The 72,089-nt window shown below is 38.4% G+C and overlaps 2 pseudogenes; one reads left to right on the top strand and one right to left on the bottom strand.

Moving 5' to 3' along the window:
• The first annotated feature begins 29,903 nt into the window (after window positions 1-29,903).
• LOC113307226 lies at window positions 29,904-30,003 on the top strand (annotated as a pseudogene).
• Window positions 30,004-46,983: 16,980 nt separating this feature from the next.
• Window positions 46,984-49,556, bottom strand: LOC113301657 (annotated as a pseudogene).
• Between the last annotated feature and the right edge of the window lie 22,533 nt (window positions 49,557-72,089).

Raw genomic sequence — 72,089 nt, 5'->3', positions numbered from 1 at the left:
TGAGATCAGCTAAGGGAATCAAGTGCGTAGTATCCTGCTGGGATAATAGGCGTAGGGAGTACAAATGTACCTTGGATCAGTGGGAGACTGATTGGTGTTCAACTACAGTCTAGTCCGAAGTTATCTTGGATTAGTCTAGTGTATGTAGCGGCTTAATACAATGTGTGTTCAATCTGGACTAGGTCCCGGGGTTTTTCTGCATTTGCGGCTTACTCGTTAATAAAATTTCTGGTGTCTGTGTTATTTCAATTTCCGTATTATATTATTTTATCTTTATAATTGAAATAATACAGGTTGTGCGTTAGATCATCAATTAGAGTAATTCAACCTTTGATTGTTGATTGTCATCGATTGATCCTGAGATATTGGTCTTTGGTACCATCCAAGTTATTCCTTGTATTTGATTAGTAATCACAGTTTCTGTTTGAGGAAATCAAATCAAGAGAGAGAGAGATATAAACTGGTTGATGTACTTTTAATTGATTGAGTCTTGTTTATTCTCTTAAAAGTATATTCGAGTTTGTCCACACAGATTTCTAAGCGAAATATTGGGTGGTGTTGTTAGACCCCCGCTTTTTCAGTTTATGTTTCCATAATGAGGGAAACGTTTCACCATTACTTCTTGTATTTACTAACCGCCTCACTCTTATGACACTTTCTTATAACGGGCGTAGTGTACGCCGCACGCTGTAAACCGCCAGACCAATACCCTGATGAGCATCCCCCAGTTTGTGACATGTTTTGATGTCTCGAGTGTTTTGTGTAGCATGTTTCTATTGTTTGAAAAGTTTATCTTGGGAGGCTTGCCGGCTCGGTGGTGACCTTCGACGGTCGAGATTTTGCATATTGAGAGGAAGGTTAGCCGTTAATTGTGGTTACCTTCCGTTGGTAGCCAGTGGCGTGGCCACGGTGCTGGCATGGCTTGCGCATGCTCTTGGCGTGGCTAATTAGGGTTTGGTGCCGAGACCAAAGAATTGGCATAGCTAAGAATATATCATGGCCAAAGAGTTGGCAGCGTATCCAAAGGTTGCCACAAGTCGTTTGGTGTCAAGTTTGTACGGCTAAGAACTGCATCTCAGGAGGAAGGGTAACCGTTGATTGTTGCAACCTTCCGTTTGGCAGCCAGCGGCATGGAGGTATGGCCAGCATGGTTTTGGCGTGGCCAAATTAGGGCTTTGGCACCGTGGCCAAGAGTTGGATCCGTATCCAAGATATTTCCATAAGTCGTTTGGTGTCAAGTTTGTACGGCTAAGATATGCATCTCCGGAGGAAGGATAGCCGTTGATTGTTGCAACCTTCCGTTTGGAAACCAGCGGCATGGAGGCATGGCAGGCATGTCTTTGGCGTGGACAAATTAGGGTATTGGAACCATGGCCAAGAGTTGGCACCGTAGCCAAGAGATTTCCACGAGTCGTTCGGCGGAAAGTTTGTACGGCTTAGATCTGCATCTCAGGAGGAAGGATAGCCTTGGATTGTTGCAACCTTCCATTTGGAAGCCAGCGGCATGGAGGCATGGCCGGCATGGCTTTGGCATGGCCAAATTAGGGTTTTAGCATCGTGGCCAAGACTTGGCACCCTAGCCAAGAGATTGCCACAAATCGTTTGGTGGCAAGTTTGTACGACTGAGATATGCGTCCCAGGAGGAAGGATAGCCGTGGATTGTTGACACCTTCTGTTTGAAAGCCAGTGGCATGGAGGCATGGCCGGCATGGATTTGGCGTGGTCAAATTAGGGTTTTGGCACCGTGGCCAAAAGTTGGCACCGTAGCCAAGAGATTGCCACAAGTCGTTTGGTGGGAAGTTTGTACGGATGAGATCTGCATCTCAGGAGGAAGGATAGCCGTTGGTTGTTTCAACCTTCTGTTTGGAAGCCAGCGGCATGGAGGCACGACCGACGTGGATTTGGTATGGTTTAGGCGCGGCTAAGCTAGGATTTTGGCATAGCTTTAGGTGCGGCAAAAATTAGGATTTTGGCATAGTTTAGGCGCGGCCAAAATTAGAGCTTGGCATTGGGCCAAAAGTTGCCACGCGTTTGGTGGCGAACTTGGAACGGCTGAGATTTGCATCTCAGAAGGAAGGGTTGCCGTTGATTGTTGCAACCCTTCGCTTGGCAGCCAGCGACATGGACGTATGACCGGCATGGCTTCGGTGCGGAGGTGCGACTGGCATGGTTGGCATGCCTTTATCGCGGATATGTGGTTGGCACGGCATGCCATTGGCACGGTGGTGCGGCTGGCATGGTTGGCGTGCTTTTAGGGCGGAGATGTGGCTGGCATGGCCTGCCATTGGCAAGGTGGTGCGGCTGGCATGGTTGGCATGCTTTTGGCGCGGAGATGTGGCTGACATGGCATGCCATTGGCACGATGGTGCGTCTGGCATGTTGGCATGCCTTTTGCGCGGAGATGTGTATGGCATGTCATGCCATTTGCATGATGGTACGGTTGGCATGTTGGCATGCCTTTGGCGCGGAGATGTGGCTGGCATGGCATGCCATTGGAATGATGGTGCGGATGGAATGGTCGGCATGCCTTTTGCGCGGAGATGTGGCTAGCATGGCATGCCATTGTCATGGTGGTGCGGCTGGCATGGTCGACATGCCTTTGGCGCGGAGATGTGGCTGGAATGACATGCCATTGGCACGGTGGTGCGGATGGCATGGTTGGCATGCCTTTGGCGCGGAGATGTGGCTGGCATGGCATTCCATTGGCACGGTGGTGCGGCTGGCATGGTCAGCATGCCTTTGGCGCAGAGATGTGGATGGCATGGTCAGCATGCCTTTGGCGCGGAAATGTGACTGGCATGGCATGCCATTGGCGCGGTGGTGCGGCTGGCATGGTTGGGATGCCTTTGGTGCGGATATGTGTATGGCATGGCATGCCATTGGAATGGTGGTGCAGCTGGCATGGTTGGCATGCCTTTGGCTCGGAGATGTGGCTGGCATGGCATGCCATTGGCACGGTGGTGCGGCTCGCATGGTTGGCATGCCTTTGGCGCGGAGATGTGGCTGGAATGGCATGCCATTGGTACGTCTGGTTATCATGCGAGGATGGCATGTGTAGAGATGATGCCAGTCAGTACCGAGGGCCCTGCCGTGGAGCATGGCATATACATAAAAAAGGTACCCCGGTAATTTTACGCAGACATGTTGAATGGTTCAATAAATGTGCTAGTGGCGACATTATTACTCACGTGTGAGGTCACTGCTTGATTAAGGTTTTACGATTTTAACCCTAAGCTAAAAACCACCATCAACATTAAGTCCCCTTCTTAGCTCGGAACAGGGGCTTTGTTGTGAGGTAAGCATAATATGGTGACAGAAAAGGAAAAAATCGAAACGGCAAGTCATGAAGAGATGGTCAGGAAGATCCGTCTAACCTTTTTCGGGAGATAAGAATAATTTGTGATTCTTGTGTTGGTGGCTTTGCGTAGATTTTACTCGTGGTGCTTCTAGCTAAGCCGCGGAGTGGTTGTCATTGCTGGATTAGATTGACAAGCTGTTGGCATGGCGTGGATTAAAAACGGAGCCCCTGGCGTTGGTCGGCTTCGAATGGGAGCCGCAGGTATTGTGCGGCTTGGAATGGAGACGCAGGCATTATATTGGCTCGGAATGGAGCCGCCAGCGTAGTATTGTCTTGGAACAAGGCCGTTATTGTAAACTCGGCGTGGGCGCTGGCTTGGGCTTGGCATGACGTCAGCGTTGGCATGAGCTTGGCATGGCGTGAGCATTGGCGCGGGCTTGGCATGGCGTGAGTGTTGTCATGGGCTTGGTATGGCACGGGTGCTAGCACAATATGGTGTGGGTGCTGGCATGGCGTGGCGTTGGCTTGGCACGTTGCTGGCTTGGCGTTGCGGGGATTTTTGGCATCGTGGAGCTTGTTCTTGCGGGCCCAATTGACTTTTTCAATACATAGCTCAAATAGGAAATCCTTTCCTTATTCAAATTCCAAAAGTGTCACGCCTATAAAAGGGGTTTGCTCTCCTTTTATCTTGTATCTTTGTTCTCACGTCCTTGTGCTAGCTGTAGAGTGGTAGCAATAATGCGGGCAAACATATTCCAGGTATGTATTCCAGCGTTTCTCTTTCAATCTTTTTTTTTTGTATTGGTGCAAACCCTAGCCGTAGGTGTATCCTCCATGAACTTGTAGAAATATTTCAAGCGTGATCATCGCAATAATGTTAGCCATCTCAATTATTATGCAAAATAGGCATGCACGGGCAGGTGACTGCCACCAATTCCTTTCCCACGAAAACCTAGATTTTAGGGTTTCCTCCTTTTACTTGGGGTGACCGTGTGTATATCTTCCGTGGTGGGGGCACACTTTCTTGCCCGGGTGCGTACTTTCCACTGCAAGGTACGGCTTCAACAAGGGGCGTGCTTTCCGCGACAACGTAGGGTTTGCCAGTCCCCTGTTGCTTCGGTTATGAGCGTGATGATTTGCAATTTAAAAAAGATTGGTCAGCGTCCAAAATGGATTCTCCGTTGTTGATAAAGTAGTTTTCATGCACTTTGTAGTAACTTCTCTTCGTACCCCTTTCTTTGTTGTAGTTGGAAGCGTAAGTAGCTCAAGAAGGTTTCGTTAGGATGTCGCCTGAGAAAATCCCTGCCTCGGATTTGAAAAATATTGGCAGCTCTAGGCCAAACATGGATGATGAATTTTTCACAACGTCCGCCACAGCTAGGAGAAATCATCCTAAGTTTGTTCCCGTCCTTCTGACCGGTTCAGAGGGTGAAGGAGACACCCAGTCGGTTCAACCAGGTTGTGTAATACGATTTTGCCTTCAGAGGCAAGAGTGTCCTGCTTCTTTCATTGACTTCAGAATCCGTCAGAGTCTGCTGCGTTCTTTCGACAAGTGGATGCAATTCATGATAAGTCAGGACTGCGTAAAAGCAAATTTGATCAAAGAGAAAATCATTGTCGTTTTCACAGCTTCTGCGGTGCTTCAAATCAAGAAAGATATCCCGAGCTTAGTTTCTTTCGTCTCTCGATGGTGTCCAGACACTCACACATCCATATGCAGGTGGGGTAAAATGACTGTCTCTTTAAAAAGTGTGGCTGTCTTGATGAACCTTCCCATAACAGGGAATATTGATATCACCTTGTCTGAAGATGAAGAACAAATGCACGCTGCTCTCATTGCGAAGTCAAAAGGTTTTGTTCGGAAGGAAAACGTGACGAGGTACTTCTACAGTTGGTGGGTGTCTCAATGGTTCCCAGATGAGTCAGAGACGGATCAAAAGAATAATACACTTCATGTCGCTGCATTCTTAGTTCTTTGGTTACCCAGGGACATTTTTGACGACGGCTCTGGTAGGAAGGAAATAAGGCAAGGTCTCATTAAATTTGCCATCAGATTAGCGAAAAGTGTTGTTGTTCTTCCCATTGGAGGCTTGTTTCTCGATTCTCTATACACACATTTGGATAATCTGGTTGCCGACATGCGTGCTTCAAACGACCACATGAAAGTGGACTCGTACGTCCATGTTGCTTTTCTTCAAGCGTGGTTGTGGGATCATTTCGAGAAGTGCGCTCCCAAACCGCTGGCTTGGGGTGGTTCTAGGATACTTCGCTGGGTGAACAGGCGCCCACGATCTGGCTCGAACCTGGTTGACTTCCTTGAAAACTCCTACAAAATCAACTTTCGTCCATGGGCTCCAGTGCACGACTCCATAGTTCAAATAGACACTTTTTCCTCTGTTCCGAATGCATTTTTGCTTTCCGAAAAGAATACGAGCATTGGCGAGGTCGTTTTCATGCGAAGTTGCACGCCTGGTTATGTACCGTATTTCTTTCGAGGATCTTTTCAGGCAGTCTCTTACAACATTGACAGGGCGACTCGATATATGGGATTTTACCAAGGGGTCCTTCTCCCTCGTCAGTCGGCCGTTCCAGAAAACTTATTTCCAGCTGCTCTTGATGCTAGTGCTCTTGCGCCGGGTATAAGTTTTCCCTTCTTGCTCTCGGCACGAAATCCGGCAACAACTTCCAAATATAACATACTCTGGCAGGATGAGTTCCTTGCCATTCATGGATTCGTGAATGACGTAGTGAAGAATACCTGTGGTAAGCCTTCTGCTGCAACTTTAGTAAGACATCCATTGTTAAGGGATCCTTCCTAGCCCAAACGGAAGTCTCCTAACACGGACACAGACAGTCCCCAAAAGAAGGAGCAAAGGTCGAAAGATCGCGCGGGTGGTTTTCGATCAGATTCAACGACCGTTGTGACTTTCAGTTCTTCCAACGTTCGGGTATGTATTCTTTTTCTTTTTCACTCAGTCGGATTGCACAGTTCTTTCGTTAATGAAAATCTTTCCTTATTCCTTAACTAGGGCGTGAACGCCTTTTCCCATCTTGCACGTAGTCAGAAAATGGTGGCTCTCGCAGCAGAGGGTGGCACTGCTCAGCCTCAGAGAACGATGGCTCTCGCGGCAGAGGGTGACAATGCCGAGCCTTCTTGTGGTGAAGAAGAGCTCGAAAAAGAGGGAAGCTCGGAATCTAGTGATGATGAAATTATCTCTTCCAATAGCAGCGCTGAGTCTTCTTCTAGTCATGCTGAAAGTGAATCAGTGAGTCTTCCACGCGTTCTTCTTCTTCCTTTCTCTTTTTTTTTTTTGGTTTGAAAAATGTCTAAACCGCGATATCGCAGGGAGAACCCGCTCCTGAATATGACCCCGAGTTGGAAAACCGTGGAGATACAACTTTGTATCCAACCATGGCAGTTGCGCCTGGCGGCCCGGAAATGGAGGTCGATCAAGATGAAGATTTTGTTGCGGCTCAAGTAGCGGAGAGTGCTCCAGCGACCTCTGACACAATTGTAGTTAGGAATCCCTTTCCAGTTGCCGGTTCGGTTGCGGGTGCCGTTTCGCTCCTCCATACTTAGTTCCTTATCCAGATCATGTGTTGATCGGCGGCTTCAGCGTGCCATTCAAATACGAGACGTTATATACCAAGATATAGGAAAGGTATGGACGCATCTCCACAACCAAAAAGGTTACTAGTCGTTTTGCGCTGGTCAAGCGTGTGGAGGAAGCTTTATCTTCGATTGACGATATGTGCAAAGTGATTGGCCATACCGTTTCTGAGGTTGTGGTCTCAAGCTGGAAGTTCCATCGTGATGTGTGTGTAGACCACGGGTTCAACGTTCCATGGTTTGTTGAAGGTTTCTCTAAGATCGGAAAGTTCCAGACTACGGAGGTTGAAGGCCCTTACGCGGATGAGGTGGCACAGCAGGAGGCGGAAATCAAAAGGTTGTCCACGGAGCTGAAGCTGAAACGGGCGGCTCTCGAAAGCACGAAGGAGGCTTTCACCAAGAAGAGCAAGCCATTACTAGATGGTTTTCCTTGAATGTCCTCCTGTCTTTTGAATTTCTTTATTTAGGATTTTGTTTTTAAAGGAGAACAGAGAACCTAGCTTATGGTTTGGTTTCTGGATTCTTGGGTTGATAGATAATTGTTACCTATGAGGGTTTTGGATTATTCTTTTGGAATGAATTGTTTTTTTTTTTTTAGAATAATGTTGTTTTGGTTATGACTATATGTGGCATAAATACCCTAGGAGAGTCACGGATTTGTGAATGTGGTGTTTTCAGTAGAAAGTATGGGATGAAACATTGGGATAACATGGTTGTCGGTTTCTACTATCTATGTGAAAATCCTAGGTAGTAAAACATGCAACTCCTCTGACGAGACTTACTTGGTTTTTAGAGTCTCCCGATAAAATGGATCTCCAGAGTTTTGTGGGCGGCGGCGCCGTGACTTTGAAAAGTCCCCAATCATTCCTAAGTCCCCAGTCATTCCAGAGTCGCCTGATAACGAGGCGACGGCTAGTCTGCTTCCATCATCTCGATATGTGGGTTGAAAAGATGGAATCAGAAATCGAGAATTGATATTATGACCGATAGATTAATCTCCCACTGTGGTCGCCAATTTTTTGATGGTGAAAACAGTTATTGTTGATTTCGGTAATTTCGAGTGTGTGGGTGAGAAACGAGTCTAAACCCTAAACAATGTACTGCAAGGGAGTACTTTGATTCGAGAGATCAATATGTACAAATCCGGCCTAAACCAAGAAATGTCCATTCCAGACTTGCTTGTTTCACAAAGTGGAGGAGAATGGTTTGTCTAGAGAGGGAAGAGAAGAGAGTGTTGAGACCAGAATAATTGATTCGGGAAGAGTAGTTGTTTGACGACTTATATCAGAAAGTGGAAAGCTAGCAGATGGTAAAGCTAACAAGTGATTTCTGAGTGTTGTATTCTCCTGACCAAAACTTTTCCTTTGGTGGAAATAAGTGAGACCTATTTATACAAGTCGCAACTAAACGTACCCTGGTCTCGTAAGAAGTGGAAACGGTTGAGTAAATGGAAGAAAGCGGTAACGGGTAACGCCTGGAATTTATGTTTCCATAATGAGGGAAACGTTTCACCATTACTTCTTGAATTTAATAACTGCCTCACTCTTATGACACTTTATTGTAACGGGCGTAGTGTACGCTGCACCTTGTAAACCGCCAGACCAATACCCTGATGAGCATCCCCCAGTTTGTGACATGTTTGATGTCTCGAGTGTTTTGTGTAGCATGTTGCTATTGTTTGGAAAGTTGAGCTTGGGAGGCTTTCCGGCTCGGTGGTAACCTTTGACGGTCGAGATTTTTCATCTTGAGATGAAGGTTTGTTGTTGATTGTGGTTACATTCCGTTGGTAGCCAGTGGCGTGGCCACGGTGCTGGAATGGCTTGCGCATGCTCTTGGCGTGGCTAATTAGGGTCTGGTGCCGTGACCAAAGAATTGACATAGCTAAGTATGTGACGTGGCCAAATAGTTGGCAGCGTAGCCAAAGGTTGTCACAACTCGTTTGGTGGCAAGTTTGTACGTCTAAGATCTGCATTTCAGGAGGAAGGATAGCCGTTGATTGTTGCAACCTTCCATTTGGCAGCCAGCATCATAGAGACATGGCCGGCATGGCTTTGGCGTGGCCAAATTAGGGCTTTAGAACCATGGCCAATAGTTGTCACCTTAGCCAAGAGATTGCCACAAATCCTTTGGTGGCAAGTTCGTACGGCTAAGATCTGCATCTCCAGAGGAAGGATAGCCGTTGATTATTGCAACCTTCCGTTTGGCAGCTAGCGGCATGAAGGCATGGCCGGCATGGCTTTGGCATGGCCAAATTAGTGTTTTGGCACCGTGGACAAGAGTTGGCACCGTATCCAAGAGATCGCCACGAGTCGTTTGTTGGCAAGTTTGTACGGCTGAGATCTGCATCTTAGGAGGAAGGATAGCCGTGGATTGTTTCAACCTTCTGTTTGGCAGCCAGTGGCATGGAGGCATGGCTGGCATGGCTTTGGCGTGGCCAAATTAGGGTTTTGGCACCGTGGCCAAGATTTGGCACCGTAGCCAAGAGATTGCCACAAGTCGTTTAGTGGCAAATTTGTACGGCTGAGATCTGCATCTCAGGAGGAAGGATAGCCGTGGATTGTTGCAACCATCCGTTTGGAAGCCAGCAGCATGGAGGCATGGACGGCATGGCTTTGGCATGGCCAAATTAGGGTTTTGGCACCTTGGACAAGAGTTGGCACCGTAGCCAGGAGATTGCCACAAGTCATTTGGTGGCAAGTTTTTACGGCTGAGATCTGCATCTCAGGAGGAAGGATAGCCGTTGATTGTTGCAACCTTCCAATTCGCAGCAAGCTGCATGGAGGTATGGCCGGCGTGGCTTTGGTATGGTTTAGGCGCGACCAAGCTAGGATTTTGGCATAGCTTTAGGTGCGTCCAAACTTAGGGTTTTGGCATAGTTTAGGCGCGGCCAAAATTAGGGCTTGGCATTGGGACAAAATTTTCCACGCGTTTGGTAGCGAACTTGAACGGCTGAGATTTGCATCTCAGAAGGAAGGGTGGACGTTGATTGTTGCAACCCTTCGCTTGGCATACAACGACATGGAGGTATGGTCGGCATGGCTTCGGTGCAGAGGTGCGGTTGGAATGGTTGCCATGCCTTTGGCGTGGAGATGTGGCTGGCATGGCATGCAATGCCATTGGCACGGTGGTGCGGCTGGCATGGTTGGCGTGATTTTGGCGCGGAGATGTGGCTGGCATGGCATGCCATTGGCACGGTGGTGCGTCTGGCATGGTTGGCATGCCTTTGGCGCGGAGATGTGGCTGGCATGTCATTGGCAAGGTGGTGCGGCTGGCAGGTTGGCATGCCTTTGGCGCAGAGATGCAGCTGGCATGGCATTCCATTGGCACGGTGGTACGGATGGCATGTTGGCATGACTTTGGCGCGGATATGTGGATGGCATGGCATGCCATTGTCATGATGGTGCGGCTGGCATGTTGGCATTCCTTTGGCACGGAGATGTGGCTGGCATGGCATGCCATTGGCACGGTGGTGCGGCTGGCATGGTCGGCATGCCATTGGCACGGTGGTGCGGCTGGCATGGTCGGCATGCCTTTGGCACGGAGATGTGGATGACATGGCATGCCATTGGCACGGTGGTGCGGCTGGCATGGTCGGCATGCCTTTGGCGCAGAGATGTGGCTGGCATGGCATGCCATTGGCACGGTGGTGCAGCTGGCATGGTTGGCATGCCTTTGGCGCTGAGATGTGGCTGGCTTGGCATGCCATTGGTACGGTGGTGCCGCTGGGATGGTCGACATGCATTTGGCGCGGAGATGTGGCTTGCATGGCATGCCATTGGCACGGTGGTGCGGCTAGCATGGTCGGTCTGCCTTTGGCGCGGAGATGTGGCTGGCATGGCATGCCATTGGCACAGTGGTGCGTCTGGCATGGTCGGCATGCCTTTGGCACAAAGATGTTGCTGGCATGGCATGCCATTGGCACGGTGGTGCGGCTGGCATGGTCGGCATGCCTTTGGCGCGGAGATGTGGCTGGCATGGCATGCCATTGGCACGTTGGTGCGGCTGGCATGGTTGGCATGCCTTTGGCGCGGATATGTGGCTGGAATGGCATGCCATTGGCACGTTTGGTTAGCATGCGTGGCTGGGATGTGTAGATATGATGCCAGTTAGTACCGAGGGCCCTGCCGTGGAGCATGGCATATACATAAAAAAGGGTACCCCGGTAATTTTAGGCAGATATGTTTAATGGTTCAATAAATGTGCTAGTGGCGACATTATTACTCACGTGTGACTTCACTGCTTGACTAAGGTTTTACGATTTCAACCCTAAGTTAAAAACCACCATCAACACTTGGTAACAAAGCAATCAATATCCACCGTTAGATGAAAACCTGATTTAGATTCAAGCTAATATTTCTCAACCGTTAGATCGAACTTAGCTTGTTAAACACACTTGACAATGCACGTTTCTAGGATTGTTAACCGTACCCAAACGTATGCACTAGTTGGTTCAAAAATAGTTAGCCAAATGGTTAGCCATATTAGCATTTCATATCAACCATATTCTTCTTCACCATAACTAGTTCAAATGACTTCAAATGAACTAGTTAGAGAGTTGTTCAATTGCAAGGAAATCTCATGTACTACACAATACACAATTGAAGCAAAGATGATTTGATTCACTTGAATCGGTTCATGAACTTTTATAGCCACGGTTTGCAAACTGCATTCCTTAGTCTTTTTAAGTTTAAGTTCAGAAATCATCTTCAGATAAATAACCTTCTCAAGTTCGCAAACTAGGTTCGCGGACTTAAGTTACTGGGCATAGTTTACAAACTCCAGCAGAAATTCTCGGGTATGAGAACTTCGCTAGTTCGCGGACTGGGTTTGCAGACTGAGTTGGCGGACTTATCTTCATGCAAGTAGTTTGTCAACTCCAGCAGAAATTCTCGGGTTTGAGAACTTCATCAGTTCGCTGACTGAGTTCGCGGACTTAGCTCACGCCATTCTTCTGGTTCTCTTGATCAACAAAGTTCGCAAACTTTGGTTCAAGGAATATGACTTATACATAAATGTGTTTCCACAACAATGCTTATGTCCACCATTGGTTATGTAATATAAACTCTCATTTCAATCATTGAAACATTCTTAGAGGACGTTATACAGTTGTCACACCATTTCTCGTCAAAGAAATTTTCAATATGATTGAAACATATCATGACTTTCGTCACATGGTAAAGATAAACTCGATCGAAGCGAAAAGCCTACCAACACATATTTCGAGATATAGATAGACGAGGTATACCCGGCTCGAAATACCAAATGTGTATAATCCAAGTCTATATATATAACATATGACTTCTTGTCTTACACAATGATCCGAAAACCATATGTATTTGTAGTGTGAACTACATATTAATTCTCCCCCTTTTTTTCAATAAAATTGGCAAAGGTACAAGAACGGGATCATAATGAAATTTCTGAAAGAGACATTTCATGACAAAAGGAAAAATACCTACCAACTAATTTAGATGCAATCATAAAGCCTAAGCTAAATGCATTCATCAAGGAGTTTAAAGATACAAGATAACCCCTCTAAAATTCCACAGCCGCACACCCCTCAAGATATGACCATTAAGCACAAGTTCAAAAGAACTCTCCCCCATTTGATGTCATTCCCGAAAGAACAACAAGAGCGACTTTAATTTCAAAAGAAAAGAAGGATTTTTATTGGACACCAAAAACCATGAGAATGATTTTCTATATCCAAAAAACTCAATAAAATTAATCACAAGTAAACCCGTGATTAATTTAATAGGAATACAAAATCAAATTAAACACAAAAAGTGATCAATTCAATTGATTATGCTCAACATAAGAGAACTTATAGAGACACGAAAATACTCAACCAGATTAATTACAAGAGATCCCATAATTAATATAATCGGAATACACAACCAAACTAATCATAATAGTAATTAATTTAATTTTCATTTGTTTTGCTCGACATAAGAAAACTTACGGAGCAATAACTAAATAACCAAACAAGATGATTAATTTAATTCAATATGCTCGACATAACATATCTCACGGAACACCAACTAAGATAATAAATCAACTTGGTTGTATAGTGCTCAACATAAGATACATTACGGAGCCTCACCGTAATACATAAAAATATGGATCAGGGATGATCAATACTGCGGAATACACAAGGATTCGTTCTATCTTCAATCACTATTTGCATAACGACAATTAATAGACATAATCCTTGAAAACAAAAGATTTTAACCTATCTTCCATCAAATAACTGACAATATAGGCTTAACTTTTGTATTTGTCAAAAGTCCATTCATTCTTTTACCAGTATGTGAATACCGAACACGAACGACTTTACTTTTGACAAACTATGGGACAAACATAGTTCATGGATGTAAACACCAATATCCCATAAAAATTGCAATATATCAAATCATAAAGATTAATACTGCAAAACATCATCCTCCAAATATTTTTAAAATTTAAACCAAATAAACCTAAAAAAGAAGATGAAAATAATAGCTATGTGTAGTCACAATCATTGCTATTCCAAGCACTAGTTATTCTTCAAACTAAACCAAAAAGAAGACATACTAGGCAACAAACAAACTTCTATGATGCATTTCACTTACTTTGAAAATTCTTCTCATATTCCCTATATTCATCAAGCTCATCTTCGATTAGATCAATCCTAGATTCAAGATTATCCACCTTTACTTCAAGTCTTTTGGAGGAAGCTTCGAGTTCACTTTTCAGAGCACGTACTTGATCCAAGACAAGATTCATGGTTAAAGAGATCTTATAAAATTGTGAGACTGGAGGATTCTCATCAGACGATGAGATATGCTTGTCATAACACATCTCGTTATCGGAAGAATCAAAACGAATCTTCTTAGAGGGAAACATAACAGTCCATACATCACTTTCTTTGCTTGAAAGACTAGAGGAGGACATGATAGAGAAGATAAATGAAATGATCATCCAGAAGAGGAGAAACTTCATTTTAAAAGAATGATGATGAAGAATTTCCTAAAACGACCTTTTACCAAACCCTAATAGAATTAGGTTATCACCAGACAAAGTCTTTTAAAGAGTCAGAAACCGTACATCAACAATAACGGTACAAAAGGAGAATAAATAAAAGCCAAATACTCGTAGAGAATTAACAGACACATTCCAACACAACCCTCTCGAAAATAATGATTCTTTCCTAAGAGGGATAGACGAAAGAATCATGAATAACAAGATTACAAATCATAATCATTCCAATCCAATATAGGACCGGGATATATCTCGTGAGGGGAGGAATTATTTATTAATCCAAGTTTTTGCTTATTCTTTAGAAAAGAAGAGTTATGCACATCATTCTTTTCCCTTTTAATCACAGTTTTGAAAAACTTGATTGTTGATTTGCGCAAATCCTGCACCGTTCTAGAAATCACTTTTTGAGGGGAAAAAGATTTCACAGGAGATTTCTTCTTCTTCTTCTGCACACAACGTTTAGCAGACATGAGTGCTTTTGATCATTCGTGCTAAGATGATTCTGATTTTTACATAAGGAAACCGAGAGTTTTGGTAGCATCTTGTGTTTTTCTGTATCACCCTTGTTGTCAAGATGACTGGAGAGTGATACATAATCGGGTGAAATTTGCTGACACGGCTTACAAGACACAGTCGGAGTTATTCGACATGTCGTATAAGAATCACGATTGTGATTTTCAGAAAAGATATTAAGAGAACAATTACATATTTCATCCTCAGGACAATAATCAAGAGTATTCATCCATGCTTTAGTTATCTTATTCACCTCAGTATTTGGACCTTTGGAAGTATGAGCACTTTTACAGCACACGAGACCAGTTTCACTAGTACAGTTTTTCTGAACTCTCTTGTCCTCCTTTTTGATTGATCGAACTTCTTTTTGAGACTTTCTTTTACTTTGTTTAAGAATTTTCTTAAGCTGTTGTATAAACCGAGACAACGTAGACACAAAGCAATTCTCAATTTTCTTATCAATCAATTTAGAACAATGAGATTTTCCATCAGGAGTAGTAACATGACCACTACACCAGTGATGTTTATATCTTGATTTAAGTTCGCGATCGAAAATTTTAAGCTTCCCAACAAGCGTGTTTCGCGAAAGAGTATCAAGGTTATTTCCCTCAACGATGGCATGTTTTTTAGATTCGTATTTAGATGGCAGCGATCTGAGAATCTTCATCACAATTTCCCTTTCAGGAATAGTCCTACCCAATGCACAAGATGCATTAACAATTTCAGACATTTTGTGAAAAAATTCGTCAAATGACTCTTCTTCTGCCATATGAAGGTTTTCCCATTCGGAGTTAAGGTTTTGAAGCCTGACTTCCTTTTCGCTGGTGTTATCTTCAAATACAGTTTCTAAAGTATCCCATGCATCTTTAGACGTGGAGCATGAATCCACATGGTGTCGAAGATCCGGGGTAATGGCATGCATGATGGCATTCAAACCGTCGGAGTTTTACTTTGCAGCAAGCGACTCAGCAACAATATATGTACCTTTGTTTTTAGGCATGGTAACATTTTCAACTATAATAACGGGAACCTCATAGCCATTGACAACATATACCCATGATTTGAAATCACGCAATTGAAGAAAAGTACGCATAGAAATTTTCCACCATAGGTAGTTTGAGCCATCGAAGACTGGTGGTACGTTTACTGAGATAGCACAACTGTCCATAGAGTCATATTGCTACAAATACAGACTTGTAAGGTCTTAAACGTGTTTGCCTGCTCTGATACCAATTGAAAAAGCGGGGGTCTAACAAACCACCCAGTATTTCGCTTAGAAATTTGTATGGACTAACTCCGAAATACTTTCTAGAGAATCAACTAGACAGTCAAACTCAATCTAGGTAAAAGTATCTCAAGGAGTTAATATCTCTCTCTTGTTTTGATTTACTCAAGCTAATAGAAATCAACAAGTCTTTAATCAAACACAAGGAATAACTTGGATGGTACCAAAGACCAATATCCAAGGATCAATCAATGACAATCAACAACGAGTCTTTATTTCAATTATAAAGCTAAAACAATATAATGCGGAAATTGAAATAACACAAACACCATAAATTTTGTTAAGGAGGAAACCGCAAATGCAGAAAAACCCCGGGACCTAGTCCAGATTGAACACACAATGTATTAAGCCACTTAGTTGAACCCCAATCAGTCTACCACTGATCCAAGGTACAGTTGCACTCCCTACGCCTCTGATCCCAGCAGGATACTGCGCACTTGATTCCCTTAGCTGATCTCACCCACAACTAAGAGTTTCTACAACACAAAATCGCAGGCTTTGACAATAAACAAATATGTCTCACACAGACAAGTCTGTCAAAGGATCAATCTGTCTCCCACAGATAAACCCTAAAGGTTTTGTTCTGTCTTTTGATAATAATCAAGGTGAACAGGAACCAATTGATAATCCGGTCTTATATTCCCGAAGAACAGCCTAGAGTTATCAATCACCTCACAACAATCTTAATCGTATGGTAGCGAAACAAGATGTTACGGAATCACAAACAATGCGACGAAGATGTTTGTGACTACTTTTTATATCTTGCATATCAGAGATATCAATATCAAGCCAATCAATCTGATTGTACTCGTACGATAGAAGATACAAGATCAGATCACACAACTACGATAAAAGTAGTATCGGTCTGGATTCACAATCCCAATGAAGTCTTTAAGTCGTTAACCTGGTTTTAGAAGAAGAAAACCAAAGTTTAAAGGAGAAACGACTCTAGGACGCAAACTAGTATCACATGTAAGGTGTGGGGATTGGTTTTGCACAATACTAGATGTCTCCTTTATATAGTCTTTCAAATCAGGGTTTGCAATTAAGTTACCTTGGTAACAAAGCAATCAATATCCACCGTTATATGAAAACATTATTTAGATTCAAGCTAATATTTCTTAACCGTTAGATCGGAAACTTAGCTTGTTACACACACTTGACAATGCATGTTTCTAGGTTTGTTAACCGTACCCAAACGTATGCACTTGTTGGTTCAACAATAGTTAACCAAATGGTTATCCATATGAGAATTTTATATCAACCATGTTCTTCTTCACCATAACTAGTTCAAATGACTTCAAATGAACTAGTTAGAGAGTTGCTCAATTGCAAGGAAATCTCATGTACTACACAAGACACAATTCAAGCAAAGATGATTTGATTCACTTGAATCGGTTCTTGAACTTTTATAGCCACGGTTTGAAAATTGAATTCCTTAGTCTTTTTAAGTTTAAGTTCAAAAATCATCTTCAGATAAATAACCTTCTCAATTTCGCAGACTAGGTTCGCGGACTTAAGTTACCGGGCAGAGTTTGCAAACTCCAGCAGAAATTATCGGGTATGAGAACTTCGTCGGTTAGCGGTCTGGGTTCGCGGACTGAGTTCGTGGACTTAGCTTCATGAAAGTAGTTTGTCAACTCCAGCAGAAATTCTCGGGTTTTAGAACTTCGGCAGTTAGTGGACTTGGCTCACGCCATTCTTCCGGTTCTCTTGATCAACAAAGTTCATAAATTTTGGTTCAAGGAATATGACTTATACATAAATGTGTTTCCACAATAATGCTTATGTCCCCCATTGGTTATGTAATTTAAACTCTCATTTCAATCATTGAAACATTCTTAGAGGAAGTTATATAGTTGTTATACCATTTCTCGTCAAAGCAATTTTCAAGATGATTGAAACATATCATGAGTTTCGTCACATGGTAAAGATAAACTTGATCTAAGCGAAAACCTTACCAACACATATTTCGAGATATAGATAGGCGAGGTATACTCGGCTCGAAATACCAAATGTGTATAATCCAAGTCTATATATATAGCATACCACTTCTTGTCTCAAAGATAGAGTAGATATACTTTTGAGTGACAGATAAGTTCAAGTATTCACATACCTTTTTGTCGAGAAGTCCCACCGGTTCCTTGAGTAGTTATTCTACTTGTATGATGAATCGCTGTGAAGTCCTTGAGATCAACTACACTTTCTATCCTAATCCGAGACTTAGCTATAATAGACTAGAAATCAAGACTTATAGTTTTGATCACTAACATTGAAAAACATGCTTGAGATAGCAACGCATGCGAGTTCGACCTAGCAACGCTCTAACAGAGTCGACTGGAGGAAACCATATATCGATTATCTCCAATACGGAGAATTGCCCAAAGAAAGACAAGCAGCACTAAAAATACAAAAGAAAACGACTCGCTTCTTTATAAATGAAAATGTGCTTTAGAAGAAGTTATATCAATGCACTCTTACAATGTATATCCGACCAAGAGGAGATGGAAGTCATGACCTAGTCTCACAATACCGAACACTAGTTAATGCGGAAAATATTTATGCAGATCTACGAAGGAGGGTTCTACTGGACGACTATGGAAAGTGGTACCGCCGAACATGTCAGGAAATACCTAAGCTGCCAGATGCACGAAACATTGATCAGAGCACCACACACGTAACTACACAATATAGTAACACCATGGCCATTCCACATATAAGTATTAGACCTTATAGGTCCGGTAAACCCAAACTCCTCGTAGCGCCACAAATACATAATTACGTTAACAGAGTATTCATAATAATGGGTTGAGGCGATACCTCTATAGGGTTATACAGGAGAGACCGTAGCCGCATTCATCAAAGATCATATCATCTATAGATTCGGCGCACCAATGACAATCATAGCGGACAACGCCAAGTCATTTAAACAAGGATATAATAGACTTGCTGCAGCAATACAACACGAGATTACACACAACAACCCCCTACTACCCTCAAGGAAACGGGAAGGCGGAGGCCACCAATAAGACCCTCATCCGAATCTTGATTAGAACAGTGCACGATCACCATAGAGGATGGCACGAGAAGCCACCCATAGTAATATGGGCATATAGGATCTCAAAGCATAGATCGACATGAGCATCACCCTACTCTCTAGTCTGTGGGGAAGACCCCATACTACCTGCAGAGATAGCGGTTCCATCAGCAAGAGTAGCAATGGCTAGCCACACGACACCAGACCAAATAAAGGCTCTCTGCACAGAGATAGAGGTTCCTCTATGCGCACCTAGATACAATAGAGGAAAGAAGGGCTCGTGCGGAACGATTTTCCGATGCATACGGGAAGCGAACGGCTAATTATTACAACTATAGCGTTAAAGAAAATATTTTTAAGGTCGATGATCTAGTCCTAAAAATCTCCCCTCATGTGCAAAGAAATGCTAGCACGGGAAAATTTGCAGCAAATTGGGAAGGACCGTTCAGAATCAGAAAAGTACCTGATAGCGGATACTACAAGCTAAGGCAGGTGAACGAGAAAAAGGTCGAATCACCCATCAATGGCAAATGGCTAAAAAAGTTTCATGCATAAGTTCAATCGATGTACAAGCAACTGTTCCGCGTAATAAAAGAACGGTTATCGACAATGAACGATGAGCATACAAATTTACAAAAGGCTACGGATTGCTTCGTGCATCCGGCCAGCTGACATTACAATTATTAAAGGCTACGGGTTGCTACACGCATCCGGTCGGCTGACATACCAATTCACAAAAGACTACGGGTTTCCAAGTGCACCCAGTCGACTGAAATTACAATTATTAAAGGCTGCGAGTTTCTACACGCATCCGGTCGGCTGACATACAAATTTACAAAAGGCTACGGGTTGCCACGTGCACCCGGACGGTTGACATTACAATTACTAAAAGCTACGGCTCGCGACGCGCATCCGGTTGACTAACATTAAAATTACTAAGGCTATGCGTTGCTACATGCACCCGGTCGGTTGACATACAAATTTACAAAAGGCTACGGATTTCCATGCGCATCCAGTCGGCTGACATTATAATTACTAAAGGCTACGGGTTGCTACACGCATCTGTTAGGCTGACATACAAGTTTACAAAAGTCTATCGGTCGCTCTGTATATATAGTCGACTACCCTTCAGCCAATACAACCAACATGAGAGCGCGTTTTGCATCTCCATAGTCCAATTTCTTAAATAAAAATAATAAGGGAGAGCGCGTTTTGCATCCCCACAGCTCAAATTCTCAAAAGAAAAGGGGGGGGGGGTGCGTTTTGCATCCCCAAACCCCAACTTAGAGAAAAAGAAAGGGAAGAATGCGTTTTGCATCCCCATAGTACAAATTCCCCAAAACAAAAAAAGGGTGGGGAGAGCGCATTTTTACATCCCAAACCCCAACTTCACACAAAAAAAGGGGGAGAGCGCATTTTGCATCCACCAAACTCCGATTCCTCAAAAAGAATGGGAGAGCACGTATCACATCCCCGTAGTCCAATTTTTCAAAAAAAAGGGGGAGGGGGGAGCGCGTTTTGCATCCCCATAGTCCAATTTCTCAAATAAAAAGAAGAGGGGAGAGTGCGTTTTGCATCCCCATAACCCAAATTCTCAAAAAAGAAGGGGAGAACGCGTTTTACATCCCCCAAACTCCAACTTCGAGAGCGTGTTCAGCATCCACCAAACCCCGACCCCTCAAAAAAATTTGGGAGAGTACGTTGCGCATAGTCCAATTTTTCCAAAAAAAAAAGGGAGGGGGCGTGCAAACGGAAAATCCCAAACAAGAAAAAACCAAAAAGGATAATTTTCGCATATTATGTTAAATAAACTACCAACACAAACTATACACACACGAGGCACGGGCACGGGCACGGCCCCACAAGAAGAAAAAAATAACAAAAACAAAATAAAACTAAAAAACCAACTAAAACTAAACTAGGACAAACTAAACCAAATCAGAAATAACACGTCTCTCCTCCACGAATCAACACGCTATCAATGCACGACGACGGGCAATATCTACATCCAAGGTTTGCATCATCAAAAGCGCCTCTTTGCATTGAATAGTCACTAAAACTATTATCGATCGGACTCATTCACCAACTTATGAACGCCATGCATAATATTATCAGAAACCCGCGATTTCTGCGGGAGAGAGAGAGTTTCCTCATGTTCGTCGTAAGCTTTACGCGCCTTGTCCTGATGAATCATCCTCAGGGTTTGCAACATACACACCTCTTACGTCAACACGAGAAAGCATGCTAGCTCGTCTTGCATATCGATTTAACATACAAGTGCGGTTACTTACGCCCGAGTCAAGGTATACCCATGAAGCTGCGGGGTCGCTTGTTCAGCTATATGAAGACATCAGTCAGCTATAGCATGGTCTATGTTGGCAGCCATCGTCACGGATTCTCTGAAAAACTGTTCGGACGTGTAACGAGCCATAACAACATCATCTAACTCGCGTTGAACCTTAAGTGTCACGCGCCCAGACACTTGATCCCTCTGAGAAATCTGACATGTTTCATGCGCTCATCAAACTTGGCGTGCATAACATTCTTATTCTCCCCCTCTGTTCCCAGAGCACATCCACCTCGGCTTTAATTTACAAGCAACAACTGCGCCAAATCATCGCGTTTATTCAAGGGTGTGGCCAGAGCAGGTATAGGCGCTAAAGTCAGTACATAACCATGAAGGTGTGCCATTTGAGTTGAATACGGGTGAGAGAGGAAACGAGTGACCAAGAGATTGCAGTCTGTATCAAGAGTGGTTATGGGACTAAGGGCCACTGACCACCTGTACATATAGATAAACTAAATGACGCAACAACCGTACAGATCGAGTAATGCATGTCAAGGCATATAGAAATCCTAATAAACTGTGAGGATTTCGTAGTGATATCATTGAGAGGCAGCGATCAAAATGCAGGAAATGGAAGCTAAGGCTGAGTCGATTCACAGGTCGTCAATCCAGTGGAGAAAATTATCGCACCAAAATCCCCAAGACATCATAACTAGACTAGAAGCCGAGTGAGGGTGATTCAGGAATTCGTCCTGGGAATTGGTCAACAGGAAAAGGAGAAAGGATCCGGGACAAAATATAATATGACTATCGGGTTATTTGACGAGGAACCCAATAGTCAGGGACTAATGTTGATACATAAAATAGTTACCCCTTAGCAGGGATTTGGATCCCCTGAAGGGAGAATAAACCCATCATGAAACATAGGGGACTTGGGGATTAAAGCCCAAGCCGAATAAACCCATCAGGAAACATAGGGGACTTGGGGATTAAAGTCCAAGCACAGTAGGAAATATCCATAAAGTAGAAAGGATAGGGAAGGAATTATTAGAAAAGTAGAAGGTCATATTAGAAGAAGTGGCATTAGTTGTAAATAAGGGAACTTCTATGACATGTGGCATGATGTCATGAGAAGAAGGGTTTTTGGAAATAGCCTATAAAAAGAAGGACATAGTACAATGGAAATCAAGCTCTCTCTCATACTATTCTAGGAAGGTGTTGTCATTGTTGTGACTAGGACGTGTAGGACAAAACTCATATTCCACAATTAACAATATTCATGTTTTTATCATGAGACGTTTTCGCATAACTAATTATAATGTCGTAAGATGATGTGATTTGTAGATAGTGGTAAAAGTGGTTCGATTCTCAGACTTGTGAAGGATATTAATTAGACTTAAATTCTAATATTAAAATAGAAAACTCACTAAAAATTATAGCAAACTCAATCAAAGTTGATATCAACATTAAAAGAGCACTGAGGCTAAGATTCCACTATTTTCCAAATTCAAAGTGATTTAATCCAATATTTATATTCATGTTATTTTTTCGTTCAATTTAATTTTAAACTATTGCAACAAGTAGATTCCCAAAATAACAAGTGTAAATCCGAAGCATAGAACATCAAAAATCTAGGTCCAAGCATGCTCTATCAAAAGAAATAACAATTGCTTAACAAGAATCATTCAAACAATTTTCACTCAAGGCAAAACAATCATAAAAATAATTGCGATAAATAAATAAATAACAATATACTACTTTTTGTTGGAAAAATAGCTTCCTCTTTCGCCTCAGCAATGGGGTTTATCTCCTCATATTAACCACTTGCTCAAAATACATGTTTGTTGCTCAAAAGTTGATTAAAAGAGTGAAAGGTGTAAAGCAGATGATTTGCAACAGCGTAAAAGTGTTACAGATCTCTGGTACAAAGAGGAACAATGATTACTGTTGTATATAAACGTTACTTATCTTTTGCTGTTGAACAACGACAGTTTTCTGCGACAGTTGCTTGTGCGTCAATGTTCTTCGTGTTCTTCCTCTTCAGCAGCAACAGCAACAGAAACAGAGTTTGATATAACTCTGATTTCTTCTTCTCTGGCTCTCCTCAGGTCTCCAAACTCTCGACACCCCTTTTATATGACCCAAACAATCTATTTATATCAAAAATACCGATTAAATCTCTCCCAAATCTTCCAAAATCTCTTTCCTTCTCTTCACGGCAAAGTTGCGGCAATTTCTTGTTTTATAATTTTTACGCGTTTCTGAGATTTCCTTTTTATTCTAAACTCTTCCTTAGATAGATAAAAATCTTTGGGAAGGTTAACAGCAGTTTAATCTCTCTAAAATTCCCTAAAACAGGTCACACACGTGACTTTCCATATTTTCTGTTGTGATAAAAATCCGTCGATTAAGCCAAGTCTAATCGATTTCAACACCCATATCAAATTCCTAGACCCATAAGGAGTCTATCCTATGAAAATCAGAGGTTTAATCGACCTCAAACTCCTTCAAATCAAGAACCCTAAATCTGCCAGAAACTGTCAAGATATTTCCCGCCAAAACCTATAATTCAAATGTAGAAGATGGTCGCCCCTTATCCAGAGTAGGGGTGCGATTAGCAGTTGCCTGGAAATGGGATGCTCCTTAGTAATTAGGTTACCCCTTATCCAAAGTGAGGGTCCGAATAGCAAATGTCTTCCCATGAACGCAAAAAACACTTTTCGAGCCAATTTCGCTTCAAAATCTTATTTTTCCAAAAACACCTACAAAGACATAAAAAGTCAAAATAAATACAAAATCGAACACTAACAATATATACAATTGAGATTATCAGACACAAAAATGTGTCTATCAAATACCCCCAAACCTATTATTTGCTAGTCCTCGAGCAAAAATAAAATAGAAATAAAATCCTAACTCACTGTCGCAGGCATCGTCGATTGCATTTAGCGTATGCAATAAGCCTTTAAACCCCTAGGTGTCTCTAGTGGCGGAGTGTTGTCTCCGGAGGGCTTACCAGAGGTATACCCACAAAACCTTTATACTCCAGACCCTAGCTATCTACACAGAACCTTGGAAGGCACTAAAGAATCTCCTTGGTTGGCATACTTATTGACTACAGGAGGAAGTACCCTGATGCGAAATTCCAATTGTTGTACACGAGTTCGCACTCAAGCATACTAAAATTCATATGAAGTGACAGAGCTCTACTCAGATAGTCGCACTATGGACATCAATATCCGGAGTCAAAACTAATCACATGGATAGATCAAGAAGATGGATATAGAAAAACATAGATGGTTTTGATGTTTACTAGGTGAACGGTGTTTCTCATATCTGTCTGAAGGCCTCCGCCAAAATGAACCTATCCTAATGGACTGAGATACTAGTCTGACTAATATCAACACACTGGCATATACAAGGGCGATTGATAATCCTAACTCTAGGTCAACACACTGGCATATACAAGGGTTCCAGTGGTCGACTTTATTGAATTTATTCCAGTTGGTCTGATGGTCTGGTCTCATTTCTCTTTTTTTTTTTTTTTTTTTTTTTTTTTTTGTATCTCAATCACTCTAATTCACCCTAGCATTGGTAACAACTTGAATCGTGAGCCCCACCTAATCACTTAGAGAAACATAGTTTAAAAACAAAACAAAATAAAAACAGAAGTGAAAAGGACTCAACGAGATATGGTGAAACTATCATGTTATTTCTAACACCTGAGCTCTGTGCTTTTATGAATAGACTCTTTAGATGTTGCCATCTAGTCAGATTGGTTCCTCAACTCCTACAACCAAAATGCTTCCATCCACTTAGATTGGTTAGTGCCATCCTTAATAGGGATAAATTTCTAGGCTCTGGAGTTTATTTATTGCAACGAAAAGGTAACAAAAAGTTCTACCCCACCCCCAAACTTAAATCTAACATTGTCCTCAATGTTTCTAATTAAAGAACAGTACCAAAAATATAAGTAACATGAGGAAATAGTAAAGAGAGAAGTCGGAAAGATAGTACCTGGGTGAAGTGTAACCAAATACCTACAAAAATATTATACAACATACAAAATCGCCTTGATGGTCAATCAAGGTAAACAGGTCCTCCAGAGGGACCTCCTCAACATCACCTGTAGGAAAAGGCTCTAAAAAGGGCTTCAATCGCTGACCGTTAACCTTCTAAGAACTATTACCATCTGGTGTCACAATCTCAACAGCGCCATGAGGAAAAACAGTACGGAACACAAAAGGACCGGTCCACCGAGAGCGCAACTTCCCGGGGAATAGATGCAAACGAGTATCATATAGAAGAACTTTTTGACCTGGAGAAAATGACTTTCGTAAAATATTCCTATCATGCACAAGTTTCATTTTGTTCTTATACTCCTTAGCACTATCGTATGCATCTCTACGAATCTCGTCCAACTCATTGAGATGGAGTTCTTTGAGCTCCTCCTTGTCAAGTGAAAAGTTTAAGTTCTTAATAGCCCAATAGGCTCGATGCTCTAACTCAACAGGCAGGTGACATGCCTTGCCAAACACTAAACGATAAGGTGACATTCCAATGGGTGTCTTAAACGCAGTACGGTAAGCCCATAAGGCATCAGTAAGCCTCGACGACCAGTCTTTCCTGTTTGGATTAACTGTTTTCTCTAGAATACGTTTAATTTCCCTATTGGAAACCTCTACCTGACCACTAGTCTGAGGGTGATATGGGGTTGCTACTTTATGGGTAATACCGTATTGTTTCATTAAAAGAGCAAACGGTCTATTACAAAAGTGTGAACCTCCATCACTAATTATAGCTCGCGGCGTACCAAAACGTGTAAGTATATTCTCTTTCAAAAACTGGACTACGACCCTGTGGTCATTCGTTTTACACGGAACCGCCTCAACCCACTTAGACACATAGTCTACAGCACAAGTATGTAAAGATAACCAAACGAAATAGGAAATGGACCCATAAAATCAATGCCCCACACATCAAAGACCTCAATCACTAAAATAGGGTTCAAAGGCATCATATTTCTACGGGAAATGGTTCCTAACTTCTGGCAACGCTCACAAGAAACACAATGACTATGGGAATCTTTAAACAACGAAGGCCAGTAAAATCCACACTGCAAAATCTTAGCAGCAGTCTTCTTAGCACTAAAATGACCCCCACATGCATGTTCATGACAAAAGGAGATAATACTAGACTGGTCACTCTCAGATACACATCTCCTAATAATCTGGTCCGGACAATACTTAAACAGATAAGGATCGTCCCAAAAGAAATGCTTAACCTCGGCTAAAAACCTAGAACGATCTTGCTTACCCCAATGTTGGGTTCGACCAGTAACAAGATAATTCACTATTTGCATACCAAGGTGATTGGGAAACAGAGAACAATTGTTCATCAGGAAAGTCCCTTATAGGAAGGGAATATTAGGGGAACTAACAACTAGCCTAGACAAGTGGTCTGCTACTACATTCTCTGCCCCTTTTGTCTCTAATGTCTGGACAAAATTTTGTAACAAAGGATCCATCTAATCAATCTAGGTTTGGTATCCTTCTTAGAAAAAGGTATTTCAAAGCAGCATGATCAGTATAGATTACGATCTTAGAACCTAATAAATAGGATCTAAACTTATCCAAGGCAAACACGATGGCTAGCAATTCCTTCTCGGTAGTTGTATAGTTCATTTGGGCATCATTCAGAGTTTTGCTAGCATAAATCACATGGAGTAATTTGTTTTCTCGCTGACCTAGCACAACGCCTATAGCATAATCTGAAGCATCACACATAATTCAAAGGGTAGGTTCCAGTTAGGTGCCTGGACTATCGGGGCAGTAGTGAGTAAAGTTTTAAGCTTCTCAAAAGCCTCTAAACAAGCATCATCAAAGACAAACTTAACATCTTTGCAAGCAAATTGCAAAGAGGTCTAGAAATCAAGCTAAAATCCTTAATGAATCGACGGTAAAAACCTGCATGCCCTAGGAATGACCTAATATCTTTTACGGTTTTTGGGACCTGTAAAGTCTTAATAAGGTCAACTTTGGCTTTGTCTACCTCTATACCCTTTGAAGAGACGATGTGCCCTAACACAATTCCTGATTTAACCATGAAATGGCATTTTTCCCAATTAAGCACTAAATTTTTTCCTTACACCTAGTCAACACTAATGTCAAATGATGCAAGCACTCATCGAAAGATGAACCAAACACTGAAAAATCATCCATAAAGACCTCTAAAACCGTTCTACCATATCAGAAAATATGCTCATCACAACGCTGAAAAGTTGCAGGGGCATTACATAGCCCGAAAGGCATGCGTCTATACGCAAAGGTACCAAAGGGACAGGTAAAAGTGGTTTTCTCTTGGTCTTTGGGGCAATAACGATCTGATTATAACCGGAGTAGCCATCTAAGAAGCAATAGTGACTATGTCCAGCTAATCGCTCTAGCATTTGGTCGATAAAAGGAAGGGGAAAGTGATCCTTCCTTGTGACCTTGTTCAATTTCCTATAGTCAATACACACACGCCATCCCGTGGTCACTCGGGTTGGGATTAATTCATTATTATCATTCTGGACTACAGTGATACCTGATTTCTTGGGGACAACCTGAACAGGGCTGACCCACTTACTGTCTGAAATTGGGTAAATAATACCCGCATCTAACAACTTAAGCACCTCTTTTCGAACTACCTCTTTCATGTTAGGGTTCAGTCGACGTTGCATCTCCCTAGAAGGTTTGGAGTCTTCCTCTAAATGAATCTGATGCATACACACAGTAGGACTTATACCCTTAATGTCTGCTATAGTCCACCCTAAAGCTTCCTTATTGTCTTGAAGTACATTTACTAGCCTACTTTCCTGATCACTATCCAAATCGGAAGCTACAATCACAGGTAAAGTCTCAGATGGGCCTAAAAACACATACTTTAGAGTATCGGGTAGTGGTTTAAGGTCCAACTTTGGGGGCTCTTCTAAAGAAGGAATTAGGGTAGTCTCAGAAACTGGTAACGGTTCGAACCTAGCTTTCCATCTATCAGTGTCTAACACAGGGGTAGAATCTAATAGAGCATTCACCTGTTCAATAGTGCTATCGTCGTCAAAATCTAAACCAAAATGGGATAGACAACTTTCTAATGGGTCTTCAGACAAAATGTTTGGTAATGACTCCTGAACTAAGGCTTCTATCATGTTCACCTCTTCAACACATGTGTCATCTAGCTCATGAGGTTTCTTACTGACATTAAAAATGTTCATCTCCATAGTCATATTACCAAAAGATAAACTCATCACACCATTTCGACAGTTAATGATCGCATTAGACGTAGCTAAAAATGGGCGACCTAAAATCACAGGTATCTGGTTCTCTGGGTCAGGGACAGGTTGGGTATCTAGGACCACGAAATCCACTGGATAAATAAACTTGTCGACCTCAATAAGAACATCCTCGATAACACCTCGAGGGATTTTAACAGACCTATCAGCTAACTGCAGTGTCATCTGAGTAGGTTTCATTTCACCAAGTCCTAGCTGTAAGTATACATGGAATGGCAGTAAGTTCACACTGGCTCCTAAGTCAAGTAAAGCTTTTTCTACCCGGAAGTTACCTATTGTGCAAGCAATGGTAGGAGAACCTGGGTCTTTGTACTTTGGAGTTGTGGTGTTCTGAATGATTGAACTTACGTGACTAGCTAAAAAGGCTTTCTTATGGACGCTAAGTTTTCGCTTTCGCGTACACATATCCTTAAGGAACTTGGCATAAGCAGGAATTTGCCTAATTGCATCTATAAGGGAAGGTTTATGGTAACTTGCTTAAAAACCTCCACTATGTCATTAAAGTTCGATTCCTTCTTTGTTGGTACTAATAGCTGAGGAAATGGGGCTCTAGGCATAAAATCAGACCTTTCAGGAACCGAATTCACATCATCAGAAACTTTATCAGTCTCTTCAGCTACTGGTCCTGAGAGGTGAGATCCTGAGGGGTGAACTACAGTATGTTCACTATCGGGCATGGTTACCTTATTGTCTACAACTCTACCACTTCTAAGGGTTCTAACAACATTCAATTGATTCGATGGTTTTGCACCTAATTCATGAACTCCTCTAGGGGGGTTGTGTTTGACTAGGAAACTTACCTTTTTCTCTCAAAGAATCACTTATCAGACCAACCTGGGTTTTTAACTCGGAAATAGCCTGACTATTTTCTTGTCCTATCCTGTTACTAGCTTGTAGACTGTTCTACGGATAACTGAAATTTTGCAGTTTGCTGAGTTAACAAGGCGAGAGATTCCTCTAAACTTAGGATTTTCTTATCTGACTGATTCTGAAACTGAGCTAGTCCTGAAGGATTCTTAGTATAGCCAAAACCTGGGGGAGCATTAGAATTACTAAACTGACCTTGACTTTGGCCCTTAGACCACGAAAGGTTCGGATGGTTTCTCCAACCAGGATTATAGGTTTCTGAATATGGGTCAATCTTTTGACGGTTATCAAATCTAGTGTTATTATAAAGAGCATTGGCTTGCTCTTCAATATTCTGGCCTTCCCAAAAAGGCTCCACTCTACCACTAGTCTGGCCCACTTCTAAGGCTTCTAACCTTTTTGCTATAGCAGCAATTTTGGCATCTGATTCATAGCCTCCTTCTACCCTATTAACGTTTCCTCTACTTAAAAGAATTGTTTTCTGGGGTGCCCTACTATTTTCCCATTGCTGGGTTTTTTCGGCGATTTCATTAAAAAATTCCATCGCCGCATCAACAGTTTGGTTTTCAAATCCACCAGTGCATAGAGACTCAACCATGGTCGTTGTGGAATAATCTAAACCCTCATAAAGGATCTGAACTAGCCTAACCTTTTCTAAACCATGATGAGGACACTGGGATAATAAATCATTGAACCTTTCCAAATACCTATATAAAGATTCTCCCTCTTGTTGTGAAAATGTGCATATTTGCGTCCTAATAGACGATGTTTTGTGCCTAGGGAAAAACTTATTGAAAAAGGCAGATGTAAGTTGTTCATATGTCTCAATTGACTCGGAGTCCAAACTATACAGCCACGACTTGGCCTTATCTTTCAGGGAAAATGGGAATAACCTAAGTTTCAAAGCATCATCATCTAAGCCTCTAATTCTTAGAGTACTACAAATTTCCTCAAAATCCCTAACATGGTAATAAGGGTTTTCATTTTCTTTCCCTAAAAAGATTGGGAGCATCTGTAAGGTCCCAGGTTTCAGTTCATAGGGTGCCTCCGTTTCAGCTAACTTAATACACGAAGGACGAGTAGTCCTAGTTGGATTCAACAAAGCTTTCAAAGTTGCCATTTCTGGCGCTATCGGAGCAACAGGATTCTCTCCTCAGTCAAAGGACGTTCAAAAACAGACTCTTCAAAAGTCGGACTTTCTAGATTAAGGTAATCGAGACGCTTCGAACTACTAGGTTTCTCTTTAACAAATCTACCTAGTGCGTCTCTTTTACGTTCAGGCATACAATAGAATTTTCTAAATTGGAAGGGTAAGCAAACACAGATCAAGGCCGACTCAACCAAATCAAACCTATTGATTTCTAGCAAACAAAAAGCATGATGGCTCCACTTAGATTGTTTCTAGACCAGCTTCTAATCCTTCGAACGGGAATTCGTTACAATTTAAGCAAACCCTCTGGAATCAATCCGAGTTAACGTAAGTTGAATAGAGGGAGGGAAGCTCGGTGGAGCTTTGATACCCAAGGCCTCACCGGTATTACAAGGCGGCGCAGTCACGCATTCAACTTACAGAAACCGTCAAGAACTTCGAAGTATGCTTAAAAGAGTAACCAATATTTTTCGAATGACTTTCCTGTTAAGCTCGTTACCCTATCGGTCTCGTTCTAGTCAAAATTTTAGGCTTAGGTTCGCGTAGGTTACGTGTTCCTAAAGCGGGCAAGAAGAGAACGGTGATGAAATCCGAACCCTTATCTTGTATGGCCAGGCCTTGCCCTTTACTAGAAAAATAAATGTCCGTATTCAGTCCTCAACATATATGCATACGAAGGAGTCCAGTAACTCGCTGACAGGGGATTCGCGAGTGTTTAGAATCTTACCTCCCGTTCCAGACGGGGGATGAATCGGTTGTAGTCGACTCGGGCCACTGACTCCGATGTCTAGTGTACGAACCCAAGGTGCAGAGACAATATCGTAATTGTCCTCCTTCTCTGCAAACAGTTTATATTTAAAGTACCCTTCCGTAGGGTAATAAAAAAATAATGTCCCAAAGTCCAAAAGTCCAAAAGTAAAGTAAAGAAAAATTACAAAAATAATAAACCCTAATACAGTTTTTTTTCTAAAAGAAAATAAACAAACCCTAAACTAAAATTGTCTAAAATAAAATTGTCTTTTCTGTTCTTTTGCTTTAATCTTTAGCTCCAAGTCTTTATGAAATCACCAAACTTTGGCTCAATTTTCTTTATGATCCAGAACCTGTAGACACAAGATAAATACCCAAAAACATAAAAAGGACAAAAAAATAAAAAAAAATAAAATAAATAAAATAAAAATCTAAAACCCTAAAAACAAGTCCGCGCGGCGCCAAAAATTGATTTGATTTGTAGATAGTGGTAAAAGTGGTTCGATTCTCAGACTTGTGAAGGATATTAATTAGACTTAAATTCTAATATTAAAATAGAAAACTCACTAAAAATAATAGCAAACTCAATCAAAGTTGATATCAATATTAAAAGAGCACTGAGGCTAAGATTCCACTATTTTCCAAATTCAAAGTGATTTAATCCAATATTTATATTCATGCAATTTTTTCGTTCAATTTGATTCTAAACTATTGCAACAAGTAGATTCTCAAAATAACAAGTGTAAATCCAAAGCATAGAACATCAGAAACCTAGGTCCAAGCATGCTCTATCAAAAGAAATAACAATTGCTTAACAAGAATCATTCAAACAATTTTCACTCAAGGAAAAACAATCATAAAAATAATTTCGATAAATAAATAAATAAGAATATACCACTTTTTGTTGGAAAAATAGCTTCCTCTATCGCCTCAGAAATGGGGTTTAGCTCCTCATATTAACCACTTGCTCAAAATACATGTTTGTTGCTCAAAAGTTGATTAAAAGAGTGAAAGGTGTAAAGCAGCTGATTTGCAACAGCGTAAAAGTGTTACAGATCTCTGGTACAAAGAGGAACAATGATTACTGTTGTATATAAATGTTATTTATCTTTTGCTGTTGAACAACGACAGTTTTCTGCGACAGTTGCTTGTGCGTCAATGTTCTTCGTGTTCTTCCTCTTCAGCAGCAGCAACAACAGAAACAGAGTTTGATAAAACTCTGATTTCTTCTTCTCTGGCTCTCCTCAGGTCCCCAAACTCTCGACACCCCTTCTATATGACTCAAACAATCTATTTATATCAAAAATACCGATTAAATCTCTCCCAAATCTTCCAAAATCTCTTTCCTTCTCTTCATGGCAAAGTTGCGGCAATTTCTTGTTTTAGAATTTCTATGCGTTTCTGAGCTTTCCTTTTTATTCTAAACTCTTCCTTAGATAGATACAAATCTTTGGGAAGGTTTAAAGCACTTTAATCTCTCTAAAATTCCCTAAAACAGGTCACACACGTGACTTCCCATATTTTCTGTTGGGATAAAAATCCGTCGGTTGAGCCCAGTCTAATCGATTTCAACACCCATATCAGATTCCTAGACCCATAAGGAGTCTATCCTATGAAAATCAGAGGTTTAATCGACCTCAAACTCCTTCAAATCAAGAATCCTAAATCTGCCAGAAACTGTCAAGATATTTCCCGCCAAAACCTATAATTCAAATGTAGAAGATGGTCGCCCCCTATCCATAGTAGGGGTGCGATTAGAAGATGCCTGGAAATGGGATGCCCCTTAGTAATTAGGTTACCCCTTATCCAAAGTGAGGGTCCGAATAGCAAATGTCCTCCCATGAACGCAAAAAAACACTTTTCGAGCCAATTTCGCCGCAAAATCTTATTTTTCCGAAAACACCTACAAAGACATAAAAAGCCAAAATAAATACAAAATCGAGCACTAAAAATATATACAATTGAGATTATATCAGACACAAAAATGTGTCTATCATAAGCATATCAAGAATTTCGAGTCAAGTTTATCTTGGTAATTAGTTCTCGAAATATATATGACTAAGCTTAATGAACATTTGTTCATACTTGATGAATTTTGGTTAAGGACAATTTATTGTTCGTAATGTATCATTCGAAAATATCCTGGAACAGTGATATGTGTCATTGATGTTATTTGGGAATGTTTCGAATTGATCTAGAGAAAAATATGGAACTACTGAAAATTTGGAAACAAGACATTATGTGTACCATATTCACAAACTTGGAAAATGTCATAGGTCAGCATCCGTAGTACATATACCCAGTACACATACCGACGTAGCTATAGTTTAGCATATACTTAGTAGTACACATACCCGGTATCCATACCACAAAAATTCTGTGAACTCGTGAACATGAAATGGTACGCATACCTAGTATGCATACCAAAAAAGAACCGTTGGTTCTGTAACCGTTGTAGTATCCATACCTGGTATGTAAGCCGAAAATTTTCTGTATGTTCCGGAACTTATATTTGTATTAATGGTACACATACCCGGTACATGTACCGTGACAAATATAGTCTTGAATAAGGTTGAAGTACACATACTTACCTTGTCGAATATTTTCAGATGCACATAAAATTATTTCTATGAGATAATTAGCATTTGAATAAATATCTAAGTACACTATATAGATATGATTTATCACATTATAACCTATGGTTGTGACTCAAACTTAAAATTCTTAAGTGTTTATGAAAATGATTAAGCTTATGGTTCAATCAGTTAGTTTCAGCTAACCGTTTATGCACAATGTCTTTGTACACGGTTCGGTTACGACTTCATCCTAACCAGAGTGCATATATTGATATGTCAATCACATTTCAAAGATTCATCTAACGCTGGATATTGTTTACTTGCTTCCAAAGCTATCTTAGCTTAAAACTAAAGCAACTTATGCTTTAAAAGTCTATAAAAAAGGGAACCTCAAACAACTGGGATCTTTGAATCCCAACACTACTTTTGTGTGTCCTAGTTGTAAACTATAGTCGTCCTCTTCCTAAAATCCTTTCAGGGTTTAGCGACTAAAATACTTCATAGGGATTCGTGAAGCCAGGTCCACCTATGGTTTATCTTGATATCTCGAGTATCCTGATCTTTTCTTATTGTTGAGATTGCTCCATCAATCAAGATAGATAGAAATCATCAAAGTTCTCTTCGTCTCAGAATTTTTTGATTCCACAAGTTTAATACTTGTGAGGTGAATAATAATCTAGGCTACTCTTCAGGAAGCATAAGTACGGATTTTGAGGTTATCTAGACTTTGTCTATTACCATCGATTTCCAGTGTCACCTTGATCTACGATCAAAAAGGAAATCACACATATAAGCTTATATGTGGGAGGAAGATTGGTTTAAAGTCTTCAATTGAGTTGAAGAAACTCTTAGGCTGTAAAGGACGTCAGCTAAGGGAATCAATTGCGTGGAGTCCTGCTGTGATTCAAGAGGCACAAGGAGCGCGGCTGTAACTAAATTGTTTTAAGGGTTTAATTCGGTCTCAACTACATTTCAGCCGAAGTTAATTGGTAGTAGGATAGTGTCTGTAGCGGATTAATACAGTTTGGTGTTTAATCTGGACTAGCTCCTGAGGTTTTTCTGCATTTGCGGTTTCCTCGTTAACAAAATTTCTTGTATGTGTGTTATTTTTTTTCCGAATTATATTGTTTATTTTTATAATTGAAATATCACATGTCGTACGTTAATCAATCAAAGTAGATACATTCATCCTTGTTTGTTGGATACGACTTGATTCTTGGATATTAATTTTTGTGATCGTCCAAGAACTGTCACACGTAAATCAGGTTCACGGTTTTGGTTCTTTAAACTTTCTGATTGTGAGAGAAAGAGATATAACTCTGAAGATTATTCCTCGATTAAGATTCATTAAGTTGAACTCTCAGAATTGTATTTAAGTTTGTCCATACAGGTTGCCTAAGAAAAAGTTGGAAGTGTATTTTGGTACCCCTCATGTTTTTAATTGGTATCGCAGGCAAGCACGTTTAATACGACTTTCAAGGTTTGGGTTCACGTGAGAAATCTATCACATCTAAGGCATCATCTAAAACTGTGAATAACTGGGAAACTAGCCTGTTGTATGAACTTTCTAACAAAAGTGATGTTGATATTGATAAAGATTTGATGAGGAAGTCTTACAATATACCAAACTATTTGACCATCTAATAAAGAAAAAAAGGTCAATGTCATGTCTGATTGGTTTTCCGACTCCTCTCTGTCGAGAAAACAAGAAATTGATAAAAATCTTTAAATATTATGATTGTGATTATAAACTAATACAATCCCTCCTTAAAGATCGTGAAGACGATGTGCGTTCAAAAAATTTTGAACGTGAAAATCTTGAATAAATCTCGTTATGTTGAAAGAAAAACTTGCAGAGAACAAAGAAATGTTTAACTCTCAACAAATTAGTTTTAAATATATATAATTTTTTTTTCTTACTCGAGAAAGACAACTAGAGGGTGATTTAACTGCTGCTCTTGATAAAATCAAGAAGTTGGAAGAGGACTTGAAAAATTTCAATACCAGTTCAAACAAATTAACCAATGTGCTAGGAGCAAGCAAAAATCATCGTGATACACGAGGATTGGTCTATAAGGGAATAGATGCTCCAAGTATTAGCAAAGAGGTACTCAAGGCTAGTATTTCTTCTCAACGAAAGGTTTTCACTGATGGCAAAAGTAAGAGAAAATTATATCAACCTCCAAAATTAGCACACACAAATCCCGGTAATAACATTCCTTATGTTTGTTATTATTGCGGAAATAAAGGTCACCTGCAAAAGGGATGTCGTTTTCGTATAAGGAATGAAAAAGTTCAACATGTTCTTATTTGGGAATCATAGGAAGTGATCAAATCTGGATCTTATGTTAAGTCTGATACTCTTAATATTACAGGTTTCTAACGTCCAACCTTTAGGCAAAGGAATCAGTGCTGTGATAAAAATAGATTTTCCTATAAATATCATGCAAAGCCTTTTGAGAATTTTAATGATTATCAAAAGGACAACTTTATATAGATAAAGACAAGATCTGATGCTCCCAATTGGATAAAGACTGACTTGCAAAAAAAATGGTTAATCCGATTCTCGTTCAAGAAATCATGAAGAAAATAATGGGAAGAAGGTTCCGAGTATTCCTAAAACACACTCATAAGAGGATATCGAAGAAATTTCTCTCAGAAACACATAATTGAACAATTTCGAACATTCGTACCAGGGTTGATCATAGCATTTATGATCTCAGAAAACAAATTAACCAATTACAAGACACATTATGAGGACGAGGAAATGATAAATACATGTAAGATTTCCACCTCCCAATACCTTTGTAATTCATCTAATATAAACTGTGCTAAAGACACAACATGTACTAAACAATGGAGTATATCAAAGAATCTTGTTGTTCATGATGGGCATTTAACAGATGCCTACCATAACATAAATTGATTATGGTAAATATTTCCTCCTCATGTAGCATGAAAAGGAGGACGCACAACCTTCTCAAGAAAGGTAACCAATTCCTTCTTGACACATGTTGTATCTTGTTTTTTGTACATTTTCTCTTGAAATTCAGATTTTCTCCATAAGGAAACTCTTTAAAAAAGTTATGTCAAGATTCTTGATATCAACTACCTCTTGTTCTCTAAATTTATATTTATTGAGCTAAGAACAAGGTTGATTTACATTTTTCCGAATGACCAAGAAATTTGATTGGTCACAAATTTCACGTGCTCACGAATCCTAAACGTGTGGGTTCCAAAGCCGGTCCACCTTTGGAAGCAATGAGTTAAACATCTTAAGAAGATTCTAGAAAGGATCTCTCTTCCTTCAGTTTTCTTGACCTAGAAACTGTATATGTATTCAAAGTACGCCTACCTTGTATTATGTACAAGTGCTGGAATAACTCGTGAACGTTCACAAACCATGGATGTTTCTAACATCATGAAGGAAGATAACAAGAGATATAGGATAATGGTTCCACAGGAATTGTTGAGTTTTACGATAATCCTGTCACCATATCTTGTTACTTTGCTCAAGAACATACAAAGTCAAGACCGGTTCAGATGTAGTCTGCAACTTGTGTTTTTAGATAATCAAGATCGAAAAATTATGATTTGGTCGGAAATAGTATAATTTGGTCGGAAATATTATGAGTGACATCAAAGTGGTGTTCGAAAAATTGTATGCTGAAAAAAGATATCTCAAGCTTCGTAATTCAGAACTGGGAAAAGCATATGATGATATTGGTTCTCTCAAAACACAAGTTGTAGACTATATATGAATTATAGTTCTCGTTTTGTGAGAATTATAGTTGCAGACTATTTTTTTTTTCTTTTTAGGAAAATTCATGTGAGAATTTATTCTTGCTTTTGAGAAGGATACTAGGGTTTGGTATAGCAAATATTGTGAGTATACAAGATATTTCCAACGATTTTCATCTTGCATGTTTTTAGATTTATTTATTTAAATTCTATAGCTTTTGGAAAATGAACTTGCAGTATGTAATCATTATTGGTTTCATATATTTCAAAGTCTTATGAGATATATGTGTCCTTTACTTTTTGTAGATTGAACTTATATCTCATATATGCTCAGAAGTTAAATCTATTATGTTTTTTATAAACTAAAAATAGAACAAACTCTTTGAGAATTTTTTCGCAGTATCGATCTACTCATGATCACAATTCTGTGTTATTACTGCACTATATACTCTATAAGATTTTCTTATGTTGAATCATATCGATTAAAATTATCTCTTTATTCGTAACTGACGTTGAGATTAATTTAAGTCGATGTTCAGGATACAAATCCATGTGATTTGTTAATGTCCGGAAAAATCCTTATTTTTCATTAAAGTAAGGTCACTCATGTTGTTATCTTGGTAATGATATCAAATTGGGGAGAGTTCCTAAATGAACTTGTGCTTAATTGATTTACCTTTGTGGGGTGTGTGGCTGTGGAATTTACAGAGGATGCTTGTATCTTAAATCTCCTAGATGAGCGCTAAGTATTTCACACTATGTGATATCATCTAAATAAAGTTGATATAAAGAGTAACATACTAACTATGTTATTATGTATTATCTATATCTTCCTTAAATCTTGAAGTATCGTTTGGTTGAATTCATTACGATCCCATGATTTTCGTACCTTTGCCAATTTTTATTGACAAAAAAGGGAAGAATTAATTAGTATTATCGCACTAAGGGGGAGCGAATCGATATCTATAGGTTTCACCTATTAAGCAAAAGATGTAAGTATTGATTAAGGGGGAGAAACATATCACCGTAGTATTACTTGAAATAACGAAGAATTTAAGGAGTTGAAGAAACCAAGGAAATCAAGCATGAAGGATTCAAGGAGTTTTTGAAGATTTATTTTTTATCCATATATATATATATATATATATATATATATATATATATATATATATATATATATATATATATATATATATATATATATATATATTGATAGTTTTGTCACTAAAATTGACAAAGGGGGAGATTGTTAGAGCATAGCTCGGTCGAACTCACAAGTGTTGCTATCTCAAGCTTGTTGTCAAAACTATATCTTGATTTCTAGTCTATAAGTAGTTAAGTCTCGGATTAGGATAGAAGTGTAGTTGAGAAACGAAGATCACAATAATCATCATTGTGTTCTACTGTTTGAAGGCGAAGATCAACCGAAGCTTTTGGAGAACTTCTTCAACAAAAGGTAAGTGAAGACCGAACCACCTATTTCTCAAGTTATATTCATCTTTCTCTCTATGAGACGTTGTCGTATAACTAATTAGACAATCGTAAGCATATCAAGAATTTCAATTCAAGTTTATCTTGGTAATTATTTCTCGAAATATACATGACTAAGCTTAATGAACATTTGTTCATACTTGATGAATTTCGATTAAGGAGAATTTATTGTTCATAATCTAAATAAAGATTCGAGATTATCATTCGAAAATAGCCAGGAACAATGATATGTGTCATTGATGTTATTTGGAAATGTTTCGAATTGATCTAGAGAGAAATATAGAACTACTGAAAATCTGGATATAAGAAAGTATGCATACCAGTTTCACAAACTGGGAAAACTGTTATAGGTCCGGAGCCGTAGTACATGCACCCAATACATGTACTAGCGTAGCTATAGTTTAGCAGCGACTTAGTGGTACGCATACCCGGTAATCCATAACACAAAAAGTTTGTGAAATCGTGTACCTGGAATAGTACGCATACCTAGTATGCATACCGAAAAAGAACTGTTGGTTCCATAACCGGTACGCAAACCGAAAAAGTTTTATATGTACCGAAACTTATATTTGTATTTAAGGGTACCTGTACCATGACATATATAGTCAGGAATAAGGTTGAAGTACACGTACCTGGTACACGTACTTACCCTGTCGAATATTTTCAGATGCACATAAAATTATTTATGTGACATAATTAACATTTGAATAAATCTATAAGAACACCACATATACATGATTAATCACATTATAACCTATGGTTGTGACTCAAACTTAAAAGTCTTAAGTGTTTATGAAAATGATTAAGCTTATGGTTCAATCGGATAGTTTCGGCTAACCGTTTATGAACAATGTCTTTGTACACGGTTCGGTTACGTTTCATCCTAACCAGAGTATATATATTGATATTTCAATCACATTTAAAAGATTCATCTAATGGTGGATATTGTCTGTTTGGTACCAACTGTATCTTAGCTTAAACCTAAAGAAACCTATGATTTGAAAGTCTATAAAAAGGGAACCTCAAACAAATGGGATCTTTGAATCCCGACACTACTTTTGTGTGTCATATTTGTAAACTAGAGTCGTCCTCTTCCTCAAACCCTTTTATGGTTTAGCGACTAAAAATACTTCATAGGGATTCGTGAAGCCAGGTCAAACTATCTTTTATCTTGATAGCTCGATTATCCTGATCTTGTCTGATTGTTGAGCTTGCTCCATCAATCAAGATAGATAGAAATCATCAAAGTTCTCTTCGTCTCAGACTTTGTTGATTCCACAAGTTTAATACTTGTGAGGTGAATAATAATCTATGTTTCTCTTTAGGAAGCATAAGTACGGATTTTGAGGTTAGCTAGACTTTGTCTATTACCATCAATTTCCAGTCTCACCTTGATCTACGATCAAAAAGGAAATCACACATATAGGCTTATCCGTGGGAGGCATATTGGTTTAAAGTCTTAAATTGAGTTGAATCAAATCTTAGGCTGTAAATGACGTCATCTAAGGGAATCAATTGCGCAGAGTCCTGCTGGGATTTAAGAGGCGTAAGGAGCGCCACTGTAACTAAATTGTTGTGAGGGTTTAATTCGGTGGTTCGAAATGAGGGTTATGGGTACATAGGTATACTTCAATTTTTGTTAATATTGCTTGAATTGGCTAAAATTTTGGAACAATGAAAATTTTATAAACTGATTTTGGATATGGAAAAAAAAGTTCGGCCACGACATTTGAAGAACTGGTAGCCAAACTTATCTGCAAGTGTAGTTCGGCTAATGTTTCTGAAGACACAGGTAGTCGAACTCAGCTTTAATGGATTTTTTTCTTTCAGAGAAAAGTTCGGTTAGGAGGAAAAAAAATTACGACGTAACCAAACTTAATATATAGTTTTTCAGAGAAAAGTTCAATCAGGACAAAAAAATTGTGACATGACTGAACCCAATGTTCGACTAGGAAAATAAAAAGTTCGCTATGAAAAAAAAGCTCTGCTAAGATTTTTTTTTAAATAGCCGAACTGGTCTTCATGTTCTTCATTTCCATCAGGTTCGGCTAGTTCGACAAAGTTTTTTCACAAAATTCTTAGCCGAACTTCTATCTGCAACTTCAATTTTTATGATTACTACTCACTGCAACTTCAATTTTTATCAATCACAAGTGTATAAAGAAGACATAGGTTAGTCGGAAAGTACCTCTAGTATACAACTTCGGAAATTCGGATTTAAAATAATAATGAAAATGGAAGAGAAAACAAGAGGATAAGAGAAGAGTTTATAATGAAAATAGCTTAGTAGAAAAATTATGTTTTTATGGTTATGAATTAGAGTTTTAATCAGGTTATTAGGTGTCGGAGGGATGTTATTAGGTTAGTCATAATTAAAATAAGGGTTAAGGATAAGTTAGTCATTTCCTAACATTAAGACACCCTTTATAAGTGAAGGTGGCCTAAGTAATCGTGGTCCCCTCACAAAAAATGAGGGGTGCCCGAAAAATCGTTTGTGATTAACTCAATCCATGCCCAAATCTAAGTTTCATCAACAACATGAGGATCCCAACTTTATGTTGTGCACTCGTGCAAGAATGCAACCCACCAGGAGAAATGGGGAGAAAGAAATCAATAATAATTTTCCAATGAAACATGAGATGCTGAAGAAAGAAGAATGCTACAATTTTGGTATACTAATAACCTAACTAGCAGTAGATCTCTGAATCATTTTTATTCATGAAATCCATCAGTTAAGCTTATAAACCAACCACTATAGGGATGTCTTACCAGAGACAAAGAACTGAGGCAAGTAAAGTTCAACAAATTTCATGAATTTCCATCCATGTGCAACAAATGTTGGGGTTCTGAGCCATCTACGTGCTAATCTTGCGGAAACATATTAGCTAACAAGAAACACTTGATCTCTCGGATTGCTCCATGAACCTTACTATGATCTAGGATAAGAAGAAGAGAAAGAGAACCACATAGATGCAAGCCATAAACAAAGCAACAAGAAGTAAAGTACTCGCGGATTTAACTTGGTTCAACAATATACACAATGTGTGTAATATTGTCTACATCCACCAAACGGCTACGACCTCTTTATTCATTATAGAATCACCACTGAGAATTAACAACTGATTGACTAAATCAATCCATCGACTCACCACAACGTGGCCGAACATAAGAACTCTCACAAGCACCCTATAATATCCAAAGTAGCATCTTCACCCATACAAGATAATGTTTACCACATTATCTACCACAACGAGGCGATCTTTTCTGCACATCCTAATATAGATTATCATGGACGCCTTCAGCTCAACACCAATAATCTAATCCAGTACCACCAAGATGATCTTCTCCTTAACAAGATTTCTTACCAACATCTCCATATGAATACTCCATAAAGACATATCTTCCAACATCGATAAGTATCCCACTAACACCATAATGATGTACTCCTTCCACCATTAAGTCTCTCACATAACCACCTCAATAGGTGGGATGAATCCCTCACATCTCTAGGATATTTACATTGAGGATTGCATGACTAAAACACTTAGCCTTATATAGGAGTCACAAACTTGGTTCCCAAGTATTAGGATCCTTGGTTTAGGAAACCAACTCATACTAGGAAACCATGGTCCATTAGGCAAACCATATTATATATGGAAGTTGACCCAATTTAGGAAACCCACCATTTCCTTAAAATTCTCCACCTTGGATCATGCATTTATGCATGAGACGATCAACTGTTATCCCTCTATCTTCTGAACATGGATTGCACCATCACTGGTTGCCTACATATCCTCAATAGGAATCAAACCGAAATGTAGTTCATCCAAATTGTTCCATAGAAAACCTCCACCAGAAGAGAGTAAACCAAACTTGAACGTCACAAACTCAGACTTAACAATCCAACCTACCGGTGATTGTAAAATCTCCACCATGGTGAAAAATCTGACCATCTCAACAACTATCATCATATGATCATCCGTTATGCAACATCTTTAGAAACACCTTACTCCTTTATGTTCACAACTCCACATTTATTGGCACCATTCTAGGTGTATTGCATGCCAACTCAATCAGACCATACACGATCGTTGTCCATATGCTACCAATCGAACTTAGTTATAGTCATTATGCGCCTTTGAGCCTTCGCTACCTCTTGAAACTTGCTCCACCATGTGCGCAGCTCCATCTCGGCCTTCCTTGCTCCACCTAAGTTAATGTTCCACGATTCTGAGCCGCTAACTCCTAGTTACGCACCACATCTGTTAGGATTAACATCCATAACTAATCGATCAACAAATAAAACTACCATAGTAGCCTTCATCCGTATGCCTAAGCATTACCTTATCATAACCATAGTCTTCATCTTCGTTTCTAAACTCCAGCCGAGTCAATTGCTTATTTAAACAACTGATCACATACTTGCTCTTTTCCACGAGCATATCCACGAAAGCGAGTTAACGAGATACTTCAGGTTTAGTTTATAATAAACCAGCCTCCATGTTAGCTTCCAAGAAATTAACTATCTTGTATGTACCAAAGCATATTGAGCATGACTCTAATTGGCACCAAATACCAATCCATGGATCATTTCCACTGATTGCCAATCTCGAGATCATATCTATGAATCTTGCTTTACGAGCCTATTCTGATTGGATCATGATTCTACGATCATATTTCCCCAATTCAGTTTTACTCCTTTAAAAAAGATCATAATATCTCCAACCATTGCATACATACCAAACACGTGTCCAGCTTCACAGAGACTTCAACAACTGACACACCATCATTTTCTACATCACCTCAGCAACTTCAACGGGCTTTGACAACAATGTCCTTTTACAGGCATAATTGTCAAGATAGTCTTTTATCAATTTCATAGCAAGCATGTAGTTTCGACTTCATGACAGTCAAACCACAACACAATCAGACTCGGATAGAACTGTGACCATTGTCGAAGAATTTACTGTTACCATTGTAACAATACATAATGTCACACATTCTCTCTTGTGCATATCCCTTTTCTAATCTTGCTAAAACACGTACACCAACGTTCGAAATCTGATAATTTGTCCTCACACAAAGACCCAATCACACCCAGCCATAATCTGAAACCTTCGGTAACTTCCTCAAGCTCCAAGAAATTCAAGACGCTGTTGTTTTTATAACTTGACGGAAACTATATCATTGCTGAACAAAATTTCTCAATAGAAATTTCTACCTTCATCTCTACAGGCTCTGTCACTATTGAAATCAATTTCAATACCTACAGCAGATGAGAGAACCCCCAAATATTATCATTGCTATAATGTTGCTCTCTCCAAGAAAAAGTCTCACACTGATCATCGGGAAATCAAATAGCCAATGCATAATAAAAGGTTGATGGAAAAACACGCCGAAAATGTAGCCCACTCGAATTCATGCACCGTGTTTTCTCCAAGTAGTATGCGCTAGCTCCCGTAGCCACACCACCATACACATTGTAGTATTGTATCTTTATTCTTTAAATTCTTGAAGTGTCCAAGCGATACCTTTTTAATTCCTCACAATAGGTCTTTACCAAAATAAGAACGTATCCGCAACACAAATAGACCAACATGTTTCTCACAACGTTCTTGCACTTCAACTATCTCTGATTGACTTCAAATGGTGTATAACAAAAATAAATCTTCGATTGAACGTCATCGACAACAATCAAAAGATCACAAACTATCTAGCTTCTCCATCGGAAACAGTACAAGAGAAACTCCAGAAAACATTGTTTAACCCGACATAATGTCAAACTTCAACACAGATAAACGAACCCTAACAAACTGTGTCGACAAACTGCTTCTTATACAATAATAAGAATCCATAGCTCCACCATAAAAAATATCACATCTCATCCAATGATCCGTGTCCTGTAACTTATTTGTAGCCACATGCTTCAAATACTAAGACTGAAAATCAAACTCTTCACTTATGGAACATATCAAACCCTGTCCAACGGACAATATTTCCAAAACGAAACCTATTACGAGATTTCCCCAAATCCTTATTGCAACAAACAACTAAGGCAGAACGAGTATGAATCCATTTTCACATTCTTCAACTTCAGGTTAAATACAAGCAGCAGCATAATCCAATTGATTACGATTGATAACCAAATTATTGTTTCCTCGGTTTGGAAAAATAGATACTTTGACATGCTTATATTCCGTCTTTACTTCCACAAACATACAAATCAATATTTGTATCCCAACTACAATATTCTTGCCTTCTTGTGTCTTTCCAAGCAAACACCGATTAATTGAAAACCAATCTACGCAGGTCTTTGAAACAGTTCCAAGAATAGTACGAAGTATAGAGAATAAATAAACTTACTTGAAGCCATGCATAGGGTTTACGCTCCAATAAGTATCAATGTAAAATCTCTAATGTAGAGCACCATAAACATCAAGACAACAATTCTTGACCATATCGAATGTAGATCACCTGATATAATCCCATTCCTTTCGAAGTACACTTCACTTTTCTTTCTTCCCAAAACTGATGAAATCAAATCTCATATTAACTTGAAAACATCAAATTTTGCATCTTCGGAAGCTGTAACATCAAATCCTCACATACTTGATGAAACCAAATCCTTCGTCTTCAAAATTTTCTTCCAACAAGAAAATCCAAAACTTTCTCTTCAAATCTTGTACCCAACCTATAGCTCTGATACCAATTGTTGGGGCAATTGGTATCTAACCTAATGCTCTTATAGCAATTGTTGGGACAATTGGATCGTTCTGATAACAATTTTTGGGGTTCAAAGCCATCTATGTGCTAATCTTGCGGAAACATAGATGCAAGCCATAAACAAAGAAACACTTGATCTCTCGGATTGCTCCATGAACCAACCTATGATCTAGGATAAGAAGAAGAGAAAGAGAACCACATATATGCAAGCCATAAATAAAGAAACAAGAAGTAAAGTACTCACGGATTTAACGTGGTTCAACAATATACACAATGTGTGTAATATTGTCTACATCCACCAAACGGCTACGACCTCTTTATTCATTATAGAATCACCACTGAGAATTACACAACTGATTGACTAAATCAATCCATCGACTCACCACAACGTGACCGAACATAAGAACTCTCACAAGCACCCTATAAGATCCAAAGTAGCATCTTCACCCATACGAGATAATGTTTACCATATTATCTACCACAACGAGACGATCTTCTCTGCACACCCTGATGTAGATTATCATGGACGCCTTCATCTCAACACCAATAATCTAATCCAGCACCACCAAGATGATCTTCTCCTTAACAATATGTCTTACCAACATCTCCATATGAATACTCCATAACGACATATCTTCCAACATCGATAAGTATCCCATAAACACCATAATGATGTACTCCTTCCACCATTAGGTCTCTCACATAACCACCTAAATAGGTGGGATGAATCCCTCACATCTCTACGAGATTTACATTGAGGATTGCATTGACTAAAACACTTAGCCTAGACCTCCTTATATAGGAGTCACAAACTTGGTTCCCAAGTATCTGCCTCCTTAGTTTAGGAAACCAACTCATACTAGGAAACCATGGTTCATTAGGCAACCCATATTATATATGGAAGTTGACCCAATTTAAGAAATCCACCGTTTCCTTACAACAAAAACTCAGGTTACTCCACAACTTAGAATACATTAAGATATTAATCATCACCAAAGTTAGGCTAAATCAGACAATGGTTTATTCAGTGCTTTGTAAATGAAGCCATTACAAGACTCCATAACACCAATTCATTCATTACCTGTGAATATTTTTTAAATTAGGGGTATTCTTTACATTCGTAAAATTCAGATCAGTGAATCTCTGGACTGATTTAAAAACTCAACAGAAAGACTAGGGTCTTTCTAATGCCTACATTAGGGATTTCTTTACATTAGTTTAACTTGTAAACAAAGTGTTAACTGTTTAATCTAGAATAGGTAGGAATTCACTACAGAAGCAGCAGAATAAAAAGGCCACTAAATTTTACCAGCCCTTGCCAATAAGCCACAGCCAATCAAGTGCTATACCGACAACCAGACCTCCAAGAACACAAATTGTAAGCAAATTCCCCAAAGCTTTTGCTCTGGCCCCTGCAAACACATTTTTTGGTCATTTGATGAAAACAAACTAGAAAAACATAGATTCTTATATTTAAGCTAAATCACAACATTTTACAACTCATGACCAACCTTATAACCTTGGGGTGCAACAATAAAGAGGCAAACAGCGATATAACCATTGGATAACCCTAATAAGGATGTCAAAAGTATCATCCAACCTTAGTCTCCATATTTAGCAGTGAAATAGAAAGCTGGAAGAAATGCAAAACGAAAAATGGTCGCACTCATAAGGCCTCTTCTCGACTCTAACTTCAAGCTTTCTACTAGGGGAATGTACCTCGCGAGAAAATCCAACACATTGTACATTGCTATTAGAATAAGTGCACACCTGAAATTTTAAACCCGCTCACCGTCAGAAAATAGACCAAGTTGTTGATTAATCAACTAGATGATGAAAAGTTCAATTTGTCAATTTGGTAAACGAGTGTTTTTGCTGTTTATTTTGTTTGGCCATAAGTTTCGAATTGCCATTTGTAGTGACAAAAGAATGAAAATGCTCGGAAGAGAAACTAAAGGTATTACCATGTGTCCAAGCCATGCTTCCCAGTATCTTCTGCTAAGAACCCAGGGAAAATTGAAAATGTCAATACAGTTACCAGAAACGCAATGATTGCATAGTCTTTGTTTCCAAGAAGCAACTGCTTATGGCTCAGCCGCTCTAGTTCATCATGAGGACCCTCTTCAGACTGCAGAATATTAGAAAACTCATAATCTTATTTTGGAAAAATGCCAAACATTTTTCTAATGCTATTCATTCACTTTTGGATCAAAATGCAAATGATGTACCACTTCGTTTTGTTGCATTTTAACACCAGCAGCAGCTAAATCAGCCATAACTGTTTTTGATCCCTCTGAAGCCGCCTTTGAACGATAATATCTGACAATTGGTATTTTTGCAAAGACAAGTCTATAGAGCAGTAGACATAGCAACTCAAAAAGTGCGGAGATCACAAGGAACATTACTGCATTAAGATTTAAGAGATTTGTTGATAAAAATTTAATAATGCCAGGTTGCAGCCATAACATACAAACATCGGAACAAAATTGTTTGTGCCTTTTCCTTTTATTCATAGACAGTAAGAATAAAGTAAGTGTAATCTATTGTACATACTTGCTCCCTTGCGAAGACCATTTTTCGAGTTTTCAAACACTCCTTTGGTACTGAGCCGCAAAACCGATGTAAGAACCCCTGATGCAGACCCACCAGCCAAGAACGACTGCAAGAATTTCCATCAGCAAGACAGAAAACAAAAAGAAGCAAAGTTACACAATTATAAAAAATAGGAACATCTTATACCTGTATGAAGTCAGGGCACATTAAGGAGAGATCCCCAATCATTCCACCTTCAACACACCCATCGCCCAGTCCAAAAATGATGGCAATACAACATATGCCAATGTATGTCGCAAGGCCTCCATTCCCAGAAGTAGCCAAGTCTAACTATACACAACACGCCAAACATAACCGGAGTAGGCATAACTGACCAATCCATAAAGAACAAATAGATTGATTACAAACGCGAAGAATAGAATAGAGTACTCACAATTGGAATTGCTAGGGCACTTAAAAATAAAAGAAGATAGCCAATTAGATTTCGCTTTCTTGTGTTTATTGTTGCTTCGTAGTATGCTAGAATTGAGCTTGTTCCTAGAGTGATTACAACATAAACAAGTGTGAAGACCCTAGTAGGATGATAGCGCTGCGGAGGAAGAGAAAATTATAATCAGTCTAGTGAAATACTGATCAATGGTGTTGAATAGATAAAGCCCAAACACATAGACAAACCCATTAGAAACAACAGTAAATGTTCAAAGTGCTCTACAATTTCGTAAAATAAGAAACCAAATCAAGGAACACTAGATAACAAACATGTTATACTTCAACTGCACATCCATTTTACAAATACAGTATATGAAAAGAACCTCAAGTAATCTCTAGAGCAGTTGCCAAGAAGTTAGGAAACAAGATGTACCGGGAACAATGAGAGAGGTAGTAATCTTCAGCGCTTAACATGCTGTTCCAAACAAAAAGGCTGCCATTTCCTAGAAGCCAACATACTATCATGGCACTTGTTTTTCCCCGCAGCTGTTGATTCAAGAAGGGAAAAAAAAGTAAGAACTAGACACATGGTAAAAAGTAAGTTACACTGAAAAAAAGTGTAAACTAAGTTCGGCCCGTCCCAGTTCCAAGCCATATCACGTCTATCATTTTTCATCATGGATGAGGTTTGAACTTTGAAGCATTAGAAGAGTTTACATTCTTAAACCCTAAAGGCATTATTGATCAGTGAAGACGAATAGGTTTCGATTTATTAAAAATTCTTTGGTAATACCGATCAGTAACAACTGGAAGTGAAAAACGCGAAGATTATATAAATAAAAAAAACTATACCTCAGCTCCATTGGTTATTGGTGGGATCATCTTCTAAAAACCTGAAGAAATCGTAAAGAAGAAGAATAAAAACAGTGAAGAATAAGTCAAAAGAGATACAAAACAGACCTTGCAGGCAAGATCCTCGGTTCTCGCCTCTACTGTTGACTTGGGGTTTCTCACGTTAAAGCTACAACTATTTGGCGTAAACATAAGAGTGATGTAAGCTTTATTTCATCATCATATACGTAGGTGAATGTTCTACGTACCCGTTAGTGTTATAAAAAAATGTCCCAGATCTTACACGTACGATTAGATAACATGATGGAAACAAAGAGGGTTACCAACTGACCATTTGGTTTAGGCCCAAAAAACTGCTTTCAGGTCGTGTATCAACACCAAAAATTCTTCTCATTCCAAGATAGAATCTACCGTCAAATGTTTTTCCATATGATAGTGGGATAACAAAATGTATAAAAGTTGTCAAACAATATAATGGCCGGACAGAATTTTTTTAAATTGGTTGGTTTTTAAAAAAAAAAAGAAAAGAAGAAAAGAAAAAAAACAAACTGGGAGGTACTTGCTGCCGCGAGTGTAGTAACCCACAACTACGACTGCAGCAAGAAAGTTGAGCTATTGCACTCGCAAGATATGACCAAGTTTAACTTGGAAAATGTTCATCTACCTGTCTCGTGTTCGGAGTTAGGCTACAAATTTTCATTAGTCATTGCTAAGCTCCAGTTATACGTCAGAAACTAAACGATAAAGAATTTCATAATCTTCCATAATGAAAGACATTCTAAGCACAAGTCTAAATCAGAAAGAACTCAATCCAGCCCAAGAACTAAGTTTTGCCAAGCTGCATGAGGAGCCCAATTCGATGCTATGCAGAGTGAAACCCGCTAGGAGAAATGGGAAATCGATAATACAATGTAGCCAGATATGCCAAACAAAGCAAACAAGCAACAATTTTGGGGTACTAAGAACCTGACTAGTAGATCTCTAACAGGGGTTAGTCAATTGAAATTTGTGGAGATATTGAAGAATTTTAGAGAACTCTGAAATCTCTTGTTATTCAATAGAGAGTTTTCCAAAATCTCAAACAATTTCTGTTATTGGATCGTGACTTTCTAAAAGTCTTCGGAATTTCTTGTTATTGGATTTGGAATTTGAAATCAATGACTTATGGTTTTAAGAAATTTCTAGAGACTTTCATTACAAAACACACCGTAAAAAGCTAAAAAAAAGTCTCTCCAACATAGCTAAAAAAAAGTCTCTCCAAGCGGATTGGACCGGCTTTAGCATGGTGCAAAAAATAAAGCTATGTGCGGAGACGGTTGGATCTAGTGAATTTTTCAAAATTACAATAAATAGATTAACAAAATTTAAAAAAAAAAGAAAATAAAAGACTATAGTCCACAATTTTTTCGTTTCAACCTATAAGTTAGATAGCATGTGTGATCATCTATGGACAAAGTTGAGACAATACAACAACAAGTTATTCACTTGGAAATAGTTAAGATACAAGACTGGTTGACTATAGGATCAATGTCAAGTGATAAGGATTAATATACTAGTGTATTTACTTTAAATTATAATAAAACAATTATAATTATAGAAAGTAAAAGTAAATCACACAACAAGATTTTGTTACGAGGAAATCGCGAACGCAGAAAAAACCGGGACCTAGTCCAGTTTTGAATAATTTCAGAATTAAGACGCTATACAAAGAACAAAGCAAACCTCGTACAGTTGAGACCAAGTAATCTACTCATAGTTACTTAGTTCCCTCAGTATCCCTGCGCTTACAACCGTCTGGTCAATGCACGTGAATCCCAAGACAGGAATCACTATCTTGAGTTGCTTTACCGATATAAAGTCTTAAGTACTCAACTCCTTATGATCGTCGTCTAAACAGTAAAGGAACAAAGTTGTTTGGTAACTACTCCAATAATATTTTAATAAAAAGATTCGTTGAGTTTTGACAAAGGCTCTTCCGTTTAAACTAGTAAACTCCTTTTTCAGGTAAGATCAATCCAAATCAGTAACTTAAATTCAGATTCACAACTATCAGATTTGGATATTGAAAAATACTACCAAATGATAGTTGTCGATCTAAACGATAATATGTTCATATTTATCAAAGATAAGTCGGATCCCAGCCGATCAAGATGTGTGCGCAAATTACAAGATATGTAAACCAATAAGAAAAATATTCTTGTCCTCAAATATTCAGTTACCTTCTATTGTACCTGCACAACACAAACTTGAATCCACTTATGTTCGATCACACACAGAACGCAGTCTGTGTACAATGGATGATCACAAGCTGTCTTTAGATATAAAAACAGTTCTAAAGATCTCGTAAATACTTCGATCTAGTTTGAGTGACCCTTATATCAGAAGAGAAAGCTCTCAAGAATAATCAAACTAGGTGTAATCAAAGTTTCAACAACCGTTGGTCAATCAAATCAACAATCAAAAACTAAAATAACAATGCAATTATCTGGTTTCCCACCAACGGTACTCGTAGAGCTTCTTGATCCCACAAAATTCATTAAACGAGCAGTCGTAAGAGATTTCACCTCATTAGGGTACATTCCTCTCCAGATAGACGGCTACACCAGAAATAACATGAATGAAGTTTGTATGGCTCTTAGGATAGTTTGCAAGAAATGCAAACTCAACTATTTTTAGAACAAGGTTGTTTGGAAAACAAGGAAATTCCAAAACCGAAAATATTCTCAAGATATGCAATAAGTATTTGATTTAGGTTTTCATATTTCCAACTAATATCCAACCTGTAATTTTAAAATCTCTCATTAGAAAATATCTAATATTGATAGACACATTTTTGTATCTAATTTGTCCTCAATGTTCTGTATTGTTGGTACTCGATTTCGTACTTATTATGGTGTTTTATGTGTTTGTAGATATTTTTGGGAAATAAACATTTTTGGAAAATTCGGCTCGAAAAGTTGCTCGGGCACCCCCGGTGAACATTTGCTATACGGACCCCTACTTTGGATATGGGGCATCCCAATTGATAAGGGGCACCCACCTGATATTCGTCACCCGCGGATTTGGATAAGGGGCACCTTCTTCTTCAGTTCAAATTTTCAGATTTGGCGGGAATATGTTGCAGCCAACTGGTAGTTTCTGCTTCGAGATTTGGGCGTGTTAGAAGGAGACTCAATGGATAGAACTTTGTGGGATAACTTGATATAGCTTAAAAGGCTTGGTATGGGTCTTTGGTTCGATTGAATTTGGCTAGCTAATCCGTGGTAAAGAAAACAGAGCTACATGTTTTTCCGAGAGTTTCAGTGAAGAATTTCCGGGAGTTTTAGTGAGACTTAATCACCCTAGTGAGTTGTAATCATCCTGTTACAATTTAACAGGGGTGGTAGGATGTGTTGTTTCGACTAAGTTGGGTTGCATCGTTGGATGGAAGCAAACAGAGGAAACGAGTTCTTCACAAGTTCTATATGAGTTACAGCGAGTTTGGGACGTGTACTACTCATGTTTTAAGAAGTTTAGCTGTAAATTGGAGCACTCACAAGGTAAATAAGGAGAATCAGCAAAAGTTATCGCATGCAGAGAAGAAAAAAGAGAAATTATTCTCGAGAATAATTTTCCTTTATTGCCGGAATTATTTGGAGTTATGAGGATGTATTCTCAGTTAGATTTGTATATATAGGCTTCTGGGATCACAGAGAGGAGGACTGAGAGTTTGGGGAGATTACAGAGCTGTGAAAGTCGATTTACAGAAGAATCACCATTTCTGCTGATGTGAAGAACACCAAGAACATAAGGCGCGCAACAACAGTCGTTTCTCAACAGTGGAAATGACACACAGGCGTGGGTCGAGAGCTACAGAATCAGCGACAGTACTGTTCTATCGTTCTTTTGGCGCCGCCGACGCGGACTTGTCTTTAGGCTAGAGTTTTTAGATTTTTTTTTAGGTTTTTATTTGTTTTTCATTTTTATTTTATTTGTTCTTCTTTACGTTTTTGAGTTTTTGTCTTTTCCTTACATATTTTGGAGTTTGAAGCGAAAGAAAAATTTGCCAAAGTTTTTGGTGAATACTTAAAAATTTGAAGTAAAAGCAAAGCGAAAGGAGTGAAAGAAAAGAAGAATAAAAATTAATTAAAAAAAAGAGAGAGAGAGACAATTTTTTAGATTATCTTTTTCATTTGCACTATATTTTTGGACTGTGGACTTTGGGACTTTATTTTTGTTTAAAACCCTACGGAAGGGTGGTTTGAATATAAACTGTTTGCAGAGAAGGACGGCGATTACGATACCGCCTCGTCCCCCCGGGTTCGTACATGACATAAGAGTCGTGGCCCGAGTCGACTTCAGAGGTTCATCCCTCGTCTGGTACGGGAGGTAAGTTTGTCGAAACACTCGCGAATCCCCTCTCAGCGAGTTACTGTATTCCTTCGTTTGCATATATGCTGAGGATTTGAAAACGACTGCTTTAATTTCCTACTAAAGATCAAGGACTGGCCATACAACATAGGGGTTCGGATTTCATCACCGTTCCCTTCTTGCCCTCCTTAGGAAAACGAAACCAAACGCGAACCTAAGCCTAAAATTTGACTAGAACGAGACCTATAGGGTAACGAGCTTAATAGGAAAGTCATTAGAAAAATATTGGTTACTCTTTTAAGCATGCCTCAAAGTTCATGGTTTCTGTGAGTTGAATACGCCGCCTTGTAACGCCGGTGAGGCCTTGGGTATCAAAGTTCCACTAAGCTTCCCTCGTCTCGATTCAACTTACTTAAACTCGGATTGCTTCCAGAGGGTTTGCTTAAATTGTAACGAATTCCTTTTCGAAGGATTAGAAGCTGGTCTAGAAACAATCTAAGTGGATCCATCATGCTTTTTGTTTGCTAGAGATCAGTAGGTTTGTTGTGGTGGAGTCAGCCTTGTCTGTGTTTGCATAGAACTTCCCTTCCTTTTAGGATTTCTTTCTTTTTCTTTTGTTTTTCTAGTGTATGCCCAAGGTTATTAAAGAGCGGTCTTGTAAAAGGAACACTCTAGGTCGTTTGATTAGTGATAAACCTAGTAGTTCTTCTTGTGAAGGCGGGGAGCTCGAAGACTCTTCTTTTGAGAGCTCTGTCTTTGGAAATTTCATCTTTGAAAACTTGACAATTAGTGAAGAAAGTACTCCTAGTCCTTTGGTAGTGCCAGAAATGGCAACTTTGAAAGCTTTATTAAACCCAACTAGGACCTCTCGTCCGTCTTGTATCAAGTTAGCTGAAACCGAGGCAAATTATGAACTCAAACCTGGGACTTTACAGATGCTGCCAATCTTTTTAGGAAAATAGAATGAGAACCCCTATTTTCATGTTAGGGAATTTGAGGAAGTTTGTAGTACTCTGAAAATTAAAAACCTTCGTGATGATGCGTTGAAACTTAGGTTATTCCCCTTTTCCTTAAAAGATAAAGACAAATCTTGGCTGTATAGTTTGGCTTCTGAGTCAATTGAAACCTATGACCAACTTACATCTACCTTTATACAGAAGTTTTTCCCAAGGCACCAAACATCGTCTATTAGGACATAAATCTGTACTTTTGCTCAACAAGAGGGAGAATCTTTATATAGGTATTTAGAAAGGTTCAATGACTTAATATCTCAATGTCTTCATCATGGTTTAGAGATGGTTAGGTTAGTTCAGATCCTCTACGAGGGTTTAGATTATTCAACAACAACCATGGTTGAGTCCTTATGCACAGGTGGGTTTGAAAATAAAACTGTTGATGAGGCGATGACATTTTTGAATGAAATCGCCGATAATACCCAACAATGGGAAAATAGTAGGGAACCCCAGAAAAAAATTCTTCTAATTAGAGGAAATGTCAATAGGGTAGAAGGATATTATGAGTCAGATGCTAAAATAGCATCCATAGACAAAAGGTTAGAAGCCTTAGAATTAGGTCATTATAGTGGTAATAGTGGTAGAATAGAGCCTTTTTGGGAAGTCCATACTGTTGAGGAGCAAGCCAATACTCTTTATAACAACAATAGATTCGATAACCGTCAGAAGTTTGACCCATATTCAGAAACCTATAACCATGGATGGAGAAACCATCCCAACCTTTCTTGGTATAAGGACCAGAATCAGGGTCAGTCTAGTAAATCTCAAATTCCCCCAGGTTTTGGCTATACTAAGAATCCTTCAGCTCCGACACAGTTTCAGAACCCTTCGTATAAGAAGATTATGAGTTTAAAAGAGTCTCTTGCTTTGTTAACTCGTAACACTGTGCAGTTTCAGCAATCTGTTGCTCAAGGTTTAGAAGAAAATAAGAGAATAGGTCAGGCTAACTCTCAGGCTATTTCCGAGTTGAAAACCCATGTTAGTCATATAAATGAATTTTGAGCGTATTTTCATCATGATGAGCTAGACCCAATCCTTGGGGCGACGGAGGATGCTATCTTTCCAGTGAAAAAGTGGTAATTCTTAATTATTTAATTTGTGCAATTTTTATTTATGATTATTTTCCTAGATTGAAAATAGATTTTATGATTTTTGTTAAACAATTGTATTATCTTTTGATGGAACATGCTTAGCCTACGATTTTGATGTCTCATGCTTTGGAATAACATTTGTTGTTTCTAAAAATCTACTTTTGCAATAGTTGAGAATCAAATTGAACGTGTGAAATTGCATGATTATAATTAGTATCGCTTTGGAATTGGTAAATAGCGGAATCCTAGCCCCAGTCTCTCCATAATTCTCACAACACTTTTTATTCGAGTTTTTTATTTTTATTTATAAAAATTAAGTCTAAAAAAGCTTCTTTCACAAGTCTTGAACGAACCATTACTTACCACTACTACAACTCAATTGAAAATACCATCAAATATCATTTTAGCACTTAACTAATATAATTTTCTAAGAGATAAGTTTTTATTTCTGAAAAATAAAAAACTTATAATCGAAAATCATATTTAAAAGATTCTCAATATTTCGGTTTGGGATCACCTTCAATATCAAGGAATATCTTTGAAGAATTATACACATGTTAAAATTATGTCGACATCTGGAACTTTCCTAGTTAGCAAACCCTAATTCCAAACTCATACAAAACCGTAAGTAATATGTGGATGTTGGAAATCGATTTTTCTCTTGGAATCGGTTTTACCATGACTCCTAACATAGATTAAGATCGGTTCTACCAAGTCCACAAATATAGGTAGGGATCGGTTCTACCAAAGTTCTTACCTAGTTCGAATTGGTCATCAAGTGGATCTTCATTGAAAACCAAACCAAAACGCCTATTGATTTCTTTTCGATTACCGAAACAAGTTTCGTATATGATATATACTTATTTTAAACATATGTAAATAGACATAGTTTCCTAGGACATCACCCCTATATTCAATACACAATCAAGTAACAAGTTACATAGATTAGGTCGATTTCGCATCTACGAATTTCAAAAGATAAACGTTATACTTCATAATCAAATATTCTTCCTTGACACTTAGATCATAATAAAATGACAAAGTCTAATACTAGAGTATTAAATATAACCTCGCATGTTATGATTTCAATCTTAAACGACTTGAAAGTAACGATAGGAACATAAATAATTCAATTCAGTATCACTAATCTCAAGTGGAAGGATGATGTCTTCACTGTAGTCGATATGTCTTCACGATCTTGAGGTCTTCAAGGTAATGATTGTATGTCTCAACATTCCTAGACTTTTTAGTCTAACCTAAACAAAGTTGATTCTAGTACATTTAATCAAGCGACTCTAATTGAGTTTTCATACTAGAATATGACAACCAAACTTGACATATCAACGCTTAGTGGGTTCAACCGCATAATGCTCTAATAATTCCGATAAAACCTACGTAACAATGTATTACCAAGAAATAAGGCCTTATAACAAGCTTTAAAAATTCATTAGAAGTAAATGTTGAGGAAATGAGATGAGTATATAATGATCATATGTAAATAATATAATAACCTCGTACTTTTACGAAAATTCCATATCGACACCCGCACTCAATCCAAAATTCATCGTATCATACAACCACGTTCGTCCATTAATGTAAGGGCTGGACACCGAGCCATAAAAAAAAGGTTTGATGGATTGAATTCACGGCTTCAATACCAAATACTCACCCCTAACTATACCCTATTGAGTTGCTCAAAGAGTTTTTCTGATGTTATTGATGGTTTGAAAGTGTTGTTTGATGCTAATTTGGGAGTTCTTAATTTTCCATCAATTTGGTACAACATGTATGGCCCAATTAGTAATTAGTCCACAAAACCATTAGTTAGTCCTTAAAATGAAAGATGATGCCATTGTAATCTAAAAATAATGTCGCAACTACAAGTATAAGGATGAAGAAAATATGAAAGGAAATGACTAAATACAACCCACCAAAAACTAAACGCAACCTTTTCATAAAATCATTAAACTTATTGAAGTGGGTAAATAAAATCAGCCTTCATCATCTTTCCTAGCACGCACTTTTTACAGGTACGATGTATACTGATTACAAAGCCAAAGGGATGTTATTGATCACTAAGCCCTTTGAGTTACTAGAAAATTTTAATTTGGGTGATTAAGTTCTGATTGAAAATATAGTGGGAAGGCGTTAGTAACCTATGAAACAATGTAAATGAATCATGAATCAATCATCTCTCAGCTAAATTCTGTGTGAGCACGAAGTCGGTGGTAATTGGTATTTGGTTGTTAGAGAATTGCTCGATCGAACTCACAAGTGTTTCTATCTCAAGCTTGTTGTCAAATTTAGTTTCCAAAACTATATCTTGATTTCTACTCTACAGTTGGTTAAGTCTCGAACTATGATAAAAATGTAGTTGAGAAATGAACATCACGACATTCATCATTGTGTTCTACCATTTGAGGCGAAAATAAACCGAAGCTTTTGGAGAACTTCATCAAAAAAAAAGGTAAGTGAAGACTAAACCACCTATTTCTCAAGTTATATTCACTTTTCTATCCTTGAGACGTCGTCGCGTAACTAATTAGACTATCATGCATATTCAAGAATTTCGAGTCGAGATATAAGTACCAAGTTAAGGGACTTATCGAAATATAATGACTAAGATTAATAAACATTTACTCATACTTGATGAATTTCGGTTAATGGCAAGTTATTGTTCGCAATCAAAATCATGATTCAAGTTGTCATTCGAAAATAACCTGGAACAGTGATATGTGTCATTGATGTTATTCGGGAATGTTTTAAATAGATTTAGAGAGAAATATAGAACTACTATTGATTTGGATATAAGACAGTGTTATCAGTCTTACAAACTGGGAAAACTGTTATAAGTCTGAAGCAGTATTACATGTACTCGTACATGTAGCAGAGTAGCTATATGTTGACTAGCAGATTTGCGGTAGGCATATCCTTATGAACACCATGTAAAAATCTGTTTAACTCGTGAACCAGATCGGTAAGTATACCTAAATGCAAACCGTAAAGGAACTGTGGTTATAGAACCAGTTTGGTATCCATACCGGTACACGTACCAGAAATTTTTTGTGTTCAGGAACTCAGTTTGTGTATCCATACCAGTACGCATACCAAAATAGTTCTATGGACTCCGGAGCCGGTTATAGTCTTAAGGTACACATACCGGTACGCATACCAAAATAGTTCTGTGAACTCTGGAACTTGGTTGTGCTTAATAGTTCACAAACCGGTACACGTACTGTGACTAACCTGACTCACGAACGAATATGGTAATTGTATTTGTACATATACTAACCATGTCGATTATTTTCAAATGAAATAAAATTATTTCTACGATATAATTATCATTTAATCAAATCTCTAAAAACACTAGACTTATTTGATCACATGATTGTGACTCAAGGTTTATGCCTTAAGTGTTTATGAAATGAATATTAAGCTTATAAGTTCAAATTGGCTAGTTTAGACTAACTACCTTGAACATAGTCTTTACACACGGTCCGGTTACGGTTTCACCTAACCAGAGTGTATATCTTGTTTATGTAAGTCATATTCAAAGATTCATCTAACGATGGATATTGATTGCTTGGTTCCAGATCTATCTTAGATTAAACCTAAAGCAACCTATGCTTTGAATGTCTATAAAAGGGGAACTTCAAGCAACTAAGATTTTTGAATCCCGACACTATTTTGGTGTGTCCTAGTTGTAACTAGAGCCGTCTTCTTCCTAACCTTTTTAGGGTTTAACGAGTATAAAGACTTCATAGGGATTCATGAAGCCAGGTCTAGTTATCTTTTCTTGATAACTAGAGTATCCTGATCTTGATCGATTGTTGAGCTGCTTACTTGATTAATATAGATAGATATCATCAAAGTTCTCGTCGTCTCAAATTTTGTCGATTCCACAAGTTGAGTAATAATCTAGGCTGCACTTCGGGTTGCATAAGTCGAATTTTTTGAATTAGCTAGACTCTGTCTATTGCTATCGATTTTCATCACCTTAATCATATTTTTTTAATCGTAAAGGAAATCACATGTTATTTTAATCTATGGGAGTCAGATTGGTTTAAAGTCTTCAATTGAGTTGAAGCAACTCTTAGTTGGTGTGACGTCAGCTAAGGGAATCAATTGCGCGGAGTCCTGCTGGGATTCAAGATGCGTAATGAGGGCGACTGTACCTTAATCAACGGGAGACTCTATTAGGGATCAACTACATTCCAGTCCGAAGTTAATTGGTAGTAAGCCTGTGTCTGTAATGGCTTAATACAGTTTGATGTTCAATCTGGACTAGGTCCCGGGATTTATTTTTTTTGCATTTGCGGTTTCTTCGTTAACAAAACTTCTGGTGTCTGTGTTATTTATTTTTCTACATTATGTTGTTTATCTTTATAATTGAAATATCACAGGTTGTGCGTTAATCAATCATAGTAGATACACCCGACCTTGTTTTTTGGATACGACTTGATTGATTCTTGGATATTGGTCTTTGGTACCGCCCAAGTAATCTTTTTGTAATTAGGTTCACAGATTTGATTTTGTAAACGTTCTAATTTAAAGAGAGAGAGATACACTCTAGATATTATTCCTTGATTGAGTTGAACTCTCGGAGTTGTGTTGAGTTTGTCCATATAAATTGTCTAAGAAAAAGTTGGTGGTGTATTTTTTACCCCACTGTTTTCATAAGTCTCACCAAGATCCACCGAATTTACAATATAACTATGGCCTAACTGGATTTCTTATTATCTTTTGGTTCTACTTGAATCTAATCATGTATATAAGGGTGTATATCTACTAAAATACTTGAGGAGACCTAATCGAGATAGGTTGGGAATTAAGGTTTTGATGGATTTGACAGGATCGAATAAAAACACCAGAGAGAATCACGAAGGTTTGGGAAAAACTAAACACAATATAACGAAGATGATAGATGTAAGTTTTCTTTACCCATATGAAGAAGGTTTATAAAATTTTCAAAAGGGTTGTTGTTATAGTTTTGAAAGTGGTAGTAAAAGTTCGTTGCTCGGACTTGAATAGATTTTAAAACGAAAATATATGTACAAATTTGTCACAAGATGTTCGAGAGGTATTGGGACTAAGGAATTGGCCAATTCTTCATGCATGTGGTATATTTTATTTATTCTTAACAATTACTGCTCAAAACATAAATATATGGACTCTTATTTTGCCAAAATAGATTCTCAGAATATTAGTTATAAGTCGTAAGCATGGGACATCAAACATTTAAGCAAGCATGCCGCATCAAATAAAATGATAACTAATTAATTAAAATCATTTTTCAATTTTTAATCAGTGCAAAAGTCATAAAAAGAATAAATTAAATTTACCACAATGACGAAAATAGACTCCCTCCGTCGTCCCAATATTGGGTTTAGCTCCTCATATTAATCATAATCTCAAAATGTTTTATTATTGCTCCAAAGTTGATTACAATTGAGTAAACAATGCAACAGAGAAATCGCAACAGCAGTTTCTGTTGCGAAGACGATGTTGGACTGTTACAGAGAAACAAATGGTGACGGAAAACTAAATGCTGTGGTTTACTTCTCTGTTGCAAAATATGATGAAGAAACTGTTGCGATGAAGATAAACGTTGCAGAGCAGTTGAAGAAACAGTTGCAAATGGATGAAGGAACCGTGGCCGATTCCTTGTTCTTCACGGGCAGCAGCAGCAGCAGCAACAGAGTTCTGAAAACTCTGATTTCTGCTCCTCTGGCCCTCCTTTCGACTCCCAACTCTCGACATCCCTTCCCTGTGATAGTAGAAACCTATTTATACACCTAAGCCTCATTGAATCTCGCCATAACTCCTCAAAAATCTTCACAATGAAGAAAAAATATTTTTGAGAATAATTTCTTATTTCTTCCTCTGTGTACGTTAATTGTCTTGTAAATCTTCATAAACTGATTGATACGCATCCTAGGAGAATATCTGGGCTTAACTACACAAACATGCAACATCTTTTACGTGATTTTCTTTCCAAAAATGAGACGATATTCTTTTCTCTGTTTTGATTGGGAATTGATTTTCTGGACAAATTTGATCGATCCCAACCACCATAATATCTTCATATACTCATATCACATATACCCATTAAGTCTCATCTCTTTAATCTCGTTAAAACACCTTCAAATGTCGAATTGAAAATCTGCCAGTAAAGGAAAGAATTTTCCCGCCAAAACAAATTTTGAATTTTGAAAGAAGGTCGCCCCTTATCCAGTGGTCGCCCCTTATCCAAAAGCGAGAGTCCGAATAACACTTGTCCTCCGGGTGCCAAAATCAACTTTTCGAGCCGAATTTTCTTAAAATATTTATTTCCAAAAAATACCTACAAATACATAAAATAACAAAATTAGTACAAAATCGAGTGCCAACAATGTATAATATTGAGAACAAATTGGACACAAAAATGTGTCTATCAAATACCCCCAAACTTATTATTTGCTAGTCCTCGAGCAAAATTTATTCTTGAAAAGTGACCGAGTTAATCTCGGGTGGGTTTATCAGAGGTGTACCCACAAAAACCAATACTCCAGACCCTAGCTATCTACGCAAAACCTTGGAAAGCACTAAAGAACCTCCTTGGTTGGTATACTTATTAATTACAAGAGGAAGTACCCTGACGCGAAATTCCAATTGCTGTATACGAGTTTGCACTCAAGCATACTAAAATTCATATAAGTGACAGAACTCTACTAAGATAGTTTCACGATGGACATCATACTCGGAGTCAGACTAATCACATGGAAAGATTAAGAAGATGGAAAAAGAAAAATGTAGATGGTTGAAAAGCGAACGGTGTTTCCCATATCTGTCTGAAGGCCTCTGCCAAGATGAACCTAACCTAAATGACTGAGATACCGGTCTGACTAATATTAACACACTGGCATATACAAGGGAACCAGTGGTCAATAACTTAAATCTAGATCAACAAACTGGCAAATACAAGGGAACCAGCAGTTGACTACACATAACAATAATCATTTTTTTTTTTAACTTAACGGCATGAATAGATCTTTTGGATCCAAGCGCATGCTTCTTGTCAGCAGATTACACGATAGTTCCCACGGGTCCTGCATTCCACACTTGCTTAGGCGACGGAAACAGGGAGAACACACGCATATTGCTATCCAAGTGTTAATACTTATTCCGATTGGTCTAACTGGTCCGGTCTTTTTTTTTTTTTTTGAAAAGGTAACTCAGTCACTCTATTTCACCCTAGCAAAGGTAACAACTTGAATCGTGTGCCCCACCAAATCACTTGAAATAAAAGAAAACTAAAAATAGAAAGTGAAAAGGACTCGACAAGATATGGCGAAACTATCATGTTATTTCTAACACCTGAGCTCTGTGCTTTTATGAATAGACTCTATAGATGTTTCCATCTAGTCAGATTGGTTCCTCAACTCCTAAAACAAAAATGTTTCCATCCACTTAGATTGGTTAGTGCTATCCTAAATACGCATAAATTTCTAGGCTCTGGAGTTTATTTATTACGCAACTAAAAAGTTTCTCCCAATACCACCAAACTTAAATCTAACATTGTCCTCAATGTTCTAAAGATAAAATTAAAAACATGAACAAGGAGAAACGGTTACTATTTGAAGTAAAAGAGTTAAGGAAGGATATTACCGTGTTGCGTGAGATTGGGTTACCTCCCAAGAAGTGCTAAGTTTAAAGCCTTCAGCCAGACTTAGGAAAGGATTAGTCAACTCGAACCATAAAGTAACAGTCGAAATAACTGTGGGTCTTCAAAACTAAATAGAGCTGACCAAAGGAAACTACAATAACCCAAGAAAGTGAACATGTACTGCATACCCTTATCTAGTTTCCTGATGAAGATACCTATGTCCCATTGTGGTTCAGGTTCAGGTTCTATGAAAGGATCTTGATAGAATATTTTCATTGGCTGCGTTTCTTCATAGATGGGATCCGAATCACTAGGTCTTAGAGTCTGTAAAAACTCAAATACGAACTTAGAATCACGAAGTAATAACCTAAATAATTGCGGATCCTCTAAGTCAATCAGATATGACTTACATAGTTGACCACAGTGAGAGTAGTGGTCATTCTTAGGAAAATGTGTCGATTCCATTAACCTAAAGTACTTAGGCTTAGTCTCAGAACTTAATAAGTGACACATTTGAAATCTATACGTTCCCACAATTGGAAGAAAACTATTTGGTGGGAAAACAAAATCAATCTTGGTATTATTGCATGGGTTAACCACATCAACCAGAGGATGGGTTTCTAACATTTGAGACTCTTGTTGGATATCATTAGGTTCTGGAAAACGATTATGAAGATAATCTTGTAAGATGGTTGAGGCATTGATGTCAAGTCCCAAGTGAGGGACCTTACTAAGAGTTAAAGCACATGGAGAATGATACTCACCCCCAAACTTAGAGTTTTCGGCGTCTCTAGATAGACTAGTCATAACCTCCCTAATTTCTAGGTCGGCAATTGATTTTTCTAAGTCAGGTTCATCCTCGCTAATCTCTACGAGTTCATCTAAGACTATTGTTTCTAAATCGTTTGACTCGATCTCAAGATAAACTGGTTCCTCTAAACCATCATCGGTTTCGTAAACAGGACATACTACATCGTCTGAAACGGGGGTATCTCTAGTCAAATCCTCGTCCTTTTGAATAGGTGAATAATTTTTAAAATTATTAGGATCTGAATCAGAAATAATATAATCATTATAAGGCTCAACTGGGGTAACAAATTCCTGATCACTATTCCCACATATTTCAGATTCTTCATCATCACTATCCTCATCATCATGATACAATTTTTGAAATTCAAGAATTCTCAATCTTTGTTCCAAACTACATGGTCTATGTTTATAATATTTCTCATAGATCGTTAGAGGTGATTCCTCAATAAAAGTTGGAGTATCCATATATCGCTGCCCACGCATATATTCACCAAGAGTCATTTCCGAAGACGTCTCTTGATAACGAGAATTTCTAGACATATATTCTCGCAACGTCATCGCAGGTGGCGTCTCCTCAAAAGGATTCATCACCGAAGAAATATAAACTACAGAGGGATTCTATACAATCACAAACAAGGCCGACTCGACTCCACCAAAGCAAACCTAAAGATTTCTAGCAAACAAAAAGCATGATGGCTCCACTTAGATTGTTTCTAGACCAGCTTCTATCTTTCGAAAGGGAATTCGTTGCAATTTGAGCAAACCCCTCTGGAATCAATCCGAGTCAAAGTAAGTTGAATTGAGGCGAGGGAAGCTCAGTGGAGCTTTGATACCCAAGGCCTCACCGCTATCACAAGGCGGCGCAGTCACGCATTCAACCACAGAAACCATCATGAACTTTGGAGTGTGCTTAAAGAGCAACCAATATTTTTCGAACGAGTTTCCTATTAAGCTCGTTACCCTATCGGTCTCGTTCTATTCCAAATTTTAAGCTTGGGTTCGCGTTAGGTTTCGTTTTCCTAAGGCGGGCAAGAAGGGAACGGTGATGAAATCCGAACCCTTATCTTGTTTAGGCCAGGCCTTGCCCTTTACTAGGAAAATAAAGACAGTCCGGTTCGTCCTCAAACAATTATCACCTTAAGGCAGACAGTAACCCGCTTGCAGAAGATTCGCGGGTGTTTCGATTGGACTTACCTCCCGTACCAGACGGGCGATGAACCGTTGTCGTCGACTCGGGCCACGACTCCTATGCCGTGTACGAACCCGAGGGGCCGAGACGATATAGTAATCGTCGTCCTTCCCTGCACACAGTATTATTTTTTTTTTTTTTAATAATAATACCCTTCCGTAGGGTTAAAAAAAATAATAACAAAGTCCAAGAGTCCAGTCCAAAGTCCAAATAAATAAATAAAGAAAAAAAAATTACAGTTTTCCTCACACACTCTAAAAAAAAAAATTAAAAATTAAATCCTAAAATTGTCCTTTTTTTCTTCTCTTTTCGCTTTTCGCTTTAAGATTTTTCCTCTCCAAGTCCTTAGTTTTCACTTTGAACCTGCAAAATAAAGACAAAAAGAAACGTAAAAGGGAACAAACAATTCTAAAAAATAAAATAATAATAAACCTAAAAAAAATAAATCAATCTATATAAGTCCGGTCGGCGGCGCCATTTTGTTATAGTTTTTCAAGAGGTAAGTAAAAGTTCGTTGCTCGGACTTGAATAGATTTTAAAACGAAAATATATGTACAAATTTGTCACAAGATGTTCGAGAGGTATTGGGACTAAGGACTTGGCCAATTCTTCATGCATGTGGTATATTTTATTTATTCTTAACAATTACTGCTCAAAACATAAATATATGGACTCTTATTTTGCCAAAATAGATTCTCAGAATATTAGTTATAAATCGTAAGCATGGGACATCAAACATTTAAGCAAGCATGCCGCATCAAATAAAATGATAACTAATTAATTAAAATCATTTTTCAATTTTAATCAGTGCAAAAGTCATAAAAAGAAAATTAAATTTACCACAATGACGAAAATAGACTCCCTCCGTCGTCCCAATATTGGGTTTAGCTCCTCATATTAATCATAATCTCAAAATGTTTTATTATTGCTCCAAAGTTGATTACAATTGAGTAAACATGCAACAGAGAAATCGCAACAGCAGTTTCTGTTGCGAAGACGATGTTGGACTGTTACAGAGAAACAAATGGTGACGGAAAATTAAATGCTGTGGTTTACTTCTCTGTTGCAAAATATGATGAAGAAACTGTTGCGATGAAGATAAACGTTGCAGAGCAGTTGAAGAAACATTTGCAAATGGATGAAGGAACCGTGGCCGATTCCTTGTTCTTCACGGGCAGCAGCAGCAGCAGCAACAGAGTTCTGAAAACTCTGATTTCTGCTTCTCTGGCCCTCCTTTCGACTCCCACTCTCGACAGCCCTTCCCTGTGATAGTAGCAACCTATTTATACACCTAAGCCTCATTGAATCTCGCCATAACTCCTCAAAAATCTTCACAATGAAGAAAAATATTTTTGAGAATAATTTCTTATTTCTTCCTCTGTGTACGTTAATTGTCTTGGAAATCTTCATAAACTGATTGATACGCATCCTAGGAGAATATCTGGGCTTAACTACACAAACATGCAACATCTTTTACGTGATTTTCTTTCCAAAATGAGACGATATTCTTTTCTATGTTTTGGGGAATTGATTTTCTGGACAAATTTGATCGATCCCAACCACCATAATATCTTCATATACTCATATCACATATACCCATTAAGTCGCATCTCTTTAATCTCGTTAAAACCCTTCAAATGTCGAATTGAAAATCTGCCAGTAAAGGAAAGAATTTTCCCGCCAAAACAAATTTTGAATTTTGAAAGAAGGTCGCCCCTTATCCAAAAGCGAGAGTCCGAATAACACTTGTCCTCTGGGTGCCAAAATCAACTTTTCGAGCCGAATTTTCTTAAAATATTTATTTCCAAAAAATACCTACAAATACATAAAATAACAAAATTAGTACAAAATCGAGTGCCAACAATGTATAGTATTGAGAACAAATTGGACACAAAAATGTGTCTATCAAATACCCCCAAACTTATTATTTGCTAGTCCTCGAGCAAAATTTATTCTTGAAAAGTGACCGAGTTAATCTCGGGTGGGTTTATCAGAGGTGTACCCACAAAAACCAATACTCCAGACCCTAGCTATCTACGCAAAACCTTGGAAAGCACTAAAGAACCTCCTTGGTTGGTATACTTATTAATTACATGAGGAAGTACCCTGACGCGAAATTCCAATTGCTGTATACGAGTTTGCACTCAAGCATACTAAAATTCATATAAGTGACAGAGCTCTACTAAGATAGTTTCATGATGGACATCATACTCGGAGTCAGACTAATCACATGGAAAGATTAAGAAGATGGAAAAAGAAAAATGTAGATGGTTGAAAAGCGAACGGTGTTTCCCATATCTGTCTGAAGGCCTCTGCCAAGATGAACCTAACCAAATGACTGAGATACCGGTCTGACTAATATTAACACACTGGCATATACAAGGGAACCAGTGGTCAATAACTTAAATCTAGATCAACAAACTGGCAAATACAAGGGAACCAGCAGTTGACTATACATAACAATAATCATTTTTTTTTTTTAACTTAACGGCATGAATAGATCTTTTGGATCCAAGCGCATGCTTCTTGTCAGCAGATTACACGATAGTTCCCACGGGTCCTGCATTCCACACTTGCTTAGGCGACGGAAACAGGGAGAACACACGCATATTGCTATCCAAGTGTTAATACTTATTCCGATTGGTCTAACTGGTCCGGTCTTTTTTTTTTTTTTTGAAAAGGTAACTCAGTCACTCTATTTCACCCTAGCAAAGGTAACAACTTGAATCGTGTGCCCCACCAAATCACTTGAAATAAAAGAAAACTAAAAATAGAAAGTGAAAAGGACTCGACAAGATATGGCGAAACTATCATGTTATTTCTAACACCTGAGCTCTGTGCTTTTATGAATAGACTCTATAGATGTTTCCATCTAGTCAGATTGGTTCCTCAACTCCTAAAACAAAAATGTTTCCATCCACTTAGATTGGTTAGTGCTATCCTAAATACGCATAAATTTCTAGGCTCTGGAGTTTATTTATTACGCAACTAAAAAGTTTCTCCCAATACCACCAAACTTAAATCTAACATTGTCCTCAATGTTCTAAAGATAAAATTAAAAACATGAACAAGGAGAAACGGTTACTATTTGAAGTAAAAGAGTTAAGGAAGGATATTACCGTGTTGCGTGAGATTGGGTTACCTCCCAAGAAGTGCTAAGTTTAAAGTCTTCAGCCAGACTTAGGAAAGGATTAGTTAACTCGAACCATAAAGTAACAGTCGAAATAACTGTGGGTCTTCAAAACTAAATAGAGCTGACCAAAGGAAACTACAATAACCCAAGAAAGTGAACATGTACTGCATACCCTTATCTAGTTTCCTGATGAAGATACCTATGTCCCATTGTGGTTCAGGTTCAGGTTCTATGAAAGGATCTTGATAGAATATTTTCATTGGTTGCGTTTCTTCATAGATGGGATCCGAATCACTAGGTCTTAGAGTCTGTAAAAACTCAAATACGAACTTAGAATCACGAAGTAATAACCTAAATAATTGCGGATCCTCTAAGTCAATCAGATATGACTTACATAGTTGACCACAGTGAGAGTAGTGGTCATTCTTAGGAAAATGTGTCGATTCCATTAACCTAAAGTACTTAGGCTTAGTCTCAGAACTTAATAAGTGACACATTTGAAATCTATACGTTCCCACAATTGGAAGAAAACTCTGATTTCTGCTCCTCTGGCCCTCCTTTCGACTCCCAACTCTCGACAGCCCTTCCCTGTGATAGTAGCAACCTATTTATACACATAAGCCTCATTGAATCTCACCATAACTCCTCAAAAATCTTCACAATGAAGAAAAATATTTTTGAGAATAATTTCTTATTTCTTCCTCTGTGTACGTTAATTGTCTTGGAAATCTTCATAAACTGATTGATAAGCATCCTAGGAGAATATCTGGGCTTAACTACACAAACATGCAACATCTTTTACGTGATTTTCTTTCCAAAAATGAGACGATATTCTTTTCTCTGTTTTGATTGGGAATTGATTTTCTGGACAAATTTGATCGATCCCAACCACCATAATATCTTCATATACTCATATCACATATACCCATTAAGTCTCATCTCTTTAATCTCGTTAAAACACCTTCAAATGTCGAATTGAAAATCTGCCAGTAAAGGAAAGAATTTTCCCGCCAAAACAAATTTTGAATTTTGAAAGAAGGTCGCCCCTTATCCAGTGGTCGCCCCTTATCCAAAAGCGAGAGTCCGAATAACACTTGTCCTCCGGGTGTCAAAATCAACTTTTCGAGCCGAATTTTCTTAAAATATTTATTTCCAAAAAATACCTACAAATACATAAAATAACAAAATTAGTACAAAATCGAGTGCCAACAATGTATAGTATTGAGAACAAATTGGACACAAAAATGTGTCTATCAGTTGTATTTAGTTTTAATATGGGTTGTATTTAATCATTTCCATTTTAAAATAATATATCTCACAAACTACAAGTTGGAATTAATCTATCTTACAAAAACAAATGTGTTTTACCCGATCTGACGGTTCTCGATGGGATTTTTGCACCGATCAACGACTCATGTTTATAAGAATATGTAAGAGATAAATCATGGATCAAAATACACCCTCTTTTTAAGCCTTAATCTGACGTCTCTGCGTTCTTCTTGCACTTAATATCTTCTTCCGTTCCCACTCCCAAATATCTTCTTCCGTTACAACGCCATTATCATCACAAACATAAATTTAGGCATTTTTCTCTCTACATAAACCTTAGGGCTATCAATATGATGCGTTATGTTAGAAGAACTTCCTTCCTACAAAAACCTTAACATAAGTTATCATCTTCCTAGGCTTTTCCATTTCTTTCTTCAATATGCTTTCTCAAGGCTCAAGACTACTAGGTGAGTATTATCTTTTAATTTTTCTTTAAATTTAAATTTTATTAGTTTTTTGATTTGGGTTCCTGTTTCTTCCATATGCTATATTTGACAATTACTGTATTTAGGGTTTCTTTCTTTTATTAAGAAATGATATTTTTGATTTGTTATGAATCTAACATGGATAGTTTTAGATAATTTGACTTTAGATTTTAAAAACTACTAGATCATTAAAATATTTCTTCTTTTGGTGGAATTCATGATTATTAAGTGGATAATTTGATTTTGTCTTTCTATTAAGATGTATTTATCATAGAGAATTGGGTTCGTATCTATCATTTTCAGGTGTTTATTTTCAAAATGAAGATGTTCAAAAGTGGTGGAGATTAAGCTATCAATTTGAGGTGTTGGTCAGGACATGGTAAACTTAGCTAATGATATTCGTAATTAATACAACATTTTTATGAGTTTGCTTTCCCTAATTTCCTATTGTACTTTTATTGATAAAGTTACACACAACTATTATATTTGGCCTGAGTTTCTAAGAACCAGGTGTTCGCAAATTGTATTTTGTTTGGCGGGGATGATGTTAAGGTAATAACAACATGGTTTTTTCATGATTGAAGAATTAGAAGAGTTAAAGATACGATTTGAGGATAAGAAAATTGTGCTTTTTTTAATCTCGAGTCTTAATATAATTGTATTGATCTTTGTGTACCTGAAAACTTGAAAACATTGTCAGGTGTTTGATTGTTGATTATTTCTTTTGTAGATTCATGTAGGATCTTAACCTAGAAAATCGACTCGCAAAGTTAGGGTCTCATAAGTTTTATAAACTGCAAGATCTTAAACTTCCCATACTATGTCGGAATAATAATTTCAACAAGTGGCCGGATGGGTGGATCTGAACATGGAGATTATAGATGTAGAAAAAAGAAAGAATCAAATGATATAAGAGAAAAAGCGTTACTCTATTCTTTTAAATATGACTAGGGTTTAACCCGTGCCAAAATGGCACGGGTGTTATATAAGTTACCTATAATCATGTTAGATTATTTATTGAAAATAACTTCTAGTCAAATTATTCTGGACTTTGAAACAGAAGCCCGGAGAACAGGGGCTTTTGTATACATGTAAGATCATTTTGTAAATACCAATCTATTGTCAAATTATAACGTGTAATTTGAATAATCTGATAAGTTTATCTATCAAGATGAAATCAAAATTCTATTTCCACTAAGTCTAAACAAATAGAAACGAAAATTGGTTCTGAGAAAATCTCACCTTTCTAAACTAAAAAGTTGTGAATAGATTAAACCCCAACGACCTGTGATAGCCAAATTTTCATAATCTGGCTAATCATAAAATACAGGCACCCCAAAATTTTAACCATGAGCTTACTGTAATCAATAAGGTTATCTTTGAAAATGTATACTTTAGCTAAATATACAACAAATGATTTTTAATACAATGATAGAAACCCCAAAAATTCATACATGAAACAATGTAAAAAAAAAGGATTTTCTCTTAGCTCAGAGTAGTTTAACTAGTCACAGATGTACGTTTTGGTGGACGAAGATTGAGAGAAAATTGAAAGAAGATTGAATGGAAATATTCTCTTGGATTTGAGTTTT

Source organism: Papaver somniferum, chromosome 8, assembly GCF_003573695.1.
Source record: "Papaver somniferum cultivar HN1 chromosome 8, ASM357369v1, whole genome shotgun sequence".
NCBI classification, from domain to species: Eukaryota; Viridiplantae; Streptophyta; class Magnoliopsida; order Ranunculales; family Papaveraceae; genus Papaver; species Papaver somniferum.
Note: the sequence above shows the minus strand (reverse complement) of the source record. Positions and strands in the feature narration are given on the sequence as shown.